At 39.8% G+C, this 72,089-nt stretch overlaps 2 protein-coding genes across 2 annotated transcripts; both read right to left on the bottom strand.

Annotated features, from left to right (window-relative positions):
• Nucleotides 1-13,784: 13,784 nt before the first annotated feature.
• IL22RA2 (interleukin 22 receptor subunit alpha 2) lies at nt 13,785-27,098 on the bottom strand (the record flags this gene model as incomplete). Its single annotated transcript, XM_082855330.1, has 5 exons — nt 13,785-13,934; nt 14,913-15,079; nt 20,603-20,781; nt 23,149-23,284; nt 27,038-27,098. 5 exons carry the CDS (start codon nt 27,096-27,098, stop codon nt 13,785-13,787), a joined length of 693 nt encoding a protein of 230 aa, XP_082711456.1.
• Nucleotides 27,099-36,306: 9,208 nt separating this feature from the next.
• Nucleotides 36,307-56,310, bottom strand: IFNGR1 (interferon gamma receptor 1). Its single transcript, XM_082856105.1, has 7 exons — nt 56,175-56,310; nt 46,375-46,489; nt 45,520-45,683; nt 44,164-44,336; nt 42,045-42,234; nt 39,453-39,580; nt 36,307-37,359 (listed from the first exon to the last, which is right to left on the bottom strand). Exons 1-7 carry the CDS (start codon nt 56,257-56,259, stop codon nt 36,805-36,807), a joined length of 1,410 nt encoding a protein of 469 aa, XP_082712231.1. The 5' UTR covers nt 56,260-56,310; the 3' UTR covers nt 36,307-36,804.
• Nucleotides 56,311-72,089: the final 15,779 nt, after the last annotated feature.

Raw genomic sequence — 72,089 nt, 5'->3', positions numbered from 1 at the left:
AACGATTGTGAAAGAAAAGCTGGATAATTCAAAAGAAGCCTAGTTTCTTGATATTCCAATATCAAAATATTTCCTAGGCACAGAAAGCAGGGTTTCAACCATACTGTAGAAAATTGTCTGAGAAATAGAGTCACATATGTAGAAAACTAACTTACGGTTACCAAGGGGGAAAGGGTGGGGGGAGGGATAAATTGAGAGACTGGGACTGACATATACACACTACTCTATATGGAATAGATAACTAATTAGAACCTACTGTACAGCACAGGAAACTCTACTTGATACTCTGTAATGACCTATATGGGAATAGAATCTAAAAGAGAGTGGATATATGTATAACTCATTCACTTTGCTGTACAGCAGAACCTAACACAACATTGTAAATCAAGTGTACTCCAATAAAAATTAATTAAAAATAAAAAGAGAAGATTGAGGATGGCTGTGGGTACTCATCCTGAGCTGCCTGGATGAGTTAGCTGGATCCCAGGTGGCTTACCTTTCTTCCAGCTCAAGGGGCTGCACCCAAGCTCCGTTTCCCATAGAAGCAGCGACTTCCTCTCTCATTTCCCCACCCCCACCAGACCTCAAAGAGACTGAATGGAAATACCTCTGAAATCCATTAGTAAGAGGGCAGCAGAAATATTGTGTACGCTTGTGTGTGTGACATGCCTCAGTATTAAAACACAGATCCATATGGCCACTAGCCATTGTATCTGAAGGTAACTATTTACCCTTCAAATGATGTTGAGGGTCATTTGTTCAGTTTTTTGTTTTTTTGTTTGTTTTTTGCGGTAGGGCCTCTCACTGCTGTAGCCTCTCCCGTTGGGGAGCACAGGCTCCGGACGCGCAGGCTCAGCGGCCATGGCTCACGGGCCCAGCCGCTCCGCGGCATGTGGGATCCTCCCGGACCGGGGCACGAGCCCGCGCCCCCTGCATCGGCAGGCGGACTCTCAACCACTGCGCCACCAGGGAAGCCCCATTTGTTCAGTTTTTAAAGTTAATGTTTTCTGGTTTTGAAATTTTCATTGTGATTTGAAGCCAGTAACTAAAAACAAAACAAATCCCAAACTACTGCTATTTATCTCCCCAAACTGCTCTTATTCTCACATCACACTCACCACTGCAAGTTTCTTGACAGGAGAACTTCTGCTTCCTTCCTTCCTCTCTCCCTCTCTTCATCTCTTTCTTTCCTGTGGCAAATATATGTTTGGTTTTCAAGCACCTGGAAAGGTGAATTTTTTCCTCTCACTCTTCTCGGCTGCCTACCCCTCCACCCTTGCCTTGGGAATGAAGCTGTCAGAAAGGATGATCTCATAAATGTCCCCATACTAGGGAAAGACATATGTATCATCTATATTCTAGGTTGATTATAAAACCATCTTATAAAACTGGTTTATTATGCTGGGATTCAACTGTTTATTATGCTGGAAAAGAGGGGTTGGAGGGAGGTCCGAGGTGAAGAAATTGGTGGTGAGGGAGGACTCGACTTACAGCTTTTACTAGCAGTGAAATCTGAAGCCTTGCAAAATCTCAGTAGTGCCCGATTACATAAAACCAAGCTAGTGTTGCTTGCATCATCAATATTTAAAAGCCACTTGGTGGACCATGTTGGGACACCTGTGTTTTGAAACAGCCGTGATCGTGTTTATACTATTCTATTGAATAATGTGCTTCCAATTCAAGAAGTGCAATTTCGCATTGGTAATGTTTACAGACGTGTTTGCATCCAGGGTACCTAAAAAAAAGTTAAAATGACATGAAATCTTGGAAAAAAGGAGGCAGCTCATTTCCCTCACCTCCTTTGCTTTTTAAAAATCCTCTCTTTGAATTTAATGTTTTTGCATGATGGTTCTTTCCCTCTAATACCTAAATATTTTCAAAATCACTTTGAAGTCTTCAATGACTCCTTTCTGTACCAAACAGAGACACATTTTGCAGCAGCCCCTGCTCTTACTAACTCTGACGTACAAACCTCCATACTGACATATGTCTCAAATATGGTAAAAGGGATGTTATCTTTTAAAAATAAACCAAGGGGAAATGTAGGTAACAAAATCTAATAAAGAGAATGCATTTAACATCATGGTATAGTAGAAACAAACAGATTTCTTTTCCTTTTTTTTTTCACCTTTATTGGAGTATAATTGCTTTACAATGTTGTGTTAGTTTCTGCTGTACAACAAAGTGAATCAGCTATATGTATACATATATCCCCATATTCCCTCCCTCTTGAGCCTCCCTCCCACCCTCCCTATCCCACCCCTCTAGGTCATCACAAAGCATTGAGCTGACCTCCCTGTGCTATGCAGCTGCTTCCCACTAGTCATCCAGTTTACATGTGGTAGTGTGTTTATGTCAATGCTACTCTCTCACTTTATCCCAGCTTCCCCTTCCCCCCAAACCCCGTGTCCTCAAGTCCGTTCTCTATGTCTGCATCTTTATTCCTGTCCTGCCACTAGGTTCATCAGTACCATATTTTTAGATTCCATATATATGTGTTAGCATACGGTATTTGTTTTTCTCTTTCTGACTTACTTCGCTCTGTATGACAGACTCTAGAGTCCATCCACCTCATTACAAATAACTCAGTTTTGTTCCTTTTTATGGCTGAGTAATATTCCATTGTGCCACATCTTCTTTATCCATTCATCTGTTGATTGACACTTAGGTTGCTTCCATGTCTTGGCTATTGTAAATAGAGCTACAATGAACATTGTGGTACATGACTCTTTTTGAATTATGGTTTTCTCGGGGTATATGCCCAGTAGTGGGATTGCGGGGTCATATGGTAGTTCTATTTTTAGTTTTTTGAGGAACCTCCATACTGGTCTCCATAGTGGTTGTATCAATTTACATCCCCACCAACAGTGCAGGAGGGTTCCCTTTTCTCCACACCCTCTCCAGCATTTATTGTTTGTAGATTTTTTGATTATGGCCATTCTGACCGGTGTGAGGTGATATGTCATTGTGGTTTTGATTTGCATTTCTCTAATGATTAGAGATGTTGAGCATCTTTTCACGTGTTTGTTGGCAATCTGTATGTCTTCTCTGGAGAAATGTCTTTTTAGGTCTTCCACCCATTTTTGGATTGGGTTTTTTGATATTGAGCTGTGTGAGCTGCTTGTATATTGGGGGGATTATTCCTTTGTCAGTTTCTTCGTTTGCAAATATTTTCTCCCATTCTAAGGGTTGTCTTTTCATCTTGTTTATGGTTTCCTTTGCTGTGCAAAAGCTTTTAAGTTTCATTAGGTCCCACTTGTTTCTTTTTGTTTTTATTTCCATTACTCTAGGAGGTGGGTCAAAAAGGATCTTGCTGTGATTTATGTCATAGAGTGTTCTGCCTATGTTTTCCTCTAAGAGTTTTATAGTGTCTTGCTTTACATTTAGGTCTTTAATCCATTTTGAGTTTATTTTTGTGTATGGTGTTAGGGAGTGTTCTAATTTCATTCTTTTACATGTAGCTGTCCAGTTTTCCCAGCAACACTTATTGAAGAGAATGTCTTTTCTCCATTGTATATTCTTGCCTCCTTTGTCAAAGATAAGGTGACCAGGTGTGGGTGGGTTTATCTCCGGGCTTTCTATCCTGTTCCATTGATCTATATTTCTGTTTTTGTGCCAGTAATTTCTTTTTCTTGCATCACTGATATTTATAAGTCACTTGAAGCCATTTTGAGACACCTCTGTTTGTTGCAAGTGTAGGTAACAGCTGGGTCACATTTATAGCATTCCACTCAAAACATGCTTCAGAGTCCAGGTTTAGAAATTCAGATTTGCAATTTATAGGCATACTTGCCTCCAGGTATCAGAAGACTTTGAAGTTGGATAAATCATAGCAAACAAGGTATATCATTCTACTGCAAATTTTTTAAACTCTTTTTTTATGCAAGTCAAGTATTACTATTAGTATGATAGCTCTTTTTCATATTGCTTTAATTTAGAATAATCTTAATATCTTAAACCCTCCTCCTTCCTACCAATCAGAGTCATTCTTAGCCATTTCTTTCTATACCTACCCCAAAGTATAAAATGCAACCCTGCAAACAATTGAAAACAACTTTTTAATGTGGAATATTGTTGAATTTTATGATGAGTCTTGTTGAATTCTCCAGTCTTTGGAGCAGAATGTGTTGAGAAAAACATGGTCTGTGGATTCTGACCCACCTTTGTTCAAACAGTAGTTCAGTTAGATATCCCTGCACTTGACCTCAGTGAGCCTTGTTTCACTCTTTCATGAAATGGGTAAAACAATGCCAACTTTACAGAGTTGTTTCAAGGATTAAATGAGAATGACAATAATAGCTAAGATTCATGAAAGAATTTCTACATGTCAAAAACTGTTGGGGAGGAAAAACCTTTCCTCTATTCTCTTAGGTTCTGTGTCTGGGGGCCTGTGAATTTAACTGACAAAAGACAGATTAACAAGAGAAAACAAATACAGATTTATTAATATTTTTACATGCACAGGAATTCACAGAAAAGAAGTGAAACTCTTTTGTTATGTAACATTTTAACTTATGTAACATTTTAACAAACAAAAGAGGGTTTGGACTTCAAGGGACTGTAAATTGTGGGGAAGTAACAAGGAAATGTATGAGGGAACTAGTGGAAGATACAGGTTATTTTAGTAAAGTTTGTTTATGCAGAGTCACCTTGGTGTTGACTGTCTCTCGTAATAAAGGTCGCTTTCCTCATTCTGGAGCAGGAACATGGGGAGAACTTAAGCCACCCCTCACAAAGGGAAATTTATGCCCTGCATGTAGGCAAGTAAGGGGAGGGCAGAGAAGTCTTCCTGTGTCTGTTGATTCTTAATTTCCTCTAGCTCAAAATAATCTTTATGTCAAATTGACATATCTGGGGGTGGTATACCTTTATTCCTTTCAATACTGTGTGGAAAGCTTCACATAGACTGGACACGATGCAGATCAAATGCCCATGGAAAAGGTGCCACATTAATTAGGCCAGAGAAATGTGAATTTATTCCCCCTTCCTATGTCATTACAAATTCTTGTAAGAATGATTTTTAATGAGAACTTAATAGCCTAAAGGACACATCCAATATACTTTGCCATTTCCCTATAGCTGAAGAGCATTTAGATGGTTTCCACTCTTTGTTTTGCTATTAAACTTACACTGTAGTGAATATCACTGTGCCTGCATTTACACCTGCATTTTGAAATTTTCACCCTTAGTACAGAGGCCCAGAAATAAAATTTGAGTCAAGGGATCTGAACACTTTGAAGCTAATTTGTTTTCCAGATTGATTGCCCCATTTATTGATGTCATCCCATCCTTGCTATTATAATTTAATCTTTCCTAGCTGATAGGTGTAGAATGGTACCTTGTTTCAACTTAAGATTTTAACATTACTAATGAATTGTGCAAAACAAAAATTTACTGACAATTTGTATTTTCTCTGTTGAGAACTGTTTAATTCTGTCTTTTTCCTATTTATCTGTTGCTTTGGTGTTTTCCTTGTTGATCCCTAAGAGTTTTCCATATGTTAAGATTATTCTTTGTTCATTATCTGTTGCAAAAAAAATCACACCATGCTGTTTGTCTTTTACTTCAGGTTGTGCTAAATTTGGGAATTTAGAAAATTTAAAGTTTTATGGGATAAAATCTATCAATCTTTTTCTATTATAATGTCTTCCCTTGTTTTTATAATCTGAAGTCCTTTACCTTCCAGAGATCAGAAAAAATTGTTAAAGCGTTTTCTTCTAATTTTATTTTTTGTTTAACTTTTTTCCATTTAGTTCTTTGGTCAATCTAGAATTTGTTTTGATGTGTGGCATGAGGGGAAGATTGGAGTATTCTTTGGGCTGCACCACAAAGCTGGGCCCACATAACTTGGGCCACATTAAAAATAAACGAACAAAGACATTTAAAGCCAAACATCCAAAGCCAAGTCATCAATTAATGGATTTTTTTCTTGGAAAAACTGTCTTTACAAAAGAAACTTAGAAGACTTTTTGTAACCTCAGATTTAGCTCAAGATTTAAAAACACAAGAAAGCCTCTTTCCTTTTTATCTTAATTATTCAAGGCATATAAAACATTACTTCTACCTTATTCTAGAAAATCCATATCTTGGTATGTAAAGACTTTGAGGCTTATATTTCTATATCTGTATCTATCTCTGTATCTATATCTATATCTAGTCTTTATTATCTACATACATGCATGCATTCCTTATTCGGCCACTACTCACCTTCTAAACCTTGTGAAAATAAAATGATCCTCCAGATGAATGAGGAACTTATAGTCATGATACAAAGGACTTGCTGGGTTAATTCTCTGCCACGCTGCAACTTAGGACCTCAGGAGGGTATCCTGATTGAGACTGAAGCATATACATAAATAAATCCCTAGCCAATGCTTGATTTGAATAGATATATGGGAGTTGGGGACGGAATTGACCAGATGCTGGACCATGTGATAAACATAGGGGTCATGGTGTGGTATAAAAGCTGGGCATTTATATGGTACAGCTGGCTGTGCATAATCTTCTACTAATTTATAAGGCAGGAGCATCTGGTCTCTAGCTGCCACTCTTTCCAATTTTCTAACGGCCTTCTCCTTGAGTCTCTTGTTTAATCAAGCAGCCCCCCTGAACGTGCTGCAGGAAAGAAGGGCGGGCGGTCACAACACGGAAAAACAACATGGTCCTGAAGCTGCCTTTCAGAGAAGAAAGGGAGAAATATCTCCAGGAAGAGTCTTGGTCTCATTCTAAATAAGACTTCTTTCTAGGATGGTGGCATTTTGAAAACGGTCTTTTAAATGGAGCATCTTGGTTGCCATCATTGGGCCAGGGCTTTCTCTATAAGGAGAAATTTCTCTCTGCTGCTTAATCTATAAGAGGAGAATTTAGGCTGAATTAAAGCCTCACATTGCTTTCAGACAGAATTAGTTTCTGTTTAATATGAACTGACTAGCATTACTGGACACTATGTAGGTAAAATTGGGAAGCAGGAATTGTGATGCTCTCCTTGCCCTACACCTCCCCTCAAAAAATACTTTTGAGGGGATTTGCCTTTCTACTCACTGTTCTTTCCTTCTGTTACCATTTTTCTTTCTACTTCCTGCCAGGGTGTGGTGCAGTTACGGTAGTGGCATATGCTTTGTTACCTACTATAGTAGACCCAGCTTTCTACTACCTCTCTACTTAACTCCACAGATGTATTAGTTGATGGAGGCTTAGAATATTTTTATTTTAAAAATAAATAAAAAAGGAATGAACATCTTCATGACAGAATTTTTGTTTTCTGGGATACATGGATAATATAATTTAAAGAGAAGGACCACTTTACCTTCAAATCATACTATTTTGGAAGAAGCCCATTGGTCTAGGGTATAGAAGAGGCTTCAGTTCTGATTCACGAATATCACTGTGATGTTGGTCATGTCACTTAGGCTCTCTGAGTCTGTTTCCAGAATGTCACAGTGGGGATAAGATCTTCAACTCATTTTACAAAAAATGCCTTTTAAGATGTAAGGCATTAGACAAATATAAGTGACTATGACTAGAACTATGGACGTGTGGAATTTTAGAGCTATATGTAATCTATATAAGTAATGTAAGTTATTAAGCCAGGATACTTTTGAGAGAGAATGGGGGTGAGGACTGCACAGGAAACTGAGATAATAGTAAATTGTCCGGGGAAAACCTGGACATATGGTCTCCCTGGCCACAAGAGGCTTTAGAAGCCATATGCTCTAATTACTCATAAGACCAGCTTTGTTCCTCATGTAAGAGAGGATACAAAAGTAAATAAATAAATAAATAATAAAAGGCTTTTCCATTGATGTGTTGTTATATGTTAGGGAAAACCAAGCACATTCAAAACACTCAATGAATGCTGCATTTGATGACCTTCCAATATTGCTCTTTAACCCTGTATCTATCACATTTTGGCCGTTTGTCCTCCCTGGAGCCTCCTGCCCTTCCCATCCAATAGTACTGGTAGAGTAGTAAAGAAGCATGCCAAGTGGTTGAGATGATTTCTGCAGTGCTTTACACCCAGTGGGCAGGGGTCAAGGCAAAACTGTGCCCCTGATGATCCCTTCTCATCCCCTCCTTCAGCTTTACCCATTTCTTCTGGGGCTGCATGCTGTCCTTGATTGCCTGTGATCTCCCCACCATGCCCTGCTCCAACCTAACACCATCTTCATTGATGGTCCCCTGAGTTTTTATGCAATGAATTTTCTTAAACTCCTCTGATCATAAGAATCACTTGGGGTGCTCTCCTGGTGCTTCTGAGTTAGGAGGTTTGGCGTAGGGCCTGCTGATCTGTATATTTAACCAAGTTCTCAGGTGATTTTTATCACCACATGAGTCTGAGATACATGGATTTAATAAATACGAAAGTAGAAAGATGTCCTCAAGATCCTTTAAGCCAGTGGTTCTCAAAGAGTGGCTTTCCAACCAGCAGCATCAGAATCACCTGGGGACTTGTCAGAAATGCCAATTATTGGCCCTCTGTTGAGTAGGAACTCTGGAGGGGGACTCAGTCACTTGTGTTGTAACAAGCCCTCCAGATGGTTCTCACATAGACTGAAGTTCCAGACCGCTGACTTAGACCAACCCTTTCCTGTTGTCCTCCATTTTACAGACGAGGAATGTTGGCACTCTCGTCTCTCACTTTGGGACTTTGAGTGTTTAGGGAGGGATAGTGCTATAATCCCTAGATGATTGTGAACAGGGTGGGATGACAGATGGTTAGGGAGCTATTGAGGATGGGGCATCAGTGAATATGGCCCTTAATTCCCTCTCCCTACCTCCAGAGTGAGGGGTCTTGCCTGTGTAGATAAGGACTCATGTTTGTCAAGGGGATTGCTGAAAGACACAAGCTTCTGAAGAGCCACGCCCCTGTGGTAAACCAGAGCCTGGTGTTAATAGTGACTTCCCACCTAAGAAATCCCCTGAGAACCCAGACACCAAGAAGCCCCAGTTCCCTCTAGACAGACATGTTTCACTCTTGCAGATGTTTCAGCTCTGCTTTTGGTGGTTAGTCTCTGCTCATTCTCAGGGTGGTTGATGAAAGACTTCTAATTAGTGCTGACTAAGAATCATCTGAAATTGTAACTTATGGCTGGACACTGATGTGGTTTGGTCACATATCTTCCCACGTCACACCAGTGAGAAAGAATGACATCCCTGGTAAGCTCAAAAGCAGTGTTCCTGGATTTCAGTCACTGATTACAATTTTCACAGTGTTTTCAATACTCAAGTACAATATGTTCTATAATTTATTTAACATTTCTCATTTACTCAACTTTAAAAAACGCTTTTAAAATAGTTGTACATTTACAAAAATTTTATGAAGATAGTGCAGAGATTTCCTATATACCCTACACCTGATTTCCCTTATTATTATCTTACTCTGGTATTGTATACTTGGCATAATTAATGAACCAATCATGATACATTATTATTAACTAAAGTCCATACTTTATTCAGATTTCCTTAGTTTTTACCTAATGTCCTTTTTTTTTTTTCTGTTTCTTGATCCCATTTAGGATACCACATTAAATTTAGTTGTCATATTATAATTGGGTCTTGACCCAGACCTATTCTTTTTTATAACTTATTTATTTATTTATTTTTGGCTGCGTTGGGTCTTCGTTGCTGCATGCAGGCTTTCTCTAGGTGCGACGAGTGGGGGCTACTCTTCGTTGTGGTGCCTGGGCTTCTCATTGCGGTGGCTTCTCTAGTTACACAGCACAGGCTCTAGGCACGTGGGCTTCGGTAGTTGTGGCATATGGGCTCTAGAGCACTGGCTCAGTAGTTGTGGCGCATGGGCTTAGTTGCTCCATGGCATGTGGGATCTTCCTGGACTAGGGCTCGAACCCACGTCCCCTGCATTGGCAGGCAGATTCTTAACCACTGAACCACCAGGGAAGCCCCTAACCCAGACCTACTGAACAGTGAACTGATGCAAAATGATGATACTCTGGCTAAGGCTACTGCTGTGAGTGTTAAAGCTCTTTGTCTCTGACCCAGGAGTCTCATGTCTGCTGCTAGCATTGAAAAAAATGTTGACAGGCTAACTTGTTAGCTTCTGAGCAGGGTAAGCTATCAGACCTCTTACAGTTCTTGACAACCTGTGTGTTATACAATTGAGGTGTTCAAAAGGATATGGAATATATTAAATTTATAAATATCTAAAATCATTCAATTAAATTGTAAAAGCCCTCTTAAAAGTGATTGCTGAAAGTTGCCAGATTTATAAACAAGAGTAATAAGGTTTATGAGTTGACCTTAAAAACAAAGAATAACAAGGGATTTGAATTTGCAGTTTTCATAAATCAAGAATTAATTAAAAACAATCCCAATATCCCCTGAATAATTTTTTCTGGCAAAAAAAGCCATTGCTAAGGATGCCATAAACCTCATATAAATAATCCCAAATTGTGTGATCTTGGATTGCTGTCCTGTGAGAACCCATCCTAGAAATGAATTTACTCCATGAACACCTACCTCAACCCTATATTGAGAACTCTCTCTAAAATTCGTTCTCATCAAAGTGGGTATGTTTTTTCACATTCCCAATTTCACTCCCTCTCTCCTTTTAAAGAAAACCTGGGGTGGGAATTCTGGACATGACCACTATCCAAGGAGAGCAAACAATGCCTAGGAAGTGACACTCAGTTGGAGGAAGAAACAATTACTCCAGAATAGCTCTGCTCAGAATTGCCCAAGACCTTATCTCTTCTTATCCCCGTAGTTGCATTTCTGTAAAGAATGGCTCACTCTCCCACACTAACCTGTGGAGGAAGATAGGCAGCAGATTGTACAAAATGATAAGAAAAGCCTCCTCCCCTGTCCTCCTCACCAACTCTCCCATGATGTCAGTGGTTCCACTCTTGCTTCATTAAATTATCTCACAAATATTAATTGAGCATCTGCTATGCACTGGTTCTGTTCTAGAGGATGAAGAGATAGCTGTGGGAACAGAACAAAACAAAGCAAGACAAAATGACAGACCCGCCTTTACATTCTAGTGGAGGAGGGAAAGACAAACAATAAACAAGATGAACAAGTGAACTACAGTGTGTCAGGTGGTTTACGTGCTGTGAGGGAAAATGAGGGGTAGAGAGAGTCACGGTGGGTAGTTTGCCATTTTAAATCGAATGGTGAGGGAAGCGTCACTGATAAGGCAACCTTGCAGCAAAGACCTAGTGTAGGTGAGGGCGCTCTAGCCTATGGACTGCTGGCACAGCTTTCCAGGAAGCAGCTGGTAGAGAGGCCCTCAGGCCAGAACATTTGCATTTGAGGGCCAAGCAGCAGGGTCAGTGTGCTGGAACAAAGTGAGAGTGGCCAGAATTAGGGACTGAGGCCTGAGAGATTAGGAGAAAAGGAATCAGATCATCCAGGGCCTTGGAGGCCATGGGAAGAACTTTGGTTTTGTACCTTTATGAGACGGGGAGCCATTGGAGGGTTAGGAGCAGAAGAGTGACATGATCTCATTTATGTTCAAAGCGTCACCCGGCCACCCTGCTGAGACCAGACTAGAATGAGGCAAGAGCAGAGAGGGAGACCAGCCAGGTGGCTCTAGAAATCATCCAGATGAGAAAGGGTGTTGGCCTGGAATAAGGTAGTTGTGAGAAAAGTTATATTTTGGAGTTTAGAGCCAGTAGAATTTATTGACAGATTGAATATAGGATGTGACTGAAAGGGAGGAAACAAAGATGGCCCCAAAGCTTTTGGCCTGAGAACCTGTAAGAGTGGAATTGCCATTTGATCATAGGGCAAGATCAAGGAATGCCTGAAGTCCTGCTCAACACTATTTGCTCTTTTCTGGTTGGAACTTAGTGTAGGTCTAAGAAGTCTAATTAGGATTTCATCTGACAGAATTTACAAGTCTATCCTTTAAAAAACCCAAGTAACAGGTATGTCAAAATACAAAGCAAAAAAATTAAAAGATTTATTGAAATAGTACAATATATTCCTAACCCAATGAAGAATGTAACAGTTATCATGTTTTACAAAGTATTTTACTCTTGCCTAAGCATGCCTAAATAACTTGCCTAAGCATGAAAGCAAAAACAAAGTACAACAAACATAAAATAAAACTTGATGCTACCTAATAACTTTCATGAGGCAGCCATAACTGTTTTTAGATCAGTCTTCAGGACTATTGAATTTCAAAAACTTAAATGCTGTTGGTCACGCACCAATCCTTACTCCATACCCATCCCATTGCTCTTAATTCCCCCTCAAAAGGACAGCAAGGAAAAAAAAAAACAAAACAACAAACCGTAATTCAAAAACATAGATTAAAGTAATTTTTATCTCGAGATGTGTGCTCAAATTCATTTTTTTTGACCACATGGGAAAGCGGTGAAAATAATTCTCTAGCTCTTTCTCTGTCTCTTACTATCTCCCTCCGCACATTTCTGAATTTTTAATCAGTTTATTATTGTGTGTAATTGTATATAACCAGAAACACTTAATATATTTTTGTCACATTTTGTAGCAATGTTCATGAGGAATTGTACAAATGTTCTCCAATTCATATCTCTTCACAAAATAGGACAGCCTTAAACACTGAGCCCAAGGTGAGGAAGGTAGCTTTCTGTTGCTACACGGAGCCTGAGCCCATAGAGCTTCACTTGTTGTGGGCTGGAGCTGCTAGGAGATTGTTGGTGGGCTTTAACTGGCTCTACAGTCTCTGCCAGCACCAGCCCCTCTCCCCAATAAACCCACCACCCATGCTATGCTTTCAGCTGCAAGTCAACTTCTTTACCTGGTCCCCAACCATACCCTATGTCCCCAGTCAAACTGTCATTCAAAAGATCCTTGTATATAGAAATTATGAAGATGCCACTGGCAAGGGACCCTTCACCAGGAGGATTGAGTAATGAGTGTGGTATAAATTAGAGTTAAACATTCTTTTTTACTTTGTTGCTGAAAAATCTTATACCTGACTTTGAGAAGAAAGATACATTCTTCTCAGGCAATATTAAAAAACAAACAAAAACAGAAAAGAAAACCTTAATGTGAGTATGTGTTAAATGAAGGAAATTGTATTGAGTAGGCATCCTTTGGTATTTAGATGTTATTGCTGATAAACTTAACCTAGATATTAATCCAGAGATCATGAGAGGCTTTTTTTCAAATATTATTATTTACATAGAATAGAATTTAAAAGAAAATATTGGTTCATTAAGTAAGAATATTATATAATAGAAAATGAATGTATGGAAAGTATATTCATATAAAATAGAAATGTATGGGAAAATGCTCATTCACATAAAAATTCCACTTATGTGAAAGTTGAAATATCTATGTCAAGTTAACTGTCAATAGATAGTGAAAAAGGATTGCATCAGGATTGCTTGTCTGTGATGCTATTTTAAAAAATTAATTCAACATTTAAAAACATGCCTACTGCTCCTTGGTTCTTTAATTTTTACTTAGCTGACTTAGAAGAATGGAGATTATGTTAGAGATGTTACAGTCAGAAATAAAGTTCTGTATTTCACAGAGCCCTTTGTTTTCTGCCTCTTCTTTAAATTCTATTTTTTTTTTTTTTTTGCGGGGGGAACCGCTTAAATTTAGTTTACAAATAAAATATAAAGGAAGAAAGAATGATTAAACAGAGAGGTCTGTGAAGTATAACGGTGAACATTGCATTAAGAATATATAAAAACTAACTAGCACAACATTGTAAATCAACGATATTTCAGAAAAAAAATATATATATATAAACAACTTTCAATGAGATTCTTCAAAACAAGCCGTCCTATTCTCAGAGAGTTTGGATTGCCCCTCTGCAGAGCACTTCAAGGACTTTCCACACATCTCTCTTGGCTTCTCTGACTTCTTCTGTCTAATGTGGGCTGATACATTTCAGCCACTATACAGTAACCAGTGTGAGGTGTTAGAGCTTCAATTTCAACAACTCTGTGAGCTCCTTCATATACCTTTTGCTCCTACACACAAGGGGGAAAAATGAGATGATAAATGGTTTCCAGTAAGTCATTGACTTGCTCTATTTTTGATAAAACTAAGTTGTTCATGACCAGTTTAGATGGGCTGTAGGGTTTCTTCCGAGACACATCCTCCTTCTCCAGAGTCCTAGCTCACAGACTGAGAAAGGGACAGGTCACATGGCTGTGGAGGAACCACATGACTTCTCCCTAGTGATGCTGATTGATTGACCCAGTGGTCAGAGTCTCTTTTTTAAGAATTTGAACTGTGCAGTGAGGAGAATGGAGTAGATTTGGAGACAGTTGTAGACATGTGGCATGCGACCACAGAGAAACGGAGTGAGATTCTTTACAACTTGCTTCTCCATTTCTCCTTTCCAGTGACTGCAAAGCCTGGCAGCACTTTATTTCTTGCTTCTGGCTGTTGTAAGATTGATCATTACCTCCGAGTAAAAATCCTCCTCTCCCCTCCACTTTTCTATTTGAACCAGTTTGAATGGGTTTCTGTTTTCTACAGCCAAAGGAACCCTGTCTTAGATGGACACACAAAAAAAGGAACATTCACCAAACCAAAATAAAGTCACCAATGGAGGATTATAATATCAGAGCAAAACTGGCACTAATATATAATGCTCCGATCCAAAAGCCACTTTAAAATAAGGTGTGTAAAGTCCATAAAAATGAATATTTGTGACAATCAAATGGAATTAAATATTGTTAATACCAGTCTTTAGATATGCAGGGAAAATCAAAAGGAAACCAGTTGAATGACGGAAAAGGTGCAAACACACGTACACACAATTCTGATGGCGATGGTAACCACTAATTGCTTATCAATGAGGGTGAAAGTGAGAAGGAACTAAAAAACGATAAGGAAAAATAAGAGGGGATAGAGTAGCAAAAGACAGGACCTATTTTATGGCTAAAATGTTGCTTAAACAAAAGAAAAAATACCAAACTTATCTATTCATCTGAACTTACCTTTTCCAGTGAATTGTTAATTACAAAGACTCGGTATACTAGCCCATAGTATTCCATTGATACATTTTTTCTTTTTTGGTCCCTATATGGTAAGTTGGGAGCATGGAGATTCACCAACAAAGATCCATTAACTTGGGTTATATTCATGAATGGAGGATCTATTTTTGCTGAGGAAAAATAGGAAAATTTGACAATATCACCCAAAAATGTAATATTTCATATGGACACATTATGCATAATAACAAATCATTATTAAGCTCAGGGATCTGGCAAAAATCATTATGAAGAGATATTGCTAACACCTAAAATATAAATATCTGAGAAGTTTCTTTGCAGATGATTCTTTATTTGCAAAGACATATATTCTGAATCAACTTTAAGAGGACCTTTATCAATCATTTCCACAGCCTGCAGTGATTGTTTTGGAAAACGAAGTATAAAAAGCTATTTGGGTGAAGATCTTAGTGTAAGGCAAATATTTTGTAGGTCCTTAAAGATGTAAAATTTCAAAGCAGCTTGAAAATCATTTGAAGACTTGTTGCTAGAAAATTATTTCAACAGAATTATGTTATATACTATGGAATAGCAGGAGAAGGATCAAGAGAGAATTTTTGTTTCTTGCATTTGGTATCAATAATCAGATGATTGTTAAATAGGAAAGAAAACTAAATAAATTAATAGTCACTTTAATTTCCCCCAGATTAACTATGGTAATTCTAAATGATTTAATTCGTTAATGGGTTTTGTTGTTGTTTTCTTGTTCAGCATTCATTATGTATTTTTAGTTTGTAGATACATATCTTTTATAATTCTTGAAAACTAGCCATGATCAATCAACTTAGAGATAGATAGAGATAGAGACAGAGACATACATGCTTTTAATCTAGAATTTCAGTTCAACATCTGTTAGCATTTCTCATTCGATTTTCCATATGTCATTTTCTTTTTTCTTTTTCCATCTTTTTTTTCTCAGTGGAGTATTCTGAAGGGTTTCTTCAGAGCTGTCTTCCAGTCCATCAGTTTACTACTTTGTCATGGCTAAACTGATCTTTAACCCCCCAAATCAACTTTTTGAATTTCAATGATTATATTTTTTTCATTTCTATGAGCTCTATTTGGGTCTTTTTCAATCTATTTGGTCTGAGTAACATTTTGTCCTTTGATTATGTTTTTATTCCCTCTGTTATTTCTTTAAGTTATTTAATTTATTATCTGCTTCCAATATTACAAAACCTTGAAGCGCTGGTCCAGCCAGTACTTGTTTCTTCCAGCCTTGCTTGTGTTGATCTGCTTCCTTGTGTTTTTATTGTGAACACATGTTGAAAGTTGATGCTTTCTTTTTTGTTGTTTAGTTAGAATTTTAAAATTTTAAATACACTTTTTATCAACTTATAAGATAGATACAGACAAATAAATCGTGAGGATATGGCTCAACAAATCTTTACAAATAAACACTCCTGTATAGCTACCACCCAGAACAAAAAACAGGACATCACCAACACCCCAGAAACCTCCTTCACCTTTCCTCCAATTACTTAACCCCAGAGGATAACCACAATTTTCCTAACTTTTATCACCATGTACATTCATTTTTGGAATCATACAATATACACTTTTTTGTGTGTCTGCCTTGTTTCACTCTTTCACTTTTATTTGTATATATATAATTATGGGCTGAATTGTGCCTCCCGTCAAATTCATAGTATGAAGTCCTAACACCCAGTACCTCAGAATATGACTGCATTTGGAGATAGGGTCTTTTTTAAAAAAGCATATGGCTTTTTAAAAAATGAAGTCATATGGGTGGTATGGGTGGTCCCTAATCCAATATGACTGGTGTACTTATAAGAAGACACATACAATTGAGCACAGAGGGATGACCATGGAAGGACACAGCAAGAAAGTGGCCAAGGAGAATGGCTTCAGAAGAAACCAAACCTGTGGACACCTTGATTTTGGACTTCCAGCCTCCAGAAGTGTAGGAAAATAAATTTCTGTTGTTTAGGCCACAAAGTCTGTGGTATTTTGCTATGGTAGCCCTGGCAATCTAAAGTCTGTACATCTATCCATGTTGCATGTATCAGGAGTTTGTTCTTTCGGGACTTCCCTGGTGGCTCAGTGGTTAAGAATCCGCCTGCCAATGCAGGAGACACAGGTTCGAGCCCTGGTCCGGGAAGATCCCACATGACGTGGAGCAACTAAGCCCGTGCACCACAACTACTGAGCCTGCATGCCACAGCTACTGAAGCCTGCGCACCTAGAGCCTGTGCTCCTCAACAAAAGAAGCCACCGCAATGAGAAGCCCGCACACCACAATGAAGAGTAGTCCCACTAATTGCAACTGGAGAAAGCCCATGCACAGCAAAGAAGACCCAGTGCAGCCACAAATAAGTAATAAAATAAAATAAATAAATTTATATATATATATATATATATATATATATATAAAGAATGCTATAAAAACATTTTAAAAAAAGAGTTTTTTCTTTTGATTGCTGTGTGGTATTTAATTGTATATATAACACAATTCATCCATTGTGTTATTCACAGACTTTTAGGTCGTTTCTAGTTTTTGGATATTCTGAGTAAAGTAGCAGGAACATTCTTGTATATGTCACTTGGGAAACATTCATTTTGTTGGGAATATAACTAAGAGTGGAATTTCTGGGTGATAGAGTTTATATATGTTTAGCTTTTGTAAATTCTGCCATTTCCCCACAGTAGATACACCAATTTATATTCCCTTCAGCAGTGTATGAAAGTTCCCATTTTTTTCACATTCTCTCTAATACTTGGCATTATTATTTTTAAAAAGTTTAATTTTGGCCATTCTGGTAAGTGTGTAGTACCAATTTATTGTGTTTTTAAGTTGCATTTCCCTGATGACTAATGGAATTTCATATGTTCATTGGCCACTTGAATATTCCCTTTTGTGAAAAGCCTGTTCAAGTCTTTGCCCATTTTTAAAATTAGTTGTCTTGTCTTTTTATTATTGATTTGTAAAAGTTCTTTGTACATTCTGGACATAGTCCTTTGTCCCAAACATGCACTGTGAATATTTTCTCTCTATGGCTTGCATTTTCAACAGGGTGCCAAGATCATTCAATGGGTAGAGAATACCTTTTCAACAAATGATGCTGGGACAACGGGATAGCCATATACAAAAGAATGAAGTTGGACCCTTACCTCACATCATATATAAAAATGAACTCAAAACTGATCAAAGATTTAAATGTAAGAGCCAAAACTATAAAACTCATAGAAGAAAGCTTAGGATAAATCTTCATAGCCTTGGGTTTGGCAAAGAATTCTTAGATATGACCCCGAAAGCATGAGTAGCAAGAGAAAAAATAGGTAGATTGGACTTCACCAAAGTTAAATACTTTGGGGCTTCAAATGACACCACTGAGAGAGTGAAAAGACATATCACAGAATGGGAGAAAATATTTGAAAATCATATATCTGATAAGGTAATGGTGTCCATAATATACAAAAAATTTAAAACTCAGTAATTAAAAGACAAATCATTCAATTTAAAAATGGGCAAAGTATCTGAATGGACAATTTTCCAAGGGAGATATGCAAATGGCCAATAAACACATGAAAAGATGCTCAACATCACTAATCATCAGGGAAATGCAAAGCAAAATCACATGAGATACCATTTCACATGCACTAGGATTGTTATAATCAAAAGGTGACAGAGTGGTGCTAAGGCTGTGGGGAAATAGGAGCCCTCATACACTGCTGATGGGAATGGAAAATGGTGCAGCTGCTTTGGAAAACAGTCTGGCAGTTTCTCAAATGATCAAACATACAGTTACAGGGTGACCAAGTGATTCCACTCCTAGGTATATACCCAAGAGAAATAAAAACATGTCTACACAAAAACTTGTACATCAATGTTTATAGGAGCTCTATTCACAGGAGCTAAAATGTGGAAACAACTCAAATATCCATCAACTGAGGAATGGATAAACAAAATGCAGTATATCCGTGTACTGCAATATTATTCAGCCACAAGAAGGAACGAAGCACTGATACATGCTACAAAAGGGACAGACCTTGAAAACATTATGCTAAATGAAAGGAGCCAGTCACAAAACATCACATATTATATGATTCTATTCATATGAAATATCAAGGTGAGGGAACTCTTTAGAGACAGAAAGTAGATTAGTGGTCACCTAGGGCTGAGAGGTTAAGGAGGGAGAGAATAGGAGGGTGATAGCCAAAGAGTATGGAGTTTCTTTTTTGTGGTGATGAAAATGTTCTAAAATTGACTATGGATGATGGTTGTACTTATCTGTGAATAGAGTAAAAAATTATTGAATTGTACACATTATATGAGTAATCGTAAGGGATGTGAATTTTATCTCAATAAAGCTGTTTAATAAATCTAGGTGGAGGCAATGCCCATACACTTGATCCTTAATTCTTCTGGGTTAGAACAACAATATTTTCAAAGAATTGGAAGTTGAGACTGCCTCCTGAAGGTTGGGATCTCTTTATGCCATTTAACCAACAAGGAAGAAATGCGGTACTTCTGTTGTCTAGGGTGACTGGTTCCAATTATCAAAGGGAAATAGAATTATATATACAGCGGGGTCAAGTATGCTTGGTATCCTTGGAGGTGCCTCTTAGAACTCCTATATTCAGTGATAAAAATTAATTTAAGACTATGTTAAGCTAATATGAAAAAGATCAAAAGGACTCAAACTCCTCAAAAATGGAAAGTTGAGATGCTGGCTGAAAAGAAAGAGAATGTTGAGTTAAATCATGAGAAAAGCAGTTATAAATATTAACTACAGCTTCATGACTAGTTGCCATTGTGAGGACTGTAGTAAATACCCATATTTTCTGTCTTGTTATGCATATCTTTGTACATATACATTAAACTTTTTTTCTCATACCTTTTGTCTATATTTTTTTTTTTGCGGTACGCAGGCCTCTCACTGTTGTGGCCTCTCCCGCTGCGGAGCACAGGCTCCGGGTGCGCAGGCTCAGCGGCCATGGCTCACGGGCCCAGCCGCTCCGCGGCATGTGGGATCCTCCCGGACCGGGGCACAAACCCGTGTCCCCTGCATCGGCAGGCGGACTCTCAACCACTGCGCCACCAGGGAAGCCCCTTATATAAGGTCTGCTGGCAATGGCTCCATTTATAATTTACAACATAGATTATAGTATATTATTCTGACATTATGACTAAATTAGAAGAATATACATCATTGAGAAATGGATACAAGAGAGCACTTTTTGTCTCCTCTTTTGGACAGGTGACTAAAAGTCTTAATTTCCTCAATAGAAAGTTTTTCTAATGTGTATTTTCAAGAACCTCACCGTCGTGCTTAGGAATAACCCCATATGGCTCCTTTTCTGCTATCTAAAAATACTTCTTTTTTCTAGCAGGCAACATCCTGGCAGTGGGATAGAATGTCAGCTCTGAATCAGAGGTAGCCAAATTTGAATTCTGAGACCTGAGCTACTACTAAAGTTTCTGTGCCCTGACTTCCTGGGCTGTAAATGAGAATAGTAAAAGCCATCTGCTAGAGCTGTTCTGAGAATGACATCAAGTGAGACGATGGTGTGGACCTCACCAAAGCACAGGGCCTGGTAGCTAGCTAACCATGCTCCATGAGGGCTATTCAAGGGCAGGAAAAGCAAATACGAAGAAACTCCATGGAACTCACTTTCCCACCAGGGGGAGAACCGCTGTGTCATGGTCCAGCCTGAGTGGACCCCAGCCAGGGTCGTCCTCACTCTCCCGTAGTAAGGTTCCCATATGTCTGACGTTTCATTGGTAAGGTCACAGAAGAACTCTCGAATACCCCAGCAGTCCTCTTTATTTTTCCATTGTCTCTGTCCATACCTATAGAAGGGAAAAGACAAAAATCTGCATTCGTTTATTCCATTGAAGGAGTCTTCAGTTTTTTCAGTCTATTCAGTGTTCAGACTGGTTGAAATTTGTCCTCCAATATCAGTGCCACTGTGAAAGCTGACAGCTGTTCTTAAGTATCTTTAAAAGTTTTAAATTAATTCAAGTGCTATCAAAGTGCTATCTCGTTGAAATATAAACTCAAGCTTGACACCTTCTGTAACACTAGCATGAGGGTTTTTGGATTTTTAGTACTTAGTGAAGTTTTTCTTCTGGGGTCTGAACCAACTTCCATTTTTGACTACGAGCTCTCCATGTCCTTCAGCCTCCTGACGTTTCAACACTTTGTGGTTTTCCTCACTTCTTATCAGCTTGCTGTTGAGTAACGTGGCTGATTCTGAGAAGTTGCTACCACTTTTCATCTCAGGTGACACCCAACACATAACGTCAATCTCTTTTTTGACAACTGAACGAGGGTTGTAGGAAGGGCTCTTTAAGGAGTTTTGTAATTAGAGGCTGGCAGAGAATGGGGAGAACCCAGGAAGAAAAGGTAATGAGGCAAAGCGCCAGATACGTTGATTCAGCCTAAGACTGCGGGATGGTGTAACAGCAAGAGGGAGGATTAATGCTTCCCTTCCTTACCAGTCACAAATCAAAGAAAATGCAATAAGATGATGGTGGGAACAGAGCAGGAATTAGAGGGTGGGGAGAAAGCTTCCAAAATATTTGTTGAAGGACTTGAAATATAACTTTTTAGCCATATAATGAAGAGCATTGCTGATGTCTGTACTCTGTAAACTATATGCTGACAGCAGTTTCATTATATCAGAAGACACCATAAGAGCATAACCAACAACATATATTAAGCACAATTTAATGTCTTCTAACTCTTATTAGACATTGCCTTTACCAGCTGAATTTAGCTGTAATGACTGGTTTCTTTTTTAGTGTAATACTCCATTTTTTGTCCTGTCCTACATGGGACAAAAACTGTCAGTAGACCCATGAGAACTGGATAGACCCAAAACGAAAGATTTTGAAAATATAAATCTGCACTGTGCTATTGAAAATATCACATAGGTAGGAATGGATCCAGGTATTCTGAAATTTATACAAATATAAGAGCTCTATTTAAGAAAAAGAATTACAACTATGAAATGTTTCCATGGGGCCCTAAAGTTTAATCTTCATTAATTTCATGGAAAAACAACGTCTAATCCACTGTTTATGTTGAACCGTAAATAGGCCCACTTTGGATATGTTTATACTGCCTACAGGGGAAAGATAAAAAGATCACCAATCCCCACTTCCTACAGGGAAGCATTTCCAACGACGCGCACATCTGTTTTGGGAGTGGAGAAATCTTTATTGTAAAGATTTGTGAAGTTTACAGTTGCTACACAAAATATGTTGAGAAAAGCAGCAGTTAAAGACTGAGAAACTTCTGGAAATAGTCCTTCTGAAGTTAGTGAGAGCTTGATAAACGGAAAGATCTGACTTTGGATCTACCCCATGCTGGAGAGACATGAAGGAATTTATGGCACAAAAATTGCTACTTTGGTCCATAGCTACATCTAATCTTCTGAATTTCTGAATAGAAAATCATAAAAGCTAAACTATAATATCTCCTGTCTCATGTTCAGCCGGAATCTCAATCTATGTAAGAGAAGGAAGCGCTTCAACTCCTCTCTGCATACTCCCACCCCAGCTCCCTGAGCAGAGATGTGTGAAGGGGAAAACCTGCCATTTGCAAATCAGGAGCTTCTGTTTCCAGGCGTCAATCCAGGAAAGGAGTGGGTTATATCTGAGTTTTGGCAACGATCCACTAGAATTAGTCTGAAGATCACACAGGAGGAACATGCCTCAGCGTGTTCCAATTTGCATTCATGCTTACAGGAGGCGTTCATTTTTGAAAGGAATTTTCTAAATAGTAAACCCACTCTAAAGAAATGAACTTTAAATTGAAAATGTAGTTTACACACTCACATCCATGTGTCCCACGACTTCTTTTTCAACTATCAATAGCGTCAATTTAATTGAGGACCTATTAGGTGCTGAACAAGTCGCTTCTAACATTCAGTTGGACAAATGTGTATTGAGAGTCTCTGTTGTGAAACCAAAGGCTGACCCTGTGAACCCTCAGTGCTGGGTCTCTGAGGGACGAAGTATCTCCCGTCACAGACTACACGTCATCATGCATTTTGTGTCACCTTCAGGGAAAACACACTCCTGCCTCCACCCCTGCTTCTTCTCAACCCTTCTGAAACTGACAAAAGTTCAGATCCTAACACTCCATCACCTTCTAGAACATGGAATCTTAGTGGCCATCTCTACTAGCTGGAGGAAGCTCAGATTACTTACGTTTTATACTGCACAAAATAGATACTGCTGTTGCTGGGACAAGCCCGCCCAGGCTGCCAGTGCAAAATGTTGTGAAAATTTTGGGACTGAAAATGTACTCGTTGAGGTTTCAGAGACTCGTGGGCTGGCTGAGTTTCTAAAACAATAAGAAACAGAGCAACACTGAACATTGATATGAGGACCATCGTTATTAGCCATAAGTTTCAATATAATAATACCTGCATCAGGATTCCTTGAAATAGTTGCTACAGGTGCAGATGGTGGAAGTGGAGCCCAGAAATCAACATTTCTGATCTTTGATGTGATGATTTTGATGCATGCTAAAGTGTCAGGACAGTGGTGATCCAGACTATAAAAACATACGTGATAAACTCCCACCCCACTCCTAAGCTGGAGAGGAAGTAACAGCAGTGAAAAGATAGTATTGTCCTTGATTCCACCCCTGGTGGTGATGGAATGTAATGACTGAGATGAAAGGCCTCACCAGGGCCACTTTGCCCACCTTCCTAGGAGACCCTGCGTTTCTGCTCCTCTGAGGCAAGCTTTTGCCTGGATTCTATTCTGCCTCCAGGACCTCAGCCTGGAACTCATTCCTCCTTTCTCTGGTTCTTTTGTTTTTTTGCGGTACACGGGCCTCTCACTGTTGTGGCCTCTCCCATTGCGGAGCACAGGCTCCGGATGCACGGGCTCAGCAGCCATGGCTCACAGGCCCAGGCGCTCTGCGGCATGTGGGATCTTCCCAGACCAGGGGACGAACCCGTGTCCCCTGCATCGGCAGGCGGACTCTCAACCACTGCGCCACCAGGGAAGCCCCTTTCTCTGGTTCTTGCTTCATCTCTTCTTGCTACTTCATTGTCCCTCACCTCTCTCAGCTGACCTGGCTTTATTGCATGTAGGCCGGTTCCACTCCTGAGTGGATGCTCTTACCTGCCTGCATCCTGGTTCCAAGTGCCCGAGCATAACTGCTCAGGTGGAATGGTCCGGGCTGTGGAGGGAAACTGCCCAAGGGCTTGCCATGGAACCCAGCATTCCCGAGAAGAGTCTCAACAGGAGTCATGGCAGGAAGGGGGATAATTTCGCACTGGCATAGTTTGTGCTTTCTTGGTCAATTCATGCAACATGAGAGCTCAATCTCACCTACATTCAGTCCACTGGAGGCAAGAGACTTTTGACAAAATTTTATTCTAGGGTCTGAAGGAAAACAGAATATATTACCCCCAAATATGCCTCTTTGACATAAAAATTATTTTGAGCTGAAGGCAATTAAGAAGCAGCAAATGCAGGAAAAGCTCTCTTGACCTCCCCCTTTTTCCGCCTAAAGGCAGGATATATAAGGCTGGCCAAAAATTTCGTTCGGGTTTCTGGCAAGCTCTTGCAGAAAGACCCGAACGAACTTTTTGGCCAGCCCAATAAAGTCTCCTTTTACTTTACTGGAGACAGATTCTTATCAGCCCAAAGAAGGCACCAGACGAATCTGCAAATGAAACTTACTCCATTAGTTTTCTCCCACGTATTTACTTTCCCACAGTGTCCTCCCTTGGAAGACTAAAACTGCTTTCCTCTGTCCTATCATGTTCCTACAGGTGTATCGTGCTTTGTTGAAGATGCTACGGAAGCTGGAATTCTAAGCCGCCATTTTGAGTTTCTCTTCATACAGGATCCCCCTGGTGGTGTGCGCTGCACTCATTAATAAACTGTTTTATTAATCTGCCTTTTTGTTAAGCAGTCCTAGCCGACTTTTTTATTGAATAAATTTGACATGTAACACTGTGTAAGTTAAAAAAAAAAAAAAAGAGTCCCAGCTGAAAACCTAAAATGGGCAGAGGTAAAGCTTTGCCTCTCCAATAGGCCCAAAGTTTCTGCTAAGGGATAGGTGGTGAGCAGGAGAAATGAGGAAGCACATCCCCTGTCTTTTTCTCATCTTCTACCACTTGCTCCCTGGCTTCTCCAGAGTGACCTCCTTTCTCCTGGTCCACCATGCTGGGAATGGCCCCATCCGAGGTCTCTGCCTTGGCCCTTCCCTTCTCCTAGAATACTCTTCCCGGGTGTTCCACATGCCTCATTTCTTCACCTCCTTTAGGTCTTTGCTCAAATATCATTAAGACGGAAGCAAATTCTCCTAAGCCCATGGTCTCAGCTCTGAACATTCAAGATGTGTTATTTTCTAATGAATGGGGCTGTTTCCTTAGGTAGTTATTTTTACCAACCAAATAGTGTCATTACTGTTATTTGGTTTTTGTTTGTTTTTATTTTTGGACCTCCTTCAGTGCATCAAGTGGTGATGTGTACTTGGAAAGAGTCAAATGCCACCATTGGTTTTGTTCACTCAGATCACTACCCGATCAATCGTATTTAGCACATAAAATTGTACTTAGCAGAAGTTTTCAGGAGGTGACAAGCATGCACATTTTCCGGAAGATCCTTCCTAGAGTCGATTTGCTGTCCTGAACATAGATAGTCCAGTGTCCTTTACCTCGCCTGTCTTCAGATTTCTTCTCTCATTTTTGTAACACCACTGCTAACCTCCATCAAAGAAAATAGCAATCCCTCTGTAGCAGACACAGAGGGGATTTCACCTGTCTTCACTGAGTCTGCCCAGCTCATCTGTGCAAAAGATATTGCGGTCTTCCTCTTACAGACCAAAATCCAAGTCTTGGAGAAGTAAAAGAGCTGGTGCAGCTGCAGACGGTGAGGTTGATTTTGGAACCAGGCTGTCTGGTCCTGGAGCCTGCCTCTCACCCGTCACAGCAAACCCACAGAAGAGCCTCTGGAGAGAGGAGCTAATGGAGGAAGCAGAGCAGCGAGAGGCTGAAGATATTCCTTCTTCTTTCGCTCCGCCTCCTCCCCCTGGCTGGCCTTCTTTAATCACTGAACGTATTTGAACCTTAAATGTATATCAGGCCCTGTGCTCAAAGCTTTACACCTTCTTTCATTCTCACAACCACCCAATAAGGTAGATATTTTTATTAGTACATTTTACACGTGGGGAAACTGAGGTCTAAAGAAGTTGTGTATCTTGTCCATATGGTTACAGGTCTGGTAAGATGCAGAGCCGAGGTCATTTGGGTACCACTTGAATTCCTGCCGTATTCTGCTAATTGAGTTCTTGGTCTGACCAAAGACCAAAGTCATAGTCTACTCAGATCCACATATTTCTGGGAAATGGAGGATTGAATTGTTGTTATGTTATCAGTCACTGGGCAACTGTACAGTCTTGTGAAAGTTACTTGAGACACTTATACTGAGAGGTACGCATCTGTTAACTGGGGGTCCTAATGACCTTGCTCAGAGGTATGTTGGGATGATACGATGCCCTCTGCTCTTGAAGAGTTCTCCATGAATACCCACAGCAAATTCTCACATGTTGTTTATTTATGGTCTATTCTGTGCTAGGCACTGCTCTAAGCACTTGTCATGTATTAACTCATTTAATCCTCACAGTGACCTACAATCCCCACCTTACAGATGAAGTAATTGAGGCAGAGGGGCTTTAAGCTAGTTGCCCCAGTTTTTCTAGATAATAAAATGGCAGAGTTGAAGTCCAGATTCAGGCAGTCTGGCTTAGGAGCTATGCTGGTAACCAGTATGCTATCTTGTCCTTGAAGGCGAAAGAAAGGCTAAGGAGACAGAGAGGGGTGTATGTTTGTCCTGTGCGAAGTTTTTGCACCCACAAGAGCGCCTCCTCTTTAGTAGCTACTCGTGAAGTCCGCATGCAGTTATTCAGGCTGCAGAGAGAAACGGACCCCATGTCTGTCCGGACCAGTTAGTGACAGGAGAAAGCTGAAATTTTTACAAAGCCCAGAAATGCACCACGGCCATGTCTGACCGTCCCCTTGAGCAGACTCAGATGACAAAGCTGTGAGCAATTAAAAAGAAATGAAGCACTTACCTACCACACCAGGCAGGAGGACACCGATGAGGAAGCCTAGAAAACAACATTTACGTGTCATGGTTGCGAGTGAGACTGGTCAGGCGACCGGCGTTCCCCTCAAGGGGAGGACAGCTCTGGACAGGAGAGGAAACTCGGTCCCACTCAACATCCCCTTTTTGGTTGTAACCATGGTTCTTGAAGCAAATACAATTTCATTTCGTTCATAAATTATATTGTATTATAATTTGGGGGTAATAAGTATTAAGAATCATTTCAGAAAACATTTGCTGTTAAGTCACTTTGATGTGGACGCTTGTTTTTTTTGGGAGCTTTGCTAGCTGAGAAAAGGCAAAACACTGAGGATGGGTGGCCCGGAGGGCAGGTAGGGTGAGGAATTACGCAAGATGCTCGCAGGTGAGTGAAGGAGGCCTTCGGGGATTCTGGCAGAGAGGGCAGAGGGGCTGCCAGGCTGATTCTGAGTAAAGGGCTTGGCAGTTGCAATGATCAGGGCCCCTGGCAGTGGTTCAAGCAGGTGGGGTCTCTGGTTGATTCTTCCTTTTCTTGCTTTCATGGAAGCTCCTCGAATAACCTCCCTGGTGTAGACCTCATACCCTCTGCCCCCTCAGCCTCTCTGCGGGGCTCCCTCCCACACTCCACAGCCGCCCCGGTCAATGGGCCCCACTCAGCTCATGCTTCTTCCTTTTCCATTCCTGCCCTCGGTTTCCAGCAACCTAGCTGATAAAGATTTTGAGCCCGTCAAACCAAGTAATTCCTTAAAAGGATGAATGCGGGGGCAATGTTCATTTTGAACTACATTAACTCTTTGTCCTATCTTCTTATCTAATCAAACTAAGTCATCTGTTCTTTGCCCATGATTCACTACATCAGTTTTATTACCAAAAACATTTTTTTTACCACATGATTTTAGAGACACTAAAATTATACATTAAAGCACCAGAAAGTCATAAAGATTGTTTTAAAGGGGCTTTTCGGGTCAAAAGAAGAAATATATGCTGGTTTCTTTGTCCTCTTGGGTAGTCAAACTTTCAAGTTCTTGGTAGAATAGCCCCTTTAGTAAGGAATAGTGATGTCTGCTGAGCAGTACTAATTAATCAATAATTATTTAAGTATTATTAATTAATAAATTAAGTCAAGAACATATATTTGCCACCCTTCCACGTGCCCTTCCATTGTTCTCAGCAGCAAGGATGCAGCAGCAAATAAAATAGACATTGCGCTACCTACCCAAACCAGACTTCTAAAGGGGGAAGTAGGCATACTTCCCCAGCAGGATGGAGGGTGTTTCCCAGTGCCGTTGTGCTGGGTCAGACTTCTGAATCCAAACTCCTTATCTCCTCCAGGTGATGTTTCCATTGCTTCTAAGCTGGCTTAGGCTTTCAAAGAAGAAACAAGCAGCCTATCTTAGGTGCCCTTTGCCCCTTCTGGGGACTCCTTGTCTCCTAGCCTCCTCAGCATCGTCCTTCATCTCCTCGCTCATGTTAGCCACTGAACTCTAGACTTTTCATTCACCTTGGTTTTAAATGGGGAATAGAAATCTGGGATTGAACTATCGATGTTCAATATCTTTAATGCCAATAGCTTATGTTTTGGAGCAACCAAATTGCTTCAAATTCCAGTTAAGAAAAAAAGAAAATATCTTAATTTAAGGTTTAATAAGTAGCAGCAGAGAAGGAAATTGGGGTTTCCGCTGGGTTCCTGTTGTTGTAGAACAAATAAGGGGAAATGGGGGAAAGAGAGCAGAGCATCGAATATTCTAAGAACTGAATTCTCTCAGAGATGTGTGAGCTTCTGTGCTATGTTAAATTTCAGAAACCAGGGACTTCCCTGGTGATTCAGTGGTTAGGACTTCACCTTCCAATGCACGGGATGAGGCTTCAACTGCTCAGGGAGCTAGGATCCCACATGTCTTGGGGCCAAAAAAACAAAACATAAAACAGAAGCAATACTGTAACAAAATTCAATAAATAGTTTAAACAATGGTCCACATCAAAAAATCTTTAAAAAATAATTTCAGAAACTAAACTAGTCTTGTCACCCTTAGATGAGCTCACTGTGTGATATCAGAGTCTGCATAAAAGCCACACTACCAACTGTGACTCAAGGTAATGAAAAGATACAATTCAATTCTAAAATCTCACCAATTTGGAAGCAGAGGAATTTGTACAGAATTGTTTCAAATGAAATGAGATTTGTTTGGGGAAGTAAGAAAATTACAGATAATGGGAGACCCTTGCTTTACTTTTCTTCAGGCATGAAATGCTGGCTTCAAACTTATTCCCTCCCCTCCCCTCTATCTCGCCCCCACCCCCAACCCCCAGCCATCAGACCCTCAGCACAAAGAGACCGCCTTGACAGTGACAGTGGATGCCTCTATCATGTTGGATCTGGAGAGAACTTACCTAAAGCCCTGCCTTGGACCGACTCGATTCTCTTCTTTTCTCCTGTGGCTTCCAGCCGACCAACAGTTCATCTAATTAAGGAATCATTATTAATTTGTTTTTAAGTGTGATATGGGATTTTGGTTATTATTATTGTTTTAGAAATAGATATTGAAGTATTATAGATGACATGACATAATGTTGGGAATGTGCTTCAAAATAATCCAAGTGTTTGGGGTAGGGGATGACCAGCCATGAGCTGATAATTATTGAAACTGGGTATTGGGTGCACGGGGGTTCATTATACTCTGTACTTTTGTATATATTTGAAATTTTTCATAACAAAAGAAAAAAATTTTAAGCTTATCTACAAGATGTCATCTTTATAAAATTTCTTACAGTAATTTTAATGGTGTTTTAGTGTTGATAATAATATCTAATAATTGTGGGGCACTATGGTGGATTCTTTTCGTACATTATCCGTTTTTAAAGTTAATGAATGAATTTATTTATTTATTTTGACTGTGCCAGGTCTTAGTTGTGGCATGCGGGATCCTTAGTCGCAGCATGTGGGCTTCTTAGTTGCGGCATGCATGCAGGATCTAGTTCCCCGACCAGGGATTGAACCCGGCCCGCCTGCATTGGGAGCAAGGAGTCTAACCCACTGGACCACCAGGGAAGTCCCATTTTCGTACATTATCTTACTTAATCATCACAACAAGCCCAGGAGGTCTGTATTATTATCGTGATGTTACAGATGAAGAAACTGAGACACAGAGAGGCTAGGAGAACCTGACTAGGCTCCGTAGCGTGCAGTGACACAGTGAGGGGTGCAGTCAGATCTCCCTGCCCTCAGGGTATGAGGTTTATTATAAAATCGTGCGTTGTTTTCACTTGTAATGTTGATTCCATAAAGAAAGATTTGACCATTCATTCCTTTCTTTATTCACTCAAACAAATCTTTACTGAGCATGTGCTGTGTGCCAGGCCCCAGGTTAGGCATCCAGTACTGAACAAGCCAGCAGAGCCCATCCACAGGGGGCCAACGTCATCTTCTTCATCCCTTCTTGGTAATGAAGGGCTACGTGGTCCTTATTCTCTTCAGAAAAGTCTACAAATTATATTTTCTTTAGAAGAGTGTGCACTTCATTTATGCTTTTAAATGTATTTGCAGAGAGTTGAGCAAATCATTCCCTTATGATGTATGCAATTTCCGTTTCTGTAGTTTCCCTATTATAATTTCCTACGTTAAGTAGTGATATTTTCTCCCTTGTTTTCTTATTTTTAGTTAGGTTAGCTAGTTATGTATCTTTAAAATTTTTTCAAGGAACCAGATTTTATGATTAGTTATATATTCTGCTTTTTAAAAATTTAATGTCTCATTCATATCTCCTTCCACCTTTTAAAATTCCTTTCTTCTATCTTTCTTCTATTTAATCTGTTTTTCTTTTTTTTTACAAAAAACTCCTTTTGTCAGATGTTTATTTCATTGGTTTTATTCTTTATTTTATATCAGTACAAGTATTTACACTAGGAATTTACTCTGGAATGTATCCCACAGGCTCTCCCTTTGGCTCTGAAATGTAATTTTTTTTCTCTATTTCTTTAACAATTCTGCAATTTAGATTACTTTTTCTGACCCAAGGGTTTTTACAGAGAGAATTAAAAACAAACCTTCCAAGTGGAGAAGCTTTTTCCCTTCAGTTCTCATTGTTGTGTTTTCATGATTCCCAGGAAGAAAAATACGCTGACTTTGGCAACCATTTGCAATTTGGAAATCCCCTTTCCTATTGTTTTGCTTTCTGGGAGTTGAAGGGCAGAGAAACAGATTAGTGTTCATTTATTATTCATGAGCAAAGGTAAAACATCCAGGCAATACAACAAGATGGACACTGAGCTTCTAAAAAATTTTTTTTAATCCTCATAAACCTGAGAGTAAGGAAAGTACCTTTATGTAAATGCCTTTATGTACTATTTTAAAATAATGCCTTTATGTACTATTTTACATAAAGTACTTTATGTACTATTTTATTATACTAAGTACTAAAATAGTACTTTATGTACTATTTTACTATAGCATCATGAGTAACCATCGTAACTTATTCCAGTGTATTTACAGCTTCACTGAAGGCTGTACCTGGAGGTAGGTGCCTGTTGTCAAAATTAAAGAATAATGTATATTCAAAGACAAGTGGAAGGTTTAGTGTCCCTTTGTTTACATAGGAAGCTAGAGACATCAGACCACAGTGGATAAAGCCTGGACTTCGGAGATAAGTGAAACTCGAGTTTGAGTCTCAAAATACATTTCTCTAAGATTCATTCGGTTGCAGCGGGGTCCCCATCCTGGTGCTCAAAGTCCTATAGGATGCCATTTTTATCCCCTCCCCCAAGTGCCCAGACAAACCCAGAACACTGACTAAGTTTTGATTACTGGGGTCTCTGGACTCTTTTAAACATCCCATATGCCCCAAAATAGGGACTCCACCTTCATAACTGCAGAGGCCGCCTGCCTTCCCCCAATCCCTGGGGGAAGGGATGTGTCCTTCCCTCAGCCCGACAGACTCCCGCAGAGGGACCTGCTCAAGGTCACGCTGGGCTCCTGTCTCCCATATCCCAGCGCTTGGCTGACTTAGCCTCTGAGCTGCACCTGTCCCCATGCCCTAGCTGCACAAGGCCTCAGCCCTGCTGTCCTCAAAATTTCATTTACATTCTGAGTTCCTATTATATTCCCAAGGCATATCTCTGTGATTTCTAGTTTACCTAACAACTTTAGCTTTCCTGTGCCCCAGTTTCCTCACTTGGAAAAAAATGTGTAATACTCGCCTCACCAGGTCTCTAGGGGATCAGTAAGAGAAATTTGCCAAACATCTGCTTATAACAGAGACTTGATAAACATGAGTCCTACCTGCAGGCTGGGTGTGTGGGGACAGCTGTAGTAATGTTTCCCAAACATTCAGCAGGAGTCAAGTGGGAATCCTGCTATGTGGAACAGAGGATCCCTACAGATCTGGAGAGAGTCATATCTGGTTCCATGCAGCCCTGCACGACAACACTGGAAATGATGGAAAAGAACAGTTCTATAGATGGCATAACACAGGTGGAACTGTTGAGGTAAAATGAGTTCACTGAGTTGAGCACCCTGTTATGGAACGTGAAGATTGGTACTCTTAAAAAACCGAAGAGATGATTTTGGACTTCCCTGGTGGTGCAGTGGTTAAGAATCCTCCTGCCAATGCAGGGGACATGGGTTCAACCCCTGGTCGAGCAGCTAAACCTGTGGGCCACAACTACTGAGCCTGCGTGCCACAACTACTGAAGCCCGCACGCCTAGAGCCGTTGCTCAGCAACAAGAGAAGCCACCGCAATGAGAAGCCCGCGCACAGCAACAAAGAGTGGCCCCTGCTCGCCGCAACTAGAGAAAGCCTGCGCACAGCAACGAAGACCCAACGCTGCCAAAAATTAAATAAATTAATTAATGAATTAAAAAAAAAGATTTATGCCCATTTGCATACGAATGGTATCTAAACAAAAAAAATAGCAGGTACAAATCCATTAAAAAAAAGAGCTGTTTTTTTGTTTGTTAGTTTTGCAAATTGTCTAGCTTTTCTTAGCATCTTGACTATAATTCCACACATTTATGCCATAACCACCAGCCAGAAGCTGAGATCTACTGGAGAAAGCACTGGAAGCAGAATCCCCATTCCGCCACTTACTGGGTAAGTCTCTTAATCTGATGGATTCCTCACCTTAAATGCGGACAGCAATTCCTCCTCACGGGGTGTTGTAAAGATGAGACGAGGTGGGTATTTTTGAAAACAGTTCAATAATTATACATCTGTTTTTGTTTGTTCATTCATTCCCAGCTGGTAACTCTAGTGACCAAAAGAGTCCAAGCTCCAGAATGTAGAGGCATAGAAGGGGAGAATGTGGAAGCATAGAAGGGGAGAATGTAGAGTAAGTCCTGCACCTCATAAACTAGTCACCGAACAAACGAAACTGGGATTTATGATGTAAGTCATCCATTTATACTCTTCTTAGGCATAAAATCCAGTATCCTAAAATCTTAGACAATTTAACTTGGCATGAAATGATGATGCAATGGCACGAGTTTTTGGAAAGCAGTAGTAATTTAGGGGAAAAATTAGTTTAAGAATCAGAACTGTGTCAGGAAGAGGATCCCCTTATTAGTTAATGTAAATGGAAACACTGATTCTTAGAGCCAAAGGTAGAGAGAATTTAATCCAACTCCCATGAGGCTAAGTGATTTACCCACAGTCACCAGCTTTTGACAAATTTAGTAGGTATGTTGCTCTAGAGAAACAGACTACTCCAATTTATCAAAGTTTGAAGACAAGGGAATAAAATACAAAGTACATTATTGGCAACAAGAAGGCAAGATGATTCTTATTTATAGACGACACAGTTGTATACTGGGAAAACCAGACAATCAACTGAAACTTCATTAAAAGAAAAGTTTAGATGTTAGCTGGATTAAAAACAATCTGTAACAATAGTTTTCTTACATACCGTCATTTAGAAGTCATAATGCAAGATTATATTGCCATCAGCAATACAAAATATCAAGGACTAAATGTAAGAAATGCCATACACCTGTAGGAAGCATAAAACTCTAATGAGGGATATAAGACTTGAATAAAGAAATACTATATTCAATACTCCATTCTTGCAGAACATCAAATTTGGAAAGTGCTAGTTATTCCTAAACATTGTACAAAGTCAATGCAGGTTAATAAAAATCCCAAAAGGACCTCCAAATTTTGGGGGAAACTTGGGAAAAATTTCTACCACTAACCTGAAAGAACAATCATTTGCGAGAAACATGAGCAGTGAACACTGACCCAAAGTATTAAGGAGGGGCTCCCAAGGTAAAACAACCCCAGTACAAAGCTGTAAGAATTAAAACAGTGTGGTATGGATACAAGACAAAACAATGAACAGTCCCGGGAATACTGAGAATCAGCATATGACAAATCTGACATCTGAAATCAGCACAGAAAAGTTGGATGTTTTAATAAGTAGCGTTGGGACAACTGAGTAATTTATAAGGGGAAAATAGATGATGAGTTGAATTGTGTGTCCTAAAAGATATGTTAAGTCATAACCCTTCGTAATTATGATTGTGATCTTATGTGGAAATAACCTATTTGCAGATCTAATCAAATTAAAATGAGGTTTTACTGGATTAGAGTGGGCCGTAATCCAATGGTTAGTGTTTTTATAAAGAGAGACTTGGACACAGAGACACATAGGGAAGAATGTGACAAGAGAGGCAGAGATTAGAACAATGCATCTACAAGTCAAGGAACACCAAGGATTGCCAGCAACCCCCAGAAGCTGGTAAGAGGCAAGAAAGGACCTTTCCAGGGAGCTGTCAGACAGAACTTGGCCCAGTCTCCGAAATGTGAGGGAATAAACTTCTGTTGTCTTAAGCCACCCAAGTTTGTGGTAATTATTATGGCAGCCCTAGAAACCAAGATAATAAAGCTGAATCCCTATCTCATGCCTTATATGAAAAGAAAAAAGAAACTAGACGGATAAAAGAATTAAAAGTAGGAATGAAACAATGACTCCCAAATAGTAGAAGAGATCATGGGTGAAAATTTTTATCTTCTTGGGAAAGGGAGTTTTCTTAAGAATGAAAGGAAAAATGAATTTGACTTTATAAACGTTTTAAACATCTACGTAGTAAGACTTGGGTGAAAGGCAAGAAATTATAAATGTGTAACTCATGGCAGACAAAGGATACAGTCAATAAAAAAGATGTACACAGCCCAGAAAGAAATGGACAAAGGACAACTTTAGTCATCACAGAAGTATAAATACCTAATATATAAAATATGCCCAACTTTACTAATTATGAAAGAAATGTAAATGAAGGCATTAAAGTATTTTTTCTATAAAGACTGGGAGAAATGAAAAAGATTATCAGAATTAGCTAGGGTAAAAAGAACAGGTACTCTGTTTACATTTGGTGGTAATACCTATCACCTTCCTTATGAAGAGTGGTAACTATCACCTTATCCTTGGCTATATCCATTATTTTCATATTTTTGCTTTCTCCCATTCTAATGTCTACAGTTTTCATTTGCCTTAAAAATTTACTTCTTATAATTTTCCTACAATAGAGATTAGATTCTGTAAAGGATATGGATTTTTATGGGATGTTATGTGTACTCCTATACCAGTTTAAAAAGCAATTCATAAGACATTGCTTATGAGTATACCCCAAATGAGTATACTAGTACCTTTTTCCCAGTAATAAACCAGCAACGCGTTTCCATTTGCACTTTTAAATGAGGAGAAATATTTTTTCCATGGCTTAATTTACTCACGTAATTTGTATTTAACATTTTTTTTTAGTCAGTTAATTCACTTTTGAGTCTTAAAATTCCTATCCTCTTAGTAATTCCCAAGAACTTTTCTGTGGTATATAAACGCTTGGTTTGCCTCTGGTTGGGGATTCTCTCTTCACGCCACATGCTACTTAGCTCTTCCTCACCCACTCCTGTGGTTTTGACCACCATCTTTATGCTAGAGACTCCCCACGCTACACCCTCTACAGCTAAATCTCTGCTTCTCCCCCCAAACAGCTTGGGACACACAGCTTGTGTGTTCTGCACACTGATTGCTAAATATTAAGATACAGATATAAAAGGACCATTTTTAAAGACTAGGCTATTTTTAGGACTATTTTAAAGATCAGAGATGAATAATTAGAAAATGATTCTGTAACATTAATGGATGGAAACAAGCAAATGAATAAAAAATATTCTAGTTAACCCTGAATAAATGAATACCAAAATGAACTTTGAAGTTACTTTATTATAAAAAAATCCTTAAATGCAATGTTCCATAAAAAATATATACATGTTTTTATTTACACACTCTATTAACACTACTGATTTCAATTCAATTTTAAGGACAATTTTGAAAAGCATTCATGTTTTTTCTGAAAGTATTAGGAAAGACTATATACATAAACTTCCAAAAACAAATACCATGCTGAAGCACAGAAAGGAAAAAATCCATTTTATCTCTTGAAGTGGTTACAAAAGACCCTGGGCATAACACCTACCATTATAGGAAGCAGGGTTATTAGAGACCGTTCACTGTTACTGTTCACAAATCTAGATGGAAAGGTTCACATGCGACAGTGGTTTTTGTTTTTTATTAAAGACTCTGCAGTTTTCCGACCAAAAGTGACAGTGTCAAACAGGCTCTTTACACTTTTATCTAAACCATGACACTCCACTTGATTAATACCAAGAAGACACAATTTCTGAAATCATGATCTTTTCATGAAATCAAAGCAGAAAAACTGTTCAGGAAAAGCAGATCCTTCCAAGTTGGTGACCTTGGTTGATCTTATGAAAACTCTCTGGAATCTGCTGTAGGCCTATAACCAATCAAGGACTCTTTACCACCTTCATCTACAAGCAGATCCACTAACACATGGGGTTTGTCATAACCAAAGGAGGTGGTGGTGTTTCTCAGCGTTATGGACTCTCGTCCTTCTGTCTTTATTTCAGTTTTATTACTTGGGGGAAATTCTGAGTCAGAGCAGTTTTCTGATACCACAAGGCCACTATCAGAACCATTTCTGGAGTGATATACATTTAAAGTGATGTTGCAGGTTTCAGACTGGTTACTGCTTGCATGGATAGAATTTTCTCCCTTTACTGGGGTCAGAGAGCTACCAGGGGCCAAGTCAGAAATATTTTCTTCAGTCATCACCACTTCTGTTTCACTAGAAAGGTCTTCTCCATGCTCTGCTTTTCCTGGACTGTCCTCAGTATGCACGCTTGAAATTGTCCCTGGAGAGAGCTGCTCACTTCCTGCGGCAATTGGTTGGTAGGTGATGGGCGATATATATTTTGATTCAGATTTTGTCTCTGAAGAGGCACTTTTTACCACAGACAGCTAGGGGAAGAGAAATCAGTGATTAAAAATAATAAATTATTAAACTTAAGTGCTCATCCTCAAAAGAAAAATGGTCTAATGGTAATGGTTAACTAAATATACAACTGAATGGCATATTTAGGATAACAGTGTAATAGAATCTGATAGTTGCCTTTTCTTTCTTTTTAATGGAAATATATTAAGATCAAAAACAATATTTTAGAATTTTTAGAAAGTCACTATCTCACCAACCTATGTTGCTTTTTGTGTACTACCTTCGACATGTATGCATGTTACATTTGTAATGGGAGTACAGCTACTTATTTTATGTAGTATTTCATCATTTGTCTTCATAATTCTAATCTTCATGGGCTCAGTAATTTTACACTGATGGTTAAATAATTTCTCTAATACTAAGTATTAAGGTGTTCCAATTTTCACCATTTATAGAACATGCTGAAGTGAATATTTCTATACATCTTTATTATTTATGAAATTATCTTTTAAGAATTCTTAAGAGAGGAATTACTAAATCTAAGAGTGTGGCATGTTTAGGATGCTACTACTCTGTACACCCACTGTATGCTTACCCTCCCCTCAGGGCTATAATTACTTTTTGCCAGCATATACCAGTTTTATTACAAGGTACTAATGGATATTCAAGTTTATTTTTCCTTCTCTAGCGGGTGTAAAATAGCACGCTGCAAGGTTGGTTCGTGCTTAACTACTAGTAGTAAGAACATTATAATTCATAGGTGAATTGTCTACTAACTGTTGATAGTTCTTAACCCCGCTACTTAAAGATAATGTTTCCATAACACATTTAAATATGCCCTTTGCATATCACAGATATTTTGCCTGTCATATTTGATTTAAATAGTTATCATTCTGATACTTTTAAATGTTCTTTTCATCAGACAAAGACTTTTTTTTTTTTTTTTTTTTTTTTGCGGTACGCGGGCTTCTCACTGTTGTGGCCTCTCCCATTGTGGAGCACAGGCTCCGGACGCGCAGGCTCAGCGGCCATGGCTCACGGGCCCAGCCGCTCCACGGCATGTGGGATCTTCCCAGCGGCATGTGGGATCTTCCCGGATCGGGGCACGAACCCGTATCCCCTGCATCGGCAGGCAGACTCTCAACCACTGCGCCACCAGGGAAGCCCCAGACAAAGACTTTTAAATGTTAGGCATTAAAATGTCACACTTCTCGTTTAGACTCACTGTTGGGTCATCTTTCCTTCTACCCTCTAACCACCATGAAGAGTTTCTGTATTTACAGATTTTCAAAAGCCACGCTTTCCTGACACTGGGCCTTAGCACACACTGTCCCTTAGTACCTGGGTAAACGCCTATCTGTCCCTCAAGACTGTTCAGGCATCACTGTCTCTGGAAAAGCCATGACTAACCCTACCCTGCAAAAGTACAAGAAAAGAAGTCCTCACTGGCATGTACATAAACGTCTGTCTTTGAACCTATCACACTGGACAACCACTGAATACTTATCATTTTTCCCACTAGACTTTAAGCTCCTTAGCACTGTCTCACTGTGCCTTTGCCCCATGCATAAAAAAGCATAGTGCATAGTAAAAAATATGTGGCTTTGGATGTGTGGAAGACTCAGTTATTTATGATAGGTGACATGCTGAACATCATTCTACTTTAAAAAACAAATTTTAAGAATTATCGAAAATTTCAAATTAACATTTTAGTGTACATTTGACCCTTGAGCAATACACGGGTTAAGGGCACTGAGCGCCTCTGGAGTCAAAAAATCCACATATGACTTTGGCTCTCCACAAACTTTACTAATAGCCTGCTGTTGGCCAGAAGCCTTACCAATAACATAAATGGTCAATTCACACATATTCTGCATCTTATATTTATATCTACATCTATTTTATACATTCATAACATACCTAACTTTTTCTTAATTTTTTCAGTATTTCTCAACTATGTGGTTTGTCTGAGAGTTTTTTCAGATTCTCACAAATCTCAAAAAATTTCCAGCATATTCATTGAAAAAAATTCAAGTATAAGTGGACCCACACAGTTCAAATCTGTGTTGCTCAAGGGCCAACTGTATACAATTAAAGAAAAAATATTTAAATATATTACCAAGGATTTGGGTAACATGATGTTTTCTCTCTTAAATGGATTCACCTTCTTAACAAGACAACATACAACTACCAGGGCAAGTACTAGAAAGAGTAGTAAAGCAGCAACAATTGGAATCCAAACAGGATCTAAGAAAAGGGAAAAACCACAAATTAGAATTACAATGGAACACTGCTATATCCATCAGATAGTTATAAAGTCTTAGTGCTATTCTTCAACAGATTTACATATCAGGTAATCAATATGGTCACAGTTTTAAAGAACACTGACACAGAAGTCAGGAGAGATGAGTAAAAAATTACATACCTGTCCTAGATATCAACATGATTCTTCCCAGCTTTGAGATCCTAAACTTTCTGTGACTACACTGTCATGATATGATGTAGCTAAAATAACTTTTTCATAACAATTTCCTTACAGCCCCAAATACAGAGTGTTTCTAGAGTTACACTTTTCTCTCAGTTGAAGAGGCAAAAGAAAAAAATTTTAAATATATCTCTTTAGAAATAAATTCTGGCAATGTCTCTAACTCTTAAAATAATGTCGTCCCACCCTTCTGAATTCTTAAATTGTTATTTATTTAAAGATTACAAAAACTTATAAAAATACACAGGTGTGTACACACACACACACACAGGAAAGTTGAACAGGAATAAAGTCCCCCGAATGAAAACCAGATACAACGAATAATATAAAATTGGGAAGATCTGTTTCAGAGCACAAACATCTATAATCACGGTTGTATATTTTTCTCTAATACTGCTTTTTATTTTCACAGCACAATCTTCAAGATTTTTTTTCCCATAGTCTTCTCTTCCAAATTAACAGTACTTGGGACTTCCCTGGCGGTCCAGTGGTTAAGACTCCGCACTTCTACTGCAGAGGCGTGAGGCATGGGTTCGATCCCTGGTCGGGGAACTAAGATCCCATATGCCGTGTGGTACAGCCAAAAAAAAAAAAAACAACAAACAAACAAATCCAAAACCAAACAAACAAACCAAACAAACAAATTAACAGTACTCTACATATTGTGGTGGTGTTTGCCCTCCTTCATAGCATTTTATTACCTTTAATTTCTATTCTAATAATGACTCTGGAAGTTACTCAAATAAATGCCTCTATCAATCACACCTGTTACAGGAGGTGAAAAAAATTATTACAATAGGAAAAGATAAAATAACTCCATAAGAAACACTGGCACGTTGCTTAGACGCACTGAGCAGGCAGGTAGGGGATGCTGCTTATGAGCCACGATGGTGCCATCGTGTGGACACAGTATCAGCCCAGTTTGTAACTCAGGATTTTTTTTTTAAATAAATCTAGGGCATTTATATTATTTCAAATTTTATGCATTGATGAGGATTTTCTTCCTCCAAATAGTATAACACAAACTGGTATTAAATGCACTGCATTATTTTAAGTCACCTATTTGAAACCCTCATATAATGGCCTAAAAGTTTTTAGTATTAATTTTAGGTGTTTGGTCTGATTCTTCAGCCTAGATTTCCATTCTTCAAAAAGAAATTTGTACTGTGTTATTTTTTGTACACTTTTTTAACCTAGAAGATATGTTCTAAAAACATCTGAACAATCAAAACAATTATATATACACCCAAAGACAATCACCAAAGCATGATTTATCAGCGAAAAATCTACAAGTAATCAAAAGTCCAAAAATTGAGGAACATTAAATAAATATGATCTTCATAATAAAATGTTCTAGAGATATTAAAAATAATATTAATAAAGTATGTAAAATAACATGGAAAAATATTTATAGCATATGCTTAGGGCAGTATACAAAGTTACATATACTACATAATATGATCAAGGCTACATAGCAAAAGAAAAAACAGGATGGAAAAAAACCACCAAACTGTGAGTAACTGAGTGTTTGTAACTTAGAACTACAGATAATTTTGTTTCCTTATAAATTATCTATAATGAACATTTAAATTTTGTACCATGAAAAAAAAGTCTAAATTTTTGTTAGGTACCTGCCAAATAAGAATGCCAGTTCTGAAGTTCTATCATATGTATCCCCCTCACACACACAGGAAATAATAAAATAAAAATAATGATTTTAAAATGTGTTATAAAATTGACGTACAATCCATCATTTAAACCAATCTATATTTATTTTTGGATGTTCATTTCCAACGCTTGTCCAGTTCACATATCACACAATTTTAGTCAATGAACATTGCGGCTTTTAGTTTTTAAACTTACTGTCCCCATAAAGAACATTTTAATGGATATATAACATCTTGTTATATTGGAGTAATAAACTAACTTATATTATTATGCATGATCCTGAAATGCAGACATTTATGCACATGGCTTTATGTTTTTGTTATATTTTTTCTTTCCTGGGTCAAAAGGTCATCACATGGCTTTCTAAATTGGTTGCTTTGTATCTCTTAATGCCTGAAAAATGGCCTTATTTTTAATTTAGAACTTCTCTGAAGAATGGAACTACTGAGTATTTTTTTAAAAGAGCAGAGGTTTATTGAAATTACAAATTGCCTCTTTTTACATTACCCTATTTTAGTGATCACTCACTACATTTAGGAAAAAATGGCAAGAACTTACCTTCTGTGCTGTTATTATCAGAAACGGTAATACAAAGTTCTTCCGACTTCTCAGTTGTAACAGCCCACGTTTCTGAGACTCCTTCTGCTGAAACGCAGTACTCAGAATTCAGCGAGGACACAGGAATACTTAAGAAGCACTGAGTCTCATTACAATCATCTTCCTTCTTTATGTACATTTTATTTGTGGTCTGGAAAGAGGAAAAAAAACAATGAAAATGCATGACTCCTTTTAATTTGAAAAGAAAATATCATTCAATATGATGAATGTTGGGAACATGTCTGAAAATAGTGTTGATATCAAACAATAAGTCAATTTGTTAATTCAACATGGCATGGTGCTATATATCCATTAAAATGTTCTTTATAGAGATAATAAATTTAAAAATTAAAATAGAGATTATGAATTTAAAACTCAAATAGCAGTAATGTTCACTCTTAGTTGTCAAACCAACAAATGTTCATTAGTCCTATTCCTCTAGTGCTAGAAACTTAGCTGGTGAGAGAGAAAAGCATCTATCTCATGGTAAGAATAACACAGGTATTATACAAAGGCTGTAGGATCTCTTGGCAGTGACACAGAAGGGATTGAAGCAATCTCTGGGAGTTGATCATTCATTCAACCAGCCACACTACATGGATCACTGTGCTAGGGCCTGAGAACACAAAGGTAGGGCAGTGGTGTCTGACCTCAAATAACTTATGATAGAGTGTGGAAGAGAGATAAGAAAGAAATGTAAGAGAGTCACAAGTACTCCTAGGGGACCGCTCTATGGAACAAGGAACAACCAGACCACAGAAGAGGAAACAGTCCACCTTGTCAGAAAAGATTTCGAAGGAGAGATGATATGCCAGCTGAATACTGAAGAACGGGCAGAAATTTTCCGAAGTAGAAAAGGTGGAGAAGGGCATTCTGTGAAAGAGCAGTGTACCTTCAGGCAACTAAGAACAGGAAGCAGTTCACCAAAGCACAAACGAAAATGAATTGGAAGGAACGGGAGACAGGTAGCTGGAAATGATGCAAGAGGCCAAATCATGAAGGCCTTGCAGGCCGTGCCATGGAAGAGGATCTAGATATTATTTTGTAGCCGATGGGGATTTGTTAAAGAGTTTTAAGCAGTGAAGTAATATGGTCAGATCTGCACTTTAGAAAGACAACTCAGCTAGCAACCAAAGTGATGTTTTAAAACCTAAATCAGATGTCATTTTTCTGCTTAAATCTTTCCAGAGGCACAATGTCTCACTGAGAATAAGAGTCCAATCCCTCCAAAGCCCTTAGAGAAGTGGCCCCCAGTGAACTCTCTGACCTCATCTGCCCCCACGCTCTAGCCAGCCTTGCTGCTCCCTTCACATGCCTGGTGCTATAGCCAGGCTCTGCCTGACACACTCTTCCCACATATATCCACAGAGTTCACCTCCTAACCTCCTCCAGCCCTGGCTCCAGTTAACACTTCCCAGTGAGGCCTGGCTGGCCTGCTGAAAACCACTACTGCCCAGCGCTCTTCTCTGCTGTGTTCTCCACAGTACTCATCACTGGAGTTCTTTTGTCTGTACTGTTCATGGCTATATCCTGGTGCCTAGAAGGCACCAGGCGTGTGCTTAACAAATATTGTTAAATAAAGGAGTGGCAGTGCTGTGGAGAATGGATGGAACAGAAAAAGTCTAGTCAAAGTGTGGTCTGCACACCAGTGCTAGAATGTAATCATGTCACACAGTAGTACTGTTGGTGTTTTCTTTCAAAAACAAAGATTCCAATTAGAGCTTCATATTATTTCATATCACTACAAAACTACCAATGAGGAAGAAAAGATTAAAATTATCCTCATCTTACCAGTGGAGAAATGGAAAAACACAGGTTAATATCCTAGATTAGGACCATGCTATTAAAAGAGGCAAAGAAAAACTTAAAATGTTTTCACATGGCCAGTGTTAAAGATCAACGCCAGTACTGACTCCCTGCAGCAGCATTCATATATTTCTTTTTTCTTAGTAAAACTTACGATCCATGAGTCTTGCCTGAATATTCATGAACATTCCACTTTCATTACACCACATATGGAAACAACTTATGCCAGCAACAGAAAAATTTCCATTTTGAAAAAGATGAAATAGAAACATACTTCACTTCCATTTATTCTCACAAACACATTGTACGTGAATGTATAGCAAGTATTTTCATCATCGTATATGACTTCGGGTTCGTTTTCATTTACAGTAATTAGAGGGTGAAATATATCAACAATGATTTGGTCTTCCTTCTTTGTGATAACCAGTTTAGGTGGTCCAATTTTCCCTGAGGGGACAAAAAAGAAGTAGAATTTGTACCAGCCTTGGAACTTCACAGTGTATTACATATCACTACCAAAACTCAATCAACCTACTCTTTTTGTTCTTGTTGTTCTAAAGCAGGACCACATTTAAATCATTCCACAGATACCTAGAAGATATTTTAACTGTCCTTAGTGAATCTTGGTAAAAAGCCTTGACATAGTAGAAGCTCTATGAAGTTAGTTTTCCTTTATCTTTGCTTCTGTAGATTAAAAAACATTAAACAGAAAACAGAAAATGTTCTCTAAAAATCGTTTCAGAAAAGGCATTTTAGTTATCTTTGAATCCTCACTGAAACTCTTTGTATTTCCAATGCCTATGGATACCTGGAATGAGGCTCTATAAAAGTTTGCTAAATACATTCAATTTTTATTATGAAAATCAGAACTAGATATTCACTGATTCCACAAATATTTACTATATGTCTTTGATGTCTGGAACCTTGTAGGTGAACCATTTACCTATTCTTCACGTATTTATTGCACACCTACTGTGCGCCAGGCAGGTCTGTCTTTACTCACCAATGTATCCTCAGGAACTAGCATACTTTCTGGCACATAGTATGCCCTTGAAAAATCTGTGTGGGAAAAGTCTGACATACAGATGGTATAATTGTCAGGTGACAAAAGCATGGACTCTGGGGAATAAAACTACTTCAAGGGCAAGTAGAGGAGGGGCCTGTAGAAGAGAAAAAAGTAGGCATGATCCAAAAAAGAAGGAGCAGAACCAAGGTGGGGGCTGAAGGATGCAGGCGATTATGGAACTCTAAAATTTTTAATGTATTAAATTGGTATTAAAATTCCCAAAGGCCTTGAGGAGTTAAGGTAGAGGGGAAGACAGAGAGCAGCTCTCACAGTCCTAGTGAACGCGACTAAGGGAGGAGTGACAGAGGACAGAGAGAGGAAGGGTTGCAGAGTCCAGACCCACACTTGCATGGGGTGGAAGTGTCACAGCTTAGAAGGGGCAAAGTGAGGGGAGCCTCTTAACCCTATTTTGTGGGGCTTGGGAGAAGAGAAGACAGGAACTCCCTAAATTCCTCCAAATGTTTCTGGGGCATTCTGATAATTTTTAGCAACTGCTTATAAAAGCAAATATATACAGAAGACATGCATAAGATTGAAATTTAGACATGTATACATTCCACTCACCTTCTTTGCATAAAATAAATTCTCTTGACTGTGCATAGACTGATTCCTCTTGTCCAAGCCTAGCTTTAACTCTAGCCCAGAGAGGACTTGAGGGATCATCAATTATGGAAAAGATATTACAAGAATGATGGGAGGTATTGCAGGCATCAATCCATTGCCCGTCCCTAAAATGAAGAAAAAGAAACACAAAGGTAATTTTTACTGTTAATACATAAACTTGAACCATCTCTGTCTGTGCTTTGCTTTCCATTCGTAGCATGGAGCTGGTAGAAACAGTTGAGTAAGAATAGGGTGGAGAAGCTAGACAAAGTAGGAAACCTTTACTCTTTGGTTAGAAGGTCTATAGTAAATTCATTTACAATACAGAGGCTCAATTCAAAATAAGACCTGTACAAACCACATTCCACATGTAATTTTTAAAAATCTGTTCTTTAAACAAATCGATTTCATTGAGTCATTACTTAATTACAGAATCCAACATATTACAATCACTCCTAACACTTGTCAAAAAAGTTTTTTAAATTTTTCTTTCTATTCAACAGTACATACACTATAGGAAGTAAGAGGACTTCACTGTTTTTAATACAGAACTGTCACCTTTATTTGTCATGCCTTAAAATGTCAGAAGTTAGGGATACTCCTCTACTTCAATTCTGACAGGAAGAAGAACTAAATGGCAGGAAGTATTCTGAAAAGAACTAATTTGCATCCTTAATTTGCATTACTTCTGGAAGTCTATAAGCCGTTCAGGAAGTTGTGCCACATGGGAAGGAACAATGATGGAAGGAAACAGTCATGAAACGTGCAAGGACCTAGGCAAGAACAGAATGAAAAAGATAAAAGAGTGACACTCACCTATAGGTCATCACCTGTACGGTAAACACAGGGCTCCATGGCACAATTGGGTAATCCCAAAACAGAACAGTATTCAAGTTATAGGCCTCAATTGTAAGATTGGTTGGTGTTGGCACTGTAAGATGGATGGATGTCAGAAACTAACATTAACATTAGAAAACCTCAATACAAGAAGCCAAATTAGCCAAATATGTACTTGAAGAAAAGAATTCACCGGAACAGATAATAAATTTATTTAAATTAAGGTATTTCTAAAACTTAATTTTATTAAAAAATGTACAGAAGTGTTTGAATTCATTTTAAATTACTGAAACAACACTGTAATGCAAGGGGAACACAAATATAGTATGAGCAATAAATTCCTAGAATGTTTGAGGAGTTTTTATAAATAACTGCACTGCCTGTTGCAATAATAATCCTCAACTCATTTAATCACTAGAATTTTCTATATTTGATACCACAGACTGTATTCCATGTCTAGAGAAGAACTGGCTACAAGAGGGATGGTCAAGTTCACTCTAAAATACTACCTGGGCTCTCAGCCCTCCGCCCAGGACTATTACACACTTTACCACCTTTTCTCTAGCACAGGAATCGATGCCCAACGATGGCCTGACGGAGCCATCAAGCATTCCAGTTTCATCAACATTTTGCTCTCTGAGGTGTGCAGGGCATTTTTCAAAACATACCCTATATTTCTTCCTGCTTTTGCTCTTCTAAACCAATTAAGAAAATGTTTGTTGAGAAGACATGAAAGTGTCACACAAGAGAACAGGCAGAAGTCATTTTACCATCTTATAATCAAACACTACCATGACCATAATCTAGTTACTAAAAGCAGCTATTTTTTCCCCTGCTCAGTGTAAAAGGTTATTGTCCAGCACCCCTTAAAAAATTGAACACACACACATCTCCTCCCTTCCTCTCTCTCTCCCTCTTTCTTTCCCTCCTTTCCTTCCCTTCTTCACGAATGAACATGAAGGTATAGACAGAGTTCGCAATATGACCTGGAATTTAAGCTTATTCAATCCGATCTATCTGGAAAAGGCCACTAAACATGATGTGCTTATACAAATAAAATAAATAAATGAATAGCAATGTGGTCAGGTACAGTGGCTTCCAAACATAACTTATCATCCTAAAAAATTCAAAGAGAGCCAAAAGTTTATACTTTTTTAAAGTATCCCAGATGATAATGATGATCACTTATGTTTACACTTAGTAGACTGCTCTAATAAGAAAAATATTCCCTGGGTTGGCTATTAAGAAATCTGGGTTCTTTCCTTGCTATACTACTAAAGAGTTACTTCAGAATTCCTCACCTGTCACGTGAGGTGTTAATTTCACACACATAGGCTATTTGCTTACTGTTGAAGAAAACACCTACTATGTTTTTCCCAAAGTAAAAATTCCAATATTTGAACCCGAACTGGTACATTGTCTTAATTTACAACTATTTAGCACCTGTATTATCGTTTCAAAGCAGAACATGGATCAAGAGTTATATGGACTAAAGGACAATTAGATTCTACTGCCATTTTTTTCCTTTTTTCTGATTATTTTTTCCTTTCTATCAGTGGTTTTCCACAAGGGGTGATTTTGTCCCCCATGGACATCTGGCACTGTTGGAGACATTTCTGGTTCTCCTAACTGGGTGTTAGTGGTGGGGTGCTACTGGCATCTAAAGGATGGAGACTAGGGATGCTGTTGATATCCGATAATGCACAGGATAGCTTTCCACATTTTGGCAGTCCAAAATGCCACGAGTGCCAAACACTGAGAAACGCTGCTTTATTATAATTTTAGGAATCTTTTTTATTTAGGAGGAAAAACTAATTTAAAAACAGAATGCAATAAGAAATCATCTCACACCAGTCAGAATGGCCATCACCAAAAAATCTACAAACAATAAATGCTGGAGAGGGTGTGGAGAAAGGGGAAGCTTCTTGCACTGTTGGTGGGAATGCAGCCACTGTGGAGGACAGTAAGAAGATTCCTCAAAAAACTAAAAACAGAGCTACCATATGACCCAACAATTCCACTCCTCGGTATATATCTGAAGAAAATGAAAACACTAACTTGAAAAGATACATGCACCCCAATGTTCATAGCATCATTATTTACAATAGCCAAGATATGGAAGTAACTCATGTGCCCATCAGTGGATAAATGGATAAAGAAGATATGGTGTATATATACACAATGGAATACTACTCAGTCATAAAAAGAATGAATGAAATCTTGCCATTTGCAACAACATGGATGGACCTAGACGGTATTATACTTAGTGAAATGAGTCAGAGAAAGACAAATACTGTATGTTATCACTTATATGTGCAATCTAAAAACAAATGGCAGACTATAACAAAAGAGAAACAGGCTCGTAGATATAGAGAACAAACCAGTGATTACCAGTGGGGCGGGGGGTGGGGCAAGATAGGAGTAGGGGATTAAGAGGCATAAACTATGTCTAAAATAAGTAAGCTACAAGAATATACTGCACAACACAAGGAAGACAGCCAATATTCTATAATAACTTTAAATGGAGTATAATCTACAAAAATACTGAATCACTATGTTATACACTTGACGCTAATATATTGTAAATTATACTTCAATAAAATAAATAGATAAATAAAACAGAATTTTTTGGATAAACCAGTACATTTTATGTTTCCCGCTCACCGAATAGCTTTGGTTACTGTTGAAATGTCTAACTTCCGTATGACTCACCAAAGCAGCAAAACGATTTGTGCCTAAAGGTTGAGATTATGAAGCTGGAAGGATGTCTCAGATTCAAGTACTCAGTAAGCACAACATGCCCTTTGATCTGCAGCCAGTGATCAGATATCTACCATTTTTCTACTTACTCTTTCTTTCTGGAATACTGTTGATGGCTGCTGGTACTTATCATCTTTGGTTCTCTAAGCAATTTCCTTGCAGGTGAGTCAGGAAGCACTGGTCTTGCCAGATTTAGCCCTGGTTTTGGTGGAGTTCCCATGGCCATACACAGCAGGGTAGACTAAGGTCTCCTTAACAGGGTTCCTTTTTCTATGGTGTGTTCACACCTCAACTTCAGAACAACCATCTCAAACAGCTTACATTCTATGGTTGAGGAGGAAATTAAGGCACCCCTCTCCAGGTTCAATTCAACATTGATATCAAATAATAATCACACATACAAATATAATTTTGCAACTAGATAAGAAAGAGAGGTACCTGATGTTAAGCAAACTCATAATGAATCAGAACTTCCCTCAGAAGCCATTTCTTAATTTTAGCATCTTTTGCTTCTCTCATGGCTGAGAATTTACAAACCATCAGGTCCTGGTTTCTTTTTGTTTAACAGTCCTTCCCTCGATTACTCTCTCTAATCTTATATTTTACAAGAAACAAGAAGAAACCACGTGGCACCTGCAATCTGCTTGGAAACCTCCTTCACTAGGCCACTGGGCTCACCAGGTACATTTCCTACTTTCCCTGCTACTGAAGGTGATGGTGTTGCTAAGCTTCCTGCCACTGTGTAACAAGGATCCTCTTTCTCATTTCCAGTGAAGTTCTTCACTTCCTTTTAAGCCCCCTTTAAAAAAATTATTCCCAATAGGAATGACATTTTAACTGTATGTACTCAATCTGAGATTAATTTCTGCATTTGAGGAAAAGGCATATAGAAATCAATCTGTATTCTAGAATATCAAATAAAGTGCATTTAAATTTAAGAGGTTACTGAATCATACATTATAAAATACAAACAGCAATAGACTTGTGCTACATTAGATTAGTTTTTCGTGTGAGTCAGGTGATATTTCCCATAATTTAAGTAAAAGCTTGACATGGTTAGACTAGGATAAGGACTTAAACCATAGCTTCCAAAGCAATCAAGACAGGTGGTAGGAGAAGAGGTTTCAACGGAACTAGCAAACAGAAATTACTACTAGATTATAGGAGAAACTTTTGAATATTGACACCAAAGGATGTAACCTGTGGTTTTAACGCTACCAGAAGAGAAACCATGCGGTTATTAGACATCTGCCTTTGTCATCTTTGCTAGAATTTCATGATAAATTGACATGAGTAACTCGTTTTCTTAAGTTTCAGAATTTTATAACCTAAAGTTTACATGGCTTCATATTCAGATAAATAATTGAGGCTTACAGCAAACTTCTATTCATAAAAAATTTACCCTATGTCAATAAAAATATATGTAGAAATAGAGTGTGGGGTTAAAGGAAAGATTCTACTAGAGGATTTCATGAAGTAGAATAATCTTGCAGATTTCCCTAGCTCTTAAAATGCCGACAGTTTTCTGTAACACATGTTGTTTTTGGAAATGGGTTCAGAGTTATTTGGAGCATTGTATCTGCATCCTATCCAGAGTGAACTTTAGCTCTTTTAAGATCTGCTTCCCAGAACTCCTCTAGGAACTAGCAGCTGAGGATTAAACAAAACCAAACAAAGGAGAGAAGAATCACTTTTCACAACATTCTAAGTACAATGCAGACAAAAAGGAGAGTTCTGGTTACAACTAACTGTTTCCTGGTGATAAATATGAAAAAAGACCAAGGCAGAGAACAGAAAAGACATATGAAGATCAGCAAGTGGTGAAGCAGTGCCGCTAGATGCGGCAGTGGAGATGTCACGGAAGCCCCCGAACCAGCAGCCAGAACAGCTCTGTAGTAATTACTGGGGAAGGCAGCAGAAGGGGAAGCAAACAGCTACAGACATCTCCAGGTTTCCTCTGCATGGACGGTGACAGAAGCATGGGCTGCCTCCTGTGCTCCATCCCATAACCACCAAAAGTATCTGTGCCTCTACTGGAAGAGGCACAGCCTCAGTAGTTCACCGATTTTTACATAATAGCATTCGAAGACTAAATAAAAGATGCATGCATCTAAGGCCAAACAGAGCTCTGTACTCTGTAGACACCATGTGACTATGTGCTCACCAACCTCTCTATGGGAAGGACAAACTGAGAAGCATGAAGAAGTAAGGATACACGGGCCAGTAATTAAATCGTTTTGGAGGATTCTAGGTCATCTGACACTACAACTCAAAAACAAACACTCTAAATTAAAGCACCCAGACCCTTTACTGAATGAGCAACTCTCAGAGAAAAGAGCTAACAACTTCCTCGTGTTAAAGATGAGGGGCCATGGACGTCTTCACAAAGGTCTCTTCTTATACTGCAAAATGAGAAATGGCATGAGAAATCCAGGCAGAAAAAGTGAAAAACATCAAATCCGGACTTTGGCATCTTTTTCAGATATATTTATGATTATGATCTATCTACTGAATGGTTTTATAGTGCTGATAAAATAACTTTTTCTTAATGCTTTCCAACTTTTTCTCTTAGCAAGTAGCAGAGTCCTCTAGATTTAAGATGAATAAAGACATTTAAGAATTCTTGCACATGGTGTTTCAAGCATTCATAGAAGTTTTAAAACTGAAACATATCAATATTTGGGGGCTTTGAAATGAATCAGATCCATCACTTTGTGAAACTAATGGAAAAACGGTCCTTTTTCTACTTCCTTCTGTTATTTCCTTGTACCTTCAGAAAAAGAGTACCAGAACTAAGGGTTCATGTGAGGACATCTAAAATATTTCAGGACCATTTCACCTTCCATATGATAGCTCCTTAGCCGGGTCAAGACCCCTAGTATCCCTGCAGTCTTCTCTTCCTCCTGTCTGTCTTCATGTTTTACCATTCACTCTCTCTTTCTTAAATGTGGGCCCAGAAGTAATGCACCTGATGTGAATGAAATACTTTTCCTCCTTTTTTTTGTTTAAAGAGATGGGCATATCAAAGAGTGGCTTACGCTGAACCCGTAATTAACTAAAATCCCCCCAGATCTTTCACTCAAATCACCAAGTTAGGGCTTATCCAAAAAACTTCTCCCCAGCCACTTTCCTGATCTGAAATGCAGGGTTCTATTATTGTTCCTGTTTATTCAATTTCATCTAGTTGGGTTGCTTGGCATACCAATAAATTCTAATTGAACCAGATCCACCCAGTCCCTGAGAGAAGTCATTTCTCAAGACTAATTCCCTTTTGGACTAATTCATTCTAAGTTGAGAAATAGTTTAGGAACTGAAAAAACTAAAGAGGCCTTTTCAGTCTATGAAGAACAGGAAATAGGTGGAAGGAGTCAGCTGCTGAGCTTACTTTAAATTTTTCATATTGATCTGGATGAGGTTTTTTTTTTTTTTGCGGTATGCAGGCCTCTCACTGTTGTGGCCTCTCCCGTTGTGGAGCACAGGCTCCGGACGCGCAGGCTCAGCAGCCATGGCTCACGGGCCGTGGGATCTTCCCAGACTGGGGCACGAACCCGTGTCCCCTGCATCGGCAGGAGGACTCTCAACCACTGCGCCACCAGGGAAGCCCTGGATGAGTTTTTTTAAAAGCTGACACAATTTCTCATTCATAACTAAATCAATTTAATATTTAAAAATATATTTGTGAAAATAATGATGCACATAATTGAACGATAGTCACCAACATATATTAAACATTTACTACATGACAAGCTACGAGCTCAACTTTGTTACGCATTATCTCAGTTAAGCACCAAAACCATCCTAGGAGGGAGGTAATATTTATCAAAAAGAGAAAAAAGGCTTAGAGAAGCTACTTAAAGACTTGACAGCGTGTAAACTTTTGTTGTTTTTAATTAACAGAAGCTGCTTAAGCATCATTTCTATGATAGTTTAATAAAAGATGGGGAAAATAATCTCCATATATAAATAGGAACTGGAGATAACTGTTTCCTGATGACATCACAAGCATTTGCTTCAAGTAATTTTGCCTGATTTATCATACCATCACAATCACATGACGGCACTGCAAAATCTGAACAATGTATTAAATTAAATTATTTATTTAGAATGGACATGATTGAAATGGATATCTATTGAATAGTATTGGGATAATCTAAAATACACTCCCTTAATAAGAAAATTACAAGTAAACTCATTCCTTCTTGTCAGGAACTCTCTTAATTCTGGTACGTCTTTCATTCTGATTCTTTGTCCAATTAAAATGGAACCATAAATTATCCGTTTAGCTTATACAAAAATTGCGCTATTACTGTCAAATTGTATAAGACAGCTCTTTAAAGGGGTTATTTTTCTCTTCAATTCTTTAGGGTTTCTTTTATATACAAGCAAAAGGTGGATCTTTCAAAAATCCATACAAACCATGAATCAGAATAAAATGAAAAAACTATTATTAATACCCTTTTCAATAAATATAATTGAAATGCACAGATTTAAGTATTTTGAATCTCTGAAAAACATACAGATTCCAAAGAAAATAATGAAAAATTTCAACACACCCAGAGCATTACCTAAAGTTAGAGAATGAAGAGTTGATAAGCAAGTGGAGAAGGCGAGTTAAGAACCCCACTGCTGTGCTAAACCGGTATGCTCTTCAGATAATACCCAGAGTGGAAGAACAAACGGGAAGAAGGTGGCTGACACCTGTGTTTATAAAATGCTGGAGTACAGAAGCCACAGAAGATCTTCCTGTGGGGGGAAAGCAGGCAATCCTACTCCCAGGGCCGGCTTCAAGGACATACGAATTGTGTAGTCACGAGGGGCCCCATGCTCAGGAGGGCTCTGTACTCAGAAGGAAGGGCCGTGCACTTGGTTTAATGCTCTGCCCTAGCCAGGAACTTCGGTCACCCTCTTCCTCTCTTCCCACATCCAGTGAATCACCAAGTTATGCTGAGTCTGTCTTCTAATTTCTTCTTCTCCATTTAAACTGCCTCCTCCCAGACTTAAGCAGCAGTCTCCTAAGTGACCTCCCTCCTTTGAGTCTACCGCCAAACTATTTTGTAAGATGAATGGTCTTTCTAAATGGCCTATCTGATCCTGCATGAAATCATTGATCTCCTTAAAATAACCCCACGGCTGTCCACTGACTTGAGCAAGGGAGAGCGAGCCTATTATTTTGTTGGCTCAGCACCTGTACTTCCTTCAGGAACATTATTGCTCTTCTTCTGGGCAGTCTCCTACTGCCACCACCTGTAACAATATCCTTCCCATGCAAGCTGGCATCTGACCCAAGCTAGGCAAATCAGAGCCTTCTTCCAGGATCTTGTTATGGTGGAGGAAGCTGCAAGATGTCAAAACCCAAGAGTTGTCAACATCCATGATTCCTGCCAAATCGAGAAGACTGCCAACACTGAGTCAGCAGTAAGAAATGGAGGGTCTGGGCACTTTTGAGTTCCAGGTTCAACTTCCTGAGGCCCAGCTGGCATCTGTACCTTTCTGTTCAATTCTCACTTGGATTCTCTGAGCCAATAAATTCCTTTTTTTGTCTGTGAGAGCCAAAGCTGTGTTTCTGTCCTTTGCTGTTACACATGACAAGGCACTTCATTAACTGGTTCCTACCTCTCCACATATCCTTTCTCCCCTTATATCCTCACACACGTACTGTACAATAAAATGCTTAAATTATTCCACTAGTTCAACCTGCTGTTTCACAGCCCTTCCTCTGCACACACAAGTCTCTCTCCACCTCCAGTTCCAACTCTGGGGTCATCTTCTTTGTGAAGTCTTTCCTGATTCCCCTGCTCAGAGGCAGACACCCATACCTTGCTTTCCAGTAACCTATGTGTAAGTTCAATATCTTATCACAAAGGATTGCAACTGCCCTTGTGGATGACTAACGCCCTAGGTAATGGCAGAGTGCAGAGTCAAGAACTTGGACTCTGGAACCCAACTGCCAAGCCCCCCAGTGAATAGCAGCAACTTGGTTAGACCTCTCTGTGCCTCAGTTTCTCATCCAAATTTGGAGATACAACAGCACCTATTTTATAGGACTTCTGGGAAATGGTGTGATAAGAACTTAAAACAGTGCCTGATAACTGTTAGCTATAAAATCACGATCCTTGAAGGCAGAAACTAAATAACTCCCATTTTTGTATTCCCAACACCTGGCATAATTTCTTTTTCAAGGAATGACATTTGTTTGCTTGAGTTCTAAACGGCAAGCCAAAGGAGAGCTGGATATGAATGGTGCACATCTAACAAGTGTCACTGAGGAAGTCATAACACAGAGGTGCAGACCCAGAGTTTGCCAAGGGTAAAGGAGGCTGGGTCTCCCTGACCCCTTCCAGGCAGCTGCTACCTGCCTGCACAGAGGAGACACTCAAGACTGTCCGGTTTTCTGAAAATCTAGGTTTATCCCTTTTGCAGAAAAACTACTGATTTCACTGGAGCTCTTAATTATCATTATACCTAGCTTTAGAAAAAACATGTTCTTATATTTCCTGGGAAACATCAAAAAGCAGGCGGAGATAAACGAGGAACTAGGCTATGCAAAGAGACCTTACTGTCTGACAAATGGGCTCATGAGTGCACGCACTGGACCACCTCCAGACTTACACGTAAGAGGCGGTTACTGCCTTTTCGTAATTCTCAGCTGGCGAAAGAACTTCTAAGGATTCGGGGCCTACCTTACGAATATTTAAGTCATGAGCTGTGGCCACAGTGTACAACTGCTGACCAGGGAACTCACTTATTTAAAAATTAAGAGAACGTGTTTTGTTGTTTTGGTAACCACGGAAGGGGCCGGAGAAAGCCTAGGGAAGGCTGCAAACCGCGGAAACCCTGCGTCGCCTTCCCGGTGGCCGCCCCCTTAGGACCCGAAGCCACCGGGCATCAAGGACAAATGCGAGAGTCGAGGACAAATGCGGACGCGGCTCCTCAGCGCGGGGGAGGGTTCCTGGCCGGTGGGATTCCCTCTCTCCCCTCCCGTCCCCACCCGGTCGCGGCGCTGCCGCGAGCGACAATACCTGAGGACAGCTTCTGATCCGCGGCGCCCATCTCAGCCCAGCTTCCGGCCTGCACGGTAAGGACGAGAAGAAGGAAGAGAGCCATGCTGCTCCGGACCGACTCCGGTGCTGCCCAGAATTGCGGGAGGCCCCCGGCGCGGCCCTCGGGCCTAGGATGGCGTCATTTCCTCCACCGCAGACCATCCCGCCAGCGGGAGGCGGAGCGTGGACGGGAAAGTGGGTCGCGAACAGCAAAGCCGCCACCAGGACTGGCAGGCCGGCCTGGACGGGAGGCGGGGCCAGAGTGGGGGAGGCGGGCCCGGGGCGCGGGGGCGGGGCCCGGGGCGCGGAGGCGGGGTCGGGGCGCGGAGGCGGGGTCGGGGCGCGGAGGCGGGGCCGGGGCGCGGAGTTAGGCCTGAGCGTGGTGGTTAGGACGCGAGGGGTGGCTGAGGTGCGCGGGGTGGTGGAGGTGCCCGGGGAAGCGGGGCCTGGGAGGGGAGGAGGACTACAACGCGAAGGCCGCCTCTGTGGTAGCTCGGCGTTAGGGGCACGACAGTCTGTGGTCGCGACCTTGGCTCGCAGGTTTGTGAGTAACTTGGGTCCAAAGGTCATGTTCTTTAAGCTTTGCATGACCTTCCGTGATGCATCTTCCTCTTTTTGCAGTGTTCTGGACTTGCAGAACTTTGCCCTAGGCCACAACCCAGCACAATGCTTACTTTATCTTATATAAGACTTCGGCATCAATGCGTCTGGGAACTTAGATTTTAGGGCAGAAATAGCCCTTACATGCCTTCTCTAATCCCTGCATTTGTAGCTGAGGAACCCGAAGCTTCGCGGGTGAAATGGTTTGTGCAAACTTGCATAGCCCAAATAGAATTGGCTCGGCCATGAACTACTTTATTCTTGGAGGAAAAATAACTTGCATTACCTTTTCAGCAATTAAATATCAAATAGCGATTTATTAAGCAGCCTCTCATCATGAGATCTTTCCTCTCTGACCACATCTCCTATTACTCTGCATCATCTCACCTATTCTACTCGAGGCGCATTGGCCTCTGCCCTTACTAGAACACTCCAGGCTTGTGCTCAGGTGTGCACATGGCTAACTACCGAACCTACTTCAAGTCTCTGCTTATTATGGCCTGCAAAAATTTGAAATTGCAGCCCACCTTCCCGTCCTCTTTACACTGCCCTACTGTTTATTTCGTGGCACTTAACCTTCCCTCACACTCTATGATATGCATATTGATTTTATTTTTCTCCCCCTTCTAGAATGTAAGCTTTGTAGGGCTGAAATCTTTGGCACTCATTTAGTATTTGTTGGATGAAAGAAGGCATGATTACACTAGCATTAAGTAAAAATTTTAGAGAAAAACCTTATGAAGATGCTGTACAAACTAGAGGCTTTATTTATATTATTTATATGAATAAATATTCATTTATTTGTATGAATAAATATTAATTTTACTTATATGAATAAATCCCTTAGCTCAGTATTTCTGAAAATCAATGTGAACCACCTGGGTTCTTGTTAAAATGCAGTTTGGATTTAGTTGTTCTGATTCAGGTTGGGCCTTGAGGGTGCATTTGTAACAAAATTCACAAAGAGTGCCAATGCCACTGGCTCTAAGGCCACACTTTGCATAGTAAGGCTTTAACTCAACTAGACTAAGTTTTGGGAAATATTTCATTTCATGTATTTGTGACGTCCGCTCTCTTAGTCTGTTTGGGTTGCTATAACAAAATACCACAAACTCAGTAGCTTATAGACAACGGAATTGTATTTCTCACAGTCTGGAGACTAGAAGTCCGAGAACAGAGAGCCAGCATGGTTGGGTGAGGGCTACTCTTCTGGCTAGGAAGCTTCTAGTTATTTCCTGGCATGACAGAAGAAGGAAGGATCTCTCCTTTATAAAGCACTAATCCCATTCATGAGGGTTCCACCCCCATGATTCAAGCACCTCCCAAAGGCCACACCACCTAATATCATCACCTTTGGGAGTTAGAATTTCAACATATGAATTTTGGAGGCACACAAACATTCAGATCATAGCACTCACTATATAAAAGTCACCTTCTAATCATTGCAAGGATACAAGGATAAGTAAGAAATGATCGTTGCTGTTTGGGAGTTTATGGAGCATAACATTCAAATCAATTGAATATAATATTCAGTTTAGTTCAGTAAATATCTTCGTAGCAGACATCACAGGTTGGGTTACCCACGAAGTAGACTCTTGGGGGAGATTGATGTGCAAGACATGCTCTTGTATGCTCTTGGGATCGATTCCTGTGAAAGGGAGGTGGAGGGAACAGGATTGAGCAGAGATGATCTATAATGCTATCCTAACAAAGGCCTCAGCTGACCCCTTGGAGCCAGGATGGCCTTCTAGAGGTATCTTTGAATTGGCACGAGTGGCTTTACCTTCAACTCCCATCATCGATTAGTCATTGGATACAAACCACCCAGAGAGGGGACATGATTTGGGGTTGCCTGTTTCTTTAAGTAAGGCATTCTCCAAAGAGTACTGGCAGCCTAGGGTGTCTGCCAGTAGCACTCCCAGCAGCAGGGCAAGGATGGAGCTAAATCTCCTAGTCCTGGGCAGAGCTTCACAATCAGCATCCATTGGCGGCACCGTGCTAGTCACTTGGAGACTAAAGATATTTATTAATTCACTAAATATTATTGAGTGCCACTGTGTGTATCCAACACTGCTCCACACTGAGGTGTAGACCTCAGCAAGACAGACATGGCCCCTGCCCTAATGGAGCTTACAGTCTACTGAGGGATTAAGCAGATGTTAATCAAGCCATTATAAGCACTGAACTTATAACTATTATCAAGGAGAGTCATGGATTTACAGGAGCATAAACAGGAACTTAGTCTAAGTTTTAAGGCAATTCTTTCTTTAGGCGGCTACAATTACGTTAGGACCTGAAGGATAAAAGAGGATTAGCCTGAATAAAGCTGGGGGAAGGGAGAATCACAGAGAGGTAAGAGGAAGATCAGTAAAATAATTTAAAAATCCAATAAATAAATCTTATATAGTCACACAGAAGGCGAATGAACAGTGCCAGTTCCCTTGGTAAACATCTAATGCCTAATGGCCAGAGAGTATCCAAGTATACGTTGGTCCCCACTATATCCTCTGGTGAGTTTTTAAATCCAAAAAAACCCAGTGTGGGCTATGGGGTGGGTAAATCCAGGGCCAAGTGTAAAGAGAAGTGCTGCTCAGGAGCAAAGCTGCATTTTGTAGGCCACGTTCAACATGGCCTAGAGGAAGTTAAATAAAGGCCAAATAAAATAATTTAAGAAATTAAAACTATGTTGTAATAAGAACAGAGACTGGGTGTACAGCACAAACCACACTTTGACTCCTGGCACCGAGCATTTCCTTCCCCTTTTCTCTAGAGCAGAAATGTCTGCCGCTTTCCCTGTAAAGGAAACAGATTGAAAAGTTTGTGGCTAAAGCATTTATTTTTTCTTTTTAAAATAAATTTATTTATTTTTTATTTTTATTTTTGGCTGTGTTGGGTCTTTGTTGCTGTGCGCGGGCTTTCTCTAGTTGCAGCGAGCGGGACTACTCTTCATCGTGGTGCATGGGCTTCTCATTGCGGTGGCTTCTCTTGTTGCGGAGCACGGGCTCTAGGCACGTGGGCTTCAGTAGTTGTGGCACGCGGGCTCAGTAGTTGTTGCATGCAAGCTCTAGAGCACAGGCTCAGTAGTTGTGGCGCATGGGCTTAGTTGCTTCGCAGCATGTGGGATCTTCCCGGGCCAGGGCTCGAACCTGTGTCCCCTGCGTTGGCAGGCGGATTCTTAACCACTGCTCCACCAGGGAAGCCCCTGTGGCTAAAGCATTTAGTTCTGAATTCTGATTGTTCTATAAATTAAAGCCGATACTCCCCTACCTTCTCACACTCTACCCTTGCCTCCACACTGCCCCTTACTTAACTATGTTTTAGCCATTATGTATCCACAAACACATAAGCACTGAAATTGTGGTGATTATTGCAAAGAGAAGAGCAGGATTATTGGAGCATACATTCTCTCTCTCTTCCACTAGAAAGTAAGCTCCTTATTTTCTTCACTGCCATATCCCCTGCACCAGGGTAAGTGCCTATAATTCTATTAATATTTATTGAATAAATGTATGAATGGACGAAGCAAGCTTGTGAACAAAGCAAGCTTGTGGGAATGTAGCAGGTACAGTTAAACTTATGGTCGATCAAGCTATAATTGAATCACTGATGAGAATTCAGCCATGTTTGGATATCATACTGGTACCAAACCAAGTACTATCTGTTCTTGCCCTGCACACAGCCCCCTTTTGAGGAGAGCTCTCATGCTGACGTCTGATCATATCAGATCAAACCCCTGACTCAAAGGCAGTTATCCATAGACTGCAGAGTCTTCTAGTAGGTGGCTTGTTTTGGAGCACTGCCTAAGATCAATGCCACATGCTAGATTATGACTGTGGCAGGCATTGTTCATTGACTGACTGCTAATAACCTTTCTCCTTGCTTCCTTCCCACTATAGAGTCTATAAAGGCTCAATAGTCACTTTCCCAAGCTTCATGGCAGCTGCATAGTCATATGACATAGTTCCGGTCAACAGGGCGTAAGCAGAAGTCTGTGAGCACGTGTGTGTGTGTGTGTGTGTGTGTGTGTGTGTGTGTGTGTGAGAGAGAGAGAGAGAGAGAGAGAGAGAGAGAGAGAGATGCAACAAGAGAGCTTGCTGGCTTTGACCCTTCTCTAATCTTCCTGCCTTAAAAATAGGCACATGATGCCTGGATCTGCAGCTGCTATCTTGCAACCACGAGGAAACACGATTAAGGATGAAAAACCAACAGCTAAAAATGGAAGAATAGAAAAATAGAAAACCTGAGATACTGAAGTTAGCATTGAGCAGCTGAACCAATATCTGCAATCACCTACCCCTGGACTCTTGTCATAGGAGGAAAAATAAAGCCCTATTGATTCAAGCCATTGCCAGTTTGGTTTTCTGTTAATTAAGTTGATATTTTTTCACACTCAATGTCAGACCAACCTAAACAAATTCTCTTTCAGAGAGCTGGGATGTAAACCTCAATGGAAGGAAGGTTGGCTGAGGGGGACAGGGAGGGGGAGGAAAGAAAGAAAAAAGAAGAAACAAGAAACTCAGGAACAGAAAGTAGAACACTAGAATAGTAGGCAAAGAAGATCCCTTGTTGAGGGGAGAACAAGAGGCCCAAGTCTTGGAGCTGCAGCAGCAGCCAGAGGCTTCATAGCACTGCTGTGTACCCTGAAGAGTGCTCCCCCAGTGTGCTCCCTAAGGACCAGCTTCAATGGTGATTGTTTCCTCTTTTGACTTTCCCATACATTTGCACCAAAATTCCTTGTCACTAAAGGTAATGAGAGTGTCTCTGTCCCTTGCAACTAAAAGAACCCACCTAACATAATTTCCAGTCATGTGTGGTCAGTTCCATAAAGGACAGCTATCGTGTTCTTTTAGAAAACATTTCTCAATATCACACAAAACACAGGGCTGGATAAACTGTTGCTGAGCAGGATCGCAGCAATGTAAAGAAGCATGCAACTTGTCTCCAGTGCTTCGCACTTCCTCTTTCAGAGCTTCTTCCTCTCAAAGTGCTTTCCCACATCACACCAATGCCCTCTTGCTGCTTTTCAGCGACTGGGAGTCCTCCTTTGAGAATACCTAGAACTGCCCTGGGTCACAAGGCTTCAGCTTAAGGTTTCTCTCCACCTTAATCTTTGATCAACATTTAGATAAATGGTTCTGTAATCTGCAGGCAGATGCTTTTAGCTGGCTCTGAGTAAAGATGAATAAACAGATTAATTTATAGATATCAGCATTTTGAAAGCCATTTTTGGGTTAATACTCCTACATATTTTAGCATTATAACTTTCTAACTAGCACAGCAATGAATTTACAACCATGACATTGGAGGTCTTGACAAAAACCGAGAGAGTAACGTATTTTGTTCTGAAAGAGGGGTCTTTTAGGTACCTTTAAAATTATACGACAACCCACTTTCCAAAAGACAGGGCACACCTAATACTAGTTACTGCAAACTAGCAGCTCATGGACTAAAGTCAGCCTGTAGACATGTTTTGTTTGGTCAGCAGAGATAATTTTATTTTCGTTGGTTCTAGGTAGAGTATAGATTCCTTTTAAGTTTTTGATATTTATATTTATTAATATTATCCTGTATACCAATACTGAGTTTCTAGAGCAGAGCAGATTATTATTATTTATTTATTTATTTTGCGGTATGCGGGCCTCTCACTGTTGTGGCCTCTCCCATTGCGAAGCACAGGCTCCGGACGCGCAGGCTCAACGGCCATGGCTCACGGTACCAGCCGCTCCGCGGCTTGTGGGATCTTCCTGGATCGGGGCACGAACCCGTGTCCCCTGCATCGGCAGGCAGACTCCCAACCACTGTGCCACCAGGGGAGCCCCAGAGCAGATTATTATTTACTTACAGCAAATAATCATCCCGTCTCCCCTTTGTCCCAATTCTTATCCCTGGGCCATACGATGTCATGTTACTTGTAACAGTGTCTCCTTTAGGTGAGCAAATCACTCTCCCCCAAACCAGCCTACACATTTATATATCTCTCCCTTTCTGAGAGAAAAAGTGAAATCTTTTGCTCCCTCTTGTGAATAAATTCTCCTTGAGGACACAAAGGAGACGGATCCTGGGTTCTTACCCTTTGGGATGTGAATAAATTTATCCACATACAAGATAAGACTAGAGGCTCCAGCTTTACATCACAGAAGACGTCTGCATGGTCCTGCGGGGGTGGGGATGAGGTGGGGTGGGTGCGTGAGGGGTTTTCATTGCTCTTTGACTCTAAAGAAAACAAAAAGCTCTAGGTAAATCTCTCTGGAATTCTCATTAGGCAATCACTCATAAATTCACATCCAGTCTTGTTCTTTTAGCTCAGATCCCAAATGTCAGTAAAATTTGCTCAGAAAATCATAGCATGAAACATAAACACATAAAACAAAAAATTTTTCTCTACAGCCTACCATTCCCCAGTTGAACCACAGGCCCACTGTCTCATTCACTTCACACACTGCCTGATTTATGCTACCTTCTGGGTTCCTGTAGGCATTTGAGTTTGGGACCTCTACTTCATATCATTCTTTCATTTAAATTAACCTTTAATGAAAGCTTTCCACAAAGCTATCATGATCAATACTTTGATCAAAGAATGTATATGTCCTACCATCCAGACCTCTAGAAAGAGAATTGAAATACATTAAGTTTGTGTGAAAGAAGAATTCATAATATGATATTTTGGACTAGAGATCAAACCAAAATAAGAAGATAATTTCTTACTACTTGCTATAGACTGAATGTCTGTGTCCCCCTCAACCCCAACAATTCATATGTTAAAAATCCTAACTCCTAATGTGATGGCATTAGGAGGTGGGCCCTTTGGGGGGTGATTAGGTCATGAGGTGGAGCCCTCATGAATGGCATTAGTGCCCTTATAAGAGAAACCCCAGAGAACACATTTTGTCCCAGAAGATGACAGTCTATGAGCCAGGAAGAGGACCCACACCAATTCTGCTGACACTTTGGTCTTGGACTTCCCAGCCTCCAAAACTGTGAGAAATAAATTTCTGTTGTTTATAAGCCACCCAGTCTATGGCATTCTGTGACAGCAGCCTGAACAGACTAAGATATTCCTCCAAAGTATGTAGAGAACAATTTTATCTACATGGAAATTTATCACGTGGAAGTGTGTTAATCTTGTTACAGAATCCAGGCTGCTGGTTAGCAGTGAGCAAGACAGTCTTTTCTTCAGTCAGTTCATCATCAGACATTTTATGAGACAGTACAGTGCAATGGTCAAGCATGAAGCCGCTGAAGCTTCATGCCCGGGTTCATCACCATTGAATAGCCCATGTGGTCTTGGTCAAGTTACTTAGCTTTTCTGTGCCTCAGTTTCATTACCTGTAAAGTGGAGATAGAATAATGTATACCACATAGGATCATTGTGAAGGTTAAATGAGATAGTTTTGAATATTGCTTAGCCCCAGGCCTGACAGGAAAATAGATAAATGTTAGCTGTATTAGTATTCGCTCAATATCCCCCAACACAGTGATATAGATAAGAATAAGCTATCATTCCTTTTCTGAAGGAACTTATTTTATAAGAGAGAAGGGGGGGAGTTGTAAACTAAAAATGGTATCACAGCTTTATTTGTCTTGTAATAGAAGTCTGTGTCAGCTCTAGGGAGAACACAGCAGGGAGTAGTCAGTTCTATTCAAAGTGGTGGAGAATAATCAGGAAATTCTTTACAAGAGGCAGGAATTTTTGAACTAAATCTTGAAACCAGTTTTTACTCTTACCTTGGTCTCCTAGCAACCACCAAATAGTGGCAGACAAAATAAAATAGAAAATTTCAACAGTACGTTTTTTCCTATTGACTACTAAGAAATGACTATCTTTGATCAAAAAAATGCTCACTGCCATAAATTTCAATGATACAAGTACCAAATCTGCTTGCATTTCCCCTGTTTTTGCCTTTTATAACTCCTGAACTAGAGACCCACAAACTCTGCACCTCTACCACGCTCCATTCCTTAGTCACTCATGTCAGATTTAAGAACGCTGGCAGTCAGGTAGAAGACCATAAGAACTTGTTTGGGTTTTTTTTTGAGGTATAATTGACCTATAAAATTTTATTAGTTTCAGTTGTAAAACATGATTCAACATTTGTACACATTGTCAAATGATCACCACAATGTCTAGTTAACATCTAACATCACACATAATTACAACATTTTTTTCTTGTGATAAGAACTTTTAAGAGCTACTCTCTTAGCAACTTGCAAATATACAATACAGTATTATTTAAATTTTTTTTTTTTTTGGCTGCACAGTGTGATGCGGAATCTTAGTTCCCCCACCAGGGATCGAACCTGCGCCCCGTGCATTGGGAGTCTTAACCACTGGACTACAAGGGAAGTCCCTTTGTAACTTTTTTTTTTTTTTTTTACAATACAGTACTATTAACTAGAGTCACCATGCTGTACATTACATCTCCATGACTTACTTATTTTATAACTGGAAGTTTGAAGTTTGTACCTTTTGACACCTTTCACCCATTTCACCCACCTCCACCTCCCACCTCTGGCAACCCTTCAGTTTGTTCTCTATCTATGAAGGAGCTTGCTTATTAAAATCAAGATGCAATGAAGTTAACACTTATGTCTTAGGCCAAAAGAGGGAGGAACAATTTAATTGTGACCTAAGTGAAGATATTAGCATAATTTTAAAAAAAACTGCATCAGAAGAAGAGGAATGGTTATGCTGGAAACACAGAAAAAAAGTGGAGTTCAGGAAGGTAAAACTGTTTTGTATGCCCCCAGCAGAGTCCCAGAGAGAGATGTCATTTCCTGATTGTGCACGTACGTAGTCCCTTTATCAGAGAATACTGCAGTTAATTAAGAGTGTGGTAAACCAGACTGTCTGGGCTCAGATCCCAGCCCCATTATTTAATAACTCTGTGCATTTGAGTAAGTTATTATATCTCTGTGTGCCTCAATTTTCTTGTCTGTGAGATGTGGATACTCACCTCAGTAGGGCAGATGTGAGGATTCAGTGAATGGGGGTAAAAGTATTAGTGCAATGCCTGGCACAGAGAAAGTGCTTGAGAAATCATAGCTAGCATTTCTCTTTTCTTAGCATCATCTGGTCACAGTTTCATCATCTTTCCTCTGTCCCCAAATCCCAGCACACTCTATATACAAGCCCATTCCATTTTGACATTTCTGACATTAACTTTGGTTATTTAGTGGGGCTGAAGCTGAGACTTTGGCTGGTATGTTAGGTGTGATGGAAGAAACTTTCACCTACTAGTGTATGTGGAAGTCATTCTGGCTTATGCATAACTTGGCTTGAATTTTATGCTAACTAGAACAGCCTGTCTTATGGCCTGTCAAACATGCATTATACATCTGCATTAACCATTAAAGACAAGAATGTATTTAAAAATAAAAAATGGAGCGTGGTCCAGGCATCCAAAACAGAGCAAGGTGGCCATTGTGAATATAGTTTCAGGCATGTTCCTGCATCACTGAGAACCTGAATTTTCTGAACTGTATCAAACTCAAGGACAACATCAGCCGTTCTCAAAACAGTATCTGCTGTCAACTTCCAGCTGCAGCCTTATGGTCTCAAGGTAACTATGCAACCAGTTCGGATCCCAACCAATCCTTGCACAACAATCACCCTTATTTCTTGCCAGCTCCAGTGATAATTCTTGACAAACGACTTATGTAATTTTGCAGGTTTTGCCTTTATAAGACTCCCCCATTTTATGGTCCAGCAGAACACAATTCAAGTGCTTCTTGAATCTGTGTCTCCCAGGCTATATAGTTCTCAGTTTGGCTCAAATAAAACTCTTTTCTATTACTGTTATGGATTGTTTATTATTTCTGTCAACAGCTGAAATCCTGCTAAACTCCTCAGAGCACATGGAACAAACAAGCCGAGGACGGTCATGGAATACTGGGGATTTGCTGACTGTCATGAAATGTTCAGGAGCCTTAAACAGGTGCTAAGCCATATGCTCTGATTGGTTTTTTTTAATTCGTTTATTTTTGGCCGCCTTGGGTCTTCATTGCTGCGTGCAGGCTTGCCCTAGTTGTGGCGAGCGGGGGTTACTCCTCGTTGCAGTGCACGGGCTTCTCACTGCGGTGGCTTCTCTTGTTGCAGAGCATGGACCCTAGGCTCAGCAGCTGTGGTGCACGGGCTCAGTAGTTGCAACTCACAGTCTCTAGAGCACAGGTTCAGTAGTTGTGGCCCACGGGCTTAGTTGCTCCGCGGCATGTGGGATCTTCCCGGACCAGGGCTTGAACCCGTGTCCCCTGCATTGGCAGGCGGATTCTTAACCACTGCGCCACCACGGAAGCCCTGATTTTTTTTTTTAATATGTATGTTTTACTAAATCACTTTGCTATACACCTGAAACGAACACAATATTATATTCATTCATTTATTTATTTTTTGGCTGCGTCAGGTCTTAGCTGCGACACTTGGATTCTTTCATTGCTGTTGTCAGGCTTCTCTCTAGTTGTGGCGTGTGGGCTCCAGAGCGTGCAGGCTCTGTAGTTGTGGCACGTGGGCATAGTTGCCCCGCGGCATGTGGGATCTTAGTTCCCTGAATAGGGATCGAACCAGCATCCCCTGCATTGCAAGACGGATTCTTAACCACTGGACCACCAGGGAAGTCCCTGTATCCTCTGATTTAAATGGGACTGGGAACCTCTTGAGATGACCTTGAACCCTGCCTGCAACTGGGACTCAGGAACATAAACCCTGATATGAAGGACAGAAGAGGTGAGAAGCAGGCCTCTGAGAGAAAATCACCATGAGAGAGAAGGCTGGCAGGGGGACCCATGATAGGCCACAGGTCCGGACAATTAGTGAGGGCCTCATTCAGTGAGATGAACATCTTAATAGAATAGTGACTGACCTCCCACTACAAGAAGGAATTCTGCCAGCGACAGCCTTCAGACTTGAACTGCAACATCGGCTCCTGGGTCTCCAGCTGCCAGCCCACCCTGCAGACGTTAGACTTGCCAGCCTCCATAATAATATGAGCTAATTGCTTAAAATACATCTCGCTTGGCTTATGCAATCATGCTTAGTGTTTCACACGTTTAGTTGGTTACTTATAGACTCTGCCGATAGCCTTTCTGACCAAGTCAGGGAGAGTGTGGGGATCTGCTCTGAATGCTGTGGTTGTCCTTGCAGCACCTCTTCCAGCCCTCCCCTGCTACGTAGCAGTCATGGGTTTTGGGTTGAGTTGCCCCAGCCGTACATTCTCGGCCCTCCTCAATTATGCAGGGCAATTTGCCTTCTCAAGGTCCATCAACTTAAATGTAAATCTCATCCAAAAACCCTCTCTCAGAAACACCCAGAATAATGTTTGACCAACTGTCTCAGCACTGTGACCCAACCGAGCTGACCCATAACATTAACCATAGATACTAAATGTAAAGTTAGACTCTGAGCACTTTCTCAGGATAATACAATTCACTGGCTCATAGGTTTTTCCTACTCACGCAGGTATTGGTTTGTGATGTGGACAGAACTGGATCTTGCTATTGCAGTTTGGGGGGGGTCTTTGTCTCCAAACCGGCCAAGGAAGAGGGTAGGGACTGGCATAAAACCAAATTCCCAGAAGCAGGCCTGGGAGAGTCAGAAAAGGCCTAACATCCTAGCTACACTCTTGAACTTGGACCTGACTACCTGTGAGAAGCAAAACATCCAGAAAAAGGCAAATTAGTAGAATCTGCTTCAGGAAGAAGACAATTGGTGTCCGCTACAGTTTTCACATACGTGCTGGGCAAGGTACCTCAGGAAAATTGGAAATCTGAGACAGAGGCAAAATGAAGGAGGTGAATAGTATCCTGATCTTGACTTGCAGGACCTGGGCCGAATTTCTGACTGGGTGAGGTTGCAGGTAAAACCCCAATCCTTAAAATTTTCAACAATGTAATAGTTTCGTTATAAAATGATTATTGTAATGATGACTGTATTACATTTAAGTTATTTTTTGTTATTTTAAGTAAAAAAAAAGAAAATAGAGAAATAACAATTTTTGATGGTAAAAATTGTTGTCATTTTCTCTGTCGAAAAAAATTAGAGCCTAGAAGTTTATATAGCTATAGCGAGGTGTTTCCTTTTTCGAAGGTGTTAGATTCTAATCATTACTTCATCATCACTTCAAAAGATTTGTTTTTTTCAACTCTGTGGTTGAAAGTGCGTGTGTTAATGTGTCAGCAGTGAAGAGGAGCTGGGGACTTGGTTGAGCCCCACAACTGTAGTTTTTAACTAGATCACTCACTGTACACATTGCTTTAGTCCAGATTTACGTGAACGAACACTTCTATTTTACATGGAAGATTTTGGAACAGCAACAACAAAAAATGGACCGCGCATACAATGTATTTTTAAAAGGTGAAGATTTGGATTTAAAAATCTGTAAACCCAGTGTGGTTTGGAGGTTAGGAAATGAGAAAGAGTAAAACATCTAAAGATGTTTGAAGAGCCTAGACTTGCCACTAGCTACTGTGGCCGCTGAGCACTTTTAATGTGGTTTGTCCAAATAGAGATGTACAAAATGCTTACCGGATCTGGGAGACTTAGTACAAAAAAAAAAAGTAGGACATAACATTAATATTCTTTTAATTTTGATGATACGTTGAGCAATCATAAATTTTGAATATATTGGGTTAAATAAAATATATTATCAAAATTAATTTCCTCTGTCTCTTTATACTTTTATATGCTTATTTAATATATCTATTAGAGAATTTCAAATCACATAGGTGGCTCGCATGAACATCTCCCAAGCTAGAAAATGATGTCCTTCATTTCTGCCATTTTCTTTACATACCTGTGGTCACCATGTTGGTCTCAGGCTCTTTTGCTTGGTTACTGTTGAGGTTTAAAAACAAGTAAGCAGAGAGAGGAGAAAAACAGCCTCCAAGTTTTCTTTTCCCTTCCCTCTTTTCATGAACAGTCTTACTATTACATTTCTTACTTGCCACAGACGTAACTAATTCTACCAACTTTTTGTTAAAAATTAATTTCATTTCCCAACATTGTAGTTGCTTTCCCTACCATGTTCTTAACTGACTCCCTCTGTATAGGTGCTGATATATATACTTCACAAGGTAGTTTTTCAAAAATCCTTTCCTGCTAGTGTTTGGGTGTGGCCTTAATTAAACAAACCTAACGTTCATCACTCTTTTCTTCCAGTTTTGCTTGGTTGTTCTCATCCTCCTCCAGCATTTTACCCATTTGCAAGAAAGTGTTATGAAAGGTGAACTTACTCCTTGCCAGGAAGGAAGAGCAATGCATTTTCTCGCCAGTAGTAACACATAGATGAGTCATGTTCACAGCGTAATTCTTTCCTGTATATGTATGTTACTGAAACATTTTCTTGCCAGCCTTTAAATGCTTTTTTGTGTATTTAGTATTATCTGTGAGAATCTGGAGGACTAGTTAGCATTAAGGTCTGAGCTGTTATTTTTCTTACTTTACTTGCTGTAGTGGGATGAATGAAGTCTCTACTGAGAAAATAGATGAATTGGACAACGTTATGTTTGGACATAGTTTTATGAAGACCCGGCTACTGTTACTCCTTAAGCTTGTTACTAATTGAAGCATCCTCTATACACTATACCTTGGGACCACACAGACTCTTACACTTGAACTTAATATAGTAGAAGTTTGACATAAAGCACACTGATTAATTAAAGGCAGTTCTCTTTAAGATTTTATTTCTGGCTACTAGAACTCACTAATGTTTACTTTGATGATTCTGTGCAGAGGAATCTAACTTTGAATGACTGATTTTGACTCCTAGCTTAGGCAATTTGAATAGAAAATTCTACAGTTATATGTAAAGGTAAATTTGTTCTATGTTCTTTCAGACTCCCAATCAATTTAAAAATGTACTATATTGTGAGTTTTCTTTTTTTGTTTTATATCTGTATTATCTCAACCAGAAATATATATAGTTTCTTAATCCTTATATTGACCTTTACTCTCTGCTCTAGACTATAAATTTGAAATCAAATGTTTAATAAATTAAGGCTATAAAATGGGCTACTTACTGTTTCTAGAATTTTTGTATTAGAAAATCTAAAGAATGTTCAGCCTAAAATCTAGAATTAGATCTTCCTTTCCCCCCTCCCTTTATCTCTTCCTGTCCTTTCTTTCTCTTCTCTTTCTTTCCTTTCTTCCTTTCTTCTTCCCTCCCTCCTTCCCTCTCTCCCTTCCTTTCCTTCCTCCCTTCCTTCCTTCCTTCCTTCCTTCCTCCTCTCATTCCTATATTCTTTCCTTTCTATAAATACTTACTATGTGCCAGTCACTGTTCTAGGTGCTAGGGATAAAGCAGTGAATATAACAAAGTACCTGCCCTTATGGAACTTCCTTTTGAAAATTAGGTTTATGGAGGTATTATTTACATGCAGTAAAATTCTCCACTTTTAGGTGTACAGTTCTATGATTTTTTTTTTTTTTTTTGCGGTACGCGGGCCTCTCACTGTTGTGGCCCCTCCCGTTGTGGAGCACAGGCTCCGGATGCGCAGGCTCAGCGGCCATGGCTCACAGGACCAGCCGCCCCACGGCATGTGGGATCCTCCCGGACCGGGAGGCACAAACCCGTGTCCCCTGCATCGGCAGGCGGACTCTCAACCACTGCGCCACCAGGGAAGCCCTATGATTTTTGATAAACCTGTACACTCATGTAACTAGCACAACAATCAAGTTACAGTAATTTTTCCATCACCGAAAAAGTTTCCTCAGGCTCCTTTGCAGTCAGACCCTCCAACCACCACCAGTCCCTGGTAAACAGGAATCTGTTTTCTCTCTCTTTAGTTTAACATTTTCCTGAATGTCATATAAATGGAATCATTTGGTATGTAGCCTTTTGCGTCTGGCTTTTTCTACTTAGCGTAATGCCTTTGAGATTCATCCATGTTGTTGCAGGCATCAGGAGTTTGTTCTTTTTATTCCTGAGTTGAATTCCATTTTATGGATGTACAACAATTTGTTTATCTGTTCACCATTTGATGGTCATTTGGGTTGTTTCCAGTTTTGGGTGATTATGAATAAAGCTGCTGGAAATATTCACTTATGGGTTTTTTTTACCTACATTCTGGGTGTATGTGAATATATGTTTTAGTTTCTTTTGGGTACATACCTAGGAGCGGGACTGATCGTCCTATTTGAAGTATTTAACTTTATAAGGAACTGCCAGACTACTTTCCAAAGTGGCCACATGGTTTTGCATTCCCACAGGAAGCGAATGAGAGTCCCGGCTGCTTCTTGACTCTGCCAATATTTGGTGCTGTAAGGTTGGCTTTGTTTTTGTTTCAGTTTTACTTTAATCATTC

This window comes from Leucopleurus acutus (genome assembly GCF_964270905.1).
Source record: "Leucopleurus acutus genome assembly, chromosome: 15".
NCBI classification, from domain to species: domain Eukaryota; kingdom Metazoa; phylum Chordata; class Mammalia; order Artiodactyla; family Delphinidae; genus Leucopleurus; species Leucopleurus acutus.
The sequence above is the reverse complement of the archived record's forward strand: the minus strand, read 5'-3'. Positions and strand labels throughout refer to the sequence as shown.

Coding starts and splice junctions, on each gene's coding strand:
- IFNGR1 (XM_082856105.1), bottom strand. CDS start 56,259: ATGGCTCTCTTCCTTCTTCTCGTCCTTACCGTGCAGGCCGGAAGCTGG. Junction 45,684..46,374: donor GTACAGGTGATGACCTATAG/GTGAGTGTCACT, acceptor TCTTCATTTTAG/GGACGGGCAATGGATTGATG. Junction 39,581..42,044: donor TGATAATAACAGCACAGAAG/GTAAGTTCTTGC, acceptor CCCTTTTCTTAG/ATCCTGTTTGGATTCCAATT.